This window comes from Haemorhous mexicanus, chromosome 14 (genome assembly GCF_027477595.1).
Source record: "Haemorhous mexicanus isolate bHaeMex1 chromosome 14, bHaeMex1.pri, whole genome shotgun sequence".
Taxonomy (NCBI): domain Eukaryota; kingdom Metazoa; phylum Chordata; class Aves; order Passeriformes; family Fringillidae; genus Haemorhous; species Haemorhous mexicanus.
Genome location: NC_082354.1, coordinates 18032739 through 18104827, shown reverse-complemented (window position 1 = coordinate 18104827; position 72089 = coordinate 18032739).

Genomic DNA, 72089 nt, shown 5'->3' with positions numbered 1-72089 from the left:
TTTGTGGGACTGGGGGAAGCAGATGAAACTTTTGCCAGCACATGGAGGTCTGTGAAAACTGTTTTATGGAATTTTTTAGAGAAGGGAGAAGGTGGTACTGATTTTTTGTTCTTCTAAAGTCAGTTTTCTGTATAATTTTTAAGAAGAAATATGCAAGAAGAGAAAACAAAACTGTTATGGAAAGTATTTATATATTTATATTCCCTCCTTGTCTCCTTGTGGCTCTAGTGCAAAGACCAGTTTTGAAGCACTAGAATTATCTTTATTTTTCATTTGTGTGTGAGTTTTTTGTGTAGTCTTAGCGCCTCTACATTTGATTCCAAAAATTATGTATTTATTTACCTTCTCCAATCTTAAATGGATCCATTGTAGATGTTTTTAAGTATCCAGAAAAGAGCAAGAAAAATTGCACTTAGAGAATTTTGGGCTGGCAGATGCTGACAGATTTCCTCATGGGTGATACCAGCATAGGCCTTTAGATATTCAGCTAAATAACTTGACTCTGTCTTGACCCAACCTTAGTTACCTTTGAGGCCTCACTTTTACTGGAATTCAGTAAAATCATCCCAAAAATTTGATTTTGGGGGAAATTCCACACTTCATTCCTCTTGGTAGTCTGAGGTACAAAGAGCTGGGAGATGATGTCTAAAATACTGTGGTGGTTTCCAGCACTTAATGTTTGCTAAGGACAAGTTATAGCTGGGTTTGGGAGCCTAAGTAGCAGGCAGATAGCTCAAAAGTCATTTCCAATCCAAACATAATCTAATCAATAGCCTAATTGTGGAAAATGCTGAAGACTTCAGTGGGCGCCTGTCATAAAAATTAGCAGAGAAACAGACTGAATTGCAAAGGAGAAAATTAAATTCTGGTGATTTTGTATGCAGTGAGGGCTCCAAGGCTGCAGATGAACAGGCTCTTTTGGGTAGGCTAATGCTGTGCCAAAAGGACTACACAGAGTGTAAGGAATGAGCAAAAAAGTGCCTTATGAGTTTCTGTGCAGATACATTTAATGTTATGAATCTGGAGGAAAAAAGAAAAAATCTAAACCTGATAAGATGCTGACAGATTTTAGAAAGCAGAAGTTAGAGTCACTGCTAACAGTTTGTGAAATCGCTGGCTCAGTGAATACCTGTTCACAAAAAAAAAAAGTCTTTGGCATTATCAGGAAAGTATTGAGGAAGAGATAAAGGCTGTTTAAAACCTTGTGCTTGTATCTCGAGTGTTCTGAGGAGGGCACAGTACAGTTGGGTTATAGAACATCCCAGATAAAATAATTCAGGGGATGGAGCAAGTCTCATTGTAGGTAAAAGCTGAAAAGGCTGAATTTCTCCACTTTGGAGAGCAGAAGGTTGCAGTGGGGAAAACTGAGGATTGTGGAATCATAAAGGCAGCGAGTCAAGTGAAGAGGTGGTTTACTCAACAAACCAAAGTAATCGAGCTAGAAGCACTAATTAAATCTGGCAAGACATGAGTTAAATCACTGGCTGGTTTGGTTTGGAAGGGGCCTTCAAGCTCCTCTTGTTCCCACTCCCGTGACACTGGCAGGGCCACCTCCCCTGGGCTGGGATGCTCAGAGCTCCACCAGCCTTGGACACTGCCAGGGCTGGGGCAGCCCCACAGCCCCTCTGGGGACATCCTATAAAGAACTCCTGCATGGAAAGCTTCAGAAATCTGTGGGCATAGGAGATGGAAAAATGGGTTCAGCTGGTTCAGAAAGGGGTGGAAGGAACCCCTGGACAGGTAATTCATGAACAGATCCAACATGGGCAAACCAGAGCAGGGATTGTGGTGCTGGGGGAGTGACCTGCACCTGGCTGGGCTGCTCTGTGCTCCCCCAAAGGGCTTCTGCTCCTGCCCCTCTTGCTCAGGAAAGCTCTGGGTGTTTCCTGCAGTCAAGGTCAGATGTTCTGGGCAGATTTCAGAGCTGCTGGGTGTCTGTTTCTCTCACCAGCTTGTTCTGCCAGTGCTACAGAGGCTGGAGAATGAATGCCACGTGTTCAGCCATGGATGTTTTAACTGCAACAAATGGCTACGTACCAGGAAGAACAGAAATACCAATTTAATTTGACTTAATGTAGTTATAGGAGGCTATTGGTTTTATCTTCAATATTAAATTCTGGTTTTCTGAGGAGCAGTCTAGGACCAGGATCAGATAACAGAAATGTCAAAGGCACTAAATTAAGCAGTGATTCCTATGATTATAATTTATGGACTTGTAGGATTTTCTTCATCTTAGCCACTTGTTTCCACATTTTTACTCTCAAAGATTGTTTTATGGTTTTCAAACCTGATGTGTTTTATCTTTATTTTCTTTTATATCCATGTGTGTCTGAATGTAGCATTCAAACACTGTTCTACTAAATGATGTCAGCTCATTTATATCTGGTGGGTTGCAGGAAAAGCAGACTTACATTTAAAGCATTTAAAAGTATTCAAAGAGATAGAAAGGAAGATGCTGTGTTTAGTGTAGTTATTCCAACTGGTTTCAAATACTCTTTCTTATCTGTTACTGCTGTTTTTCTCCTCTGACCTTTTTTCCCTCCAATTTTTCATTTCTAGCTGTAGCTATTTATGTTGGCTTATCCTGAGGCCCATTTTCTTGCTTTCCTTTTTGATCAAGTGTGTTGCTGTTAAGTTCAGGCACTTGCTCAGGTACCCACTGCAGAGAGGGAAGCTCTTGGCACCAGGAACAGGGGTGAGCTACAGAAGAGACAAAAACTTTGATGTTACCTTAAAAATTCTAGTAATCTCTTTGGATACCTCATGTATCCATCATTCCAACAATTTAAAGAGCAACAGAAAGTCAGTATTGCAAAGAAATGGAATTTCTCAAGGTTGTCCGGGGAGGATCTCATTAGATATTCCTCAAAATCCTAAGAAACCTCTTTATACCACGGGAATGGATATATTTATATATATTTTATAATGGCAGTGGCTGTGTCCTCTGGCTTTTTGAGATTCTGAAGTGAATGTGAAATTCCACATGTGTATGTTTATGCATCTTGGCAGTTTAATAGAGAGTGGTTTGATCACCAGGACTGTGTGGTGTTCAGGTGGAATATTTATTCACAAATTGCAGTTGAAAGTTTTTATCTCTCAATGTATTTTCTCCAGAGTCCTTGCAGTGTGTATGCACACTAAATTCTTACCACACCTTTATTATCTGTGGAGCAGCAGTGCAATGGTTTAGTTAAAATCCTGCTTTGTTCAGTAGTCAAAGCTTCACAGTGAAGTGACCAATACTTTTTTTAAGTAGCCATTTGAAATTATTGTTTATTAGCAGTGCTAAATCATCCACCTGCTCACAGTCTGCATTCTGAGGGGTTACAGTGGCTCCTTCTTGGGGATGAGAGCTGTTTTCTGTGATCAATGTGATTGCTGCTAATGGTTTGTGATTTAAGTGATTACCGGCCATGAAGAACAGTTTTGTAATTTGTTCTCCCCGGTGAATAATCTTTGGTTTCCTGATACATTTTTTCTGTTTATCAGTTGGTTAACTTTGGGTAAATGAAAGAGAGGAGTGCATGAAGCTACATCAAAGCCCAGCTCAGGCTGCACTGGGCAGGCTCGCTTTCCTCTCTGCACAGGGAAGTACATTTTCCTTTTGGAGCTCTGCTCTGTAGTGCAGGGCTCCTTTGAAATATTGCATTTGACACAAATGGTGGGAAACTTCTGAATTTATTAAAGAAGCCCAGCACACCGAAGAGCTGGAACAGTGAGACTCGTGGGCTATTTATGGCAGAGCTCCTAATTTGGCCCAGTGTGATTGTTGTCTTCATAGACACAGGATGGGGAAAAGGCATTGTTACCTTTACCCAGCTGCAGTTATTATCTACTGACTGCACTTGGGAGAGAGTGAGCAGTACAAAATGCACGGCACAAAGGAGGGGAGCAAACTGCTGGAATAGTTCTGCAGCCTCGGACTGCCAGGCTGTGATGAGCTATTCAGGTGATCTGAAATGAGCCCTGACAAAAGCTCTACAGCACTCTCTGCTCTGCATTCTGCCCGTTTTTAAAACCTCCCCTGTTTTATAAAAGAAATACTACTTGTTTCCATGGAGTGGTTTTCCCTGACTATTCTTTTGCCAAGTACATACCAGGCAGCTCTGCTTCGTGGCTCTGTCCCACAGAAAAAAAGAATGTTCTTGTGTGTTTTCAAAAACTTCCTGAAAACAGGAACATTGTTCTGTCTTCCTCTGTGTTTGACAGTTTCAGGTGTGAGAAGTGGGATTAATTTCTTGTTGAAATTGAGATATTGCTTGCAGTTTTTGGAAAGTAAATAGTTTACTGCATAAATATGATTTTTTGTAATGATGAACAGTTCTGGCATAAGAAGCAGCAGAACAGAGCTAGCTGGTTCTCCCTTCACATGCAAGAAAGCCATCAGATAACATTTATAAATTATGAAATTTTGTTGAATCTGAAACTGAGACAGTGATTTCTACATATTCAGATGTGCCTGTTGGCATTTTTCTGATCATAACACTGGTCATGTCAGCTGTACTGTGTTAAAGGAGGATTAAAAAACCTCTGTTGATACTTCACGATGATCTTATAGCAAATTCAGACTTGTATGGAATTTATCCCAGACTATGGAAAACCAGCCCAGTTTTTAATGCCTCTGGAGTGCACTGTATCAAACAAGATCTTAAGTCACTGCACAAGTCTCAACAGAATTTTCAATTCCAAAGGAGATGACAGAAAATCTTACAGGTGCAACAAAACTCTGTTTGCAATTCAAGTTTCCTGTAGGAACAGTTTGTGTTTTGAACCTTCAGTGCTGGGTAAAAGTGGAGAAAACAAACAAATCCAACCCTCACCTCTTTTTCACACCAGGAATTAGATTTTGAAATGTTTTTTTCCAAAATTCCTGCGTTCCCTTTCTATTTCTCTCACAAGCAAAGTTTTGTTCTTGTAAATGTCTTTAAGAAAGTAGATTTAGGTAAGTTTTGTCCTTGTCACATGTCGTGTAGCCAGACTCATCCATTCCTTGGTGTCAGTAGTCCTGATAGGTTCTCATGTTTAGGGATCCTTTTAGGAGCTGGTACATGAGCTCAGGCAGTGCCCTCAGTAAGTTCTTGCTTGTAATCAGGATTTTGTAATCAGCCACACATTATGCAAGGAAGTGAATGATTATAGCATCATCTCAAATATGATACCAGAGTTAAGTTCATTTCCTGGGCTGGAAAACTTTTAGTGGATGAATATACCTTGATAGTGTAAGGCTGAATTCAGAGATGCTCCAAAAAAAGCTTCATTTGGAGTTAGTGAAATTAGTGGAATTGCAGGTTGGTGGATTTATTTCTGCAGCACGGTTACCTGAGGACATGGTGTCACCTGTCCCTTGGTGCTCTCTGGGCTGGCCTTGATCAAGCAGGAGATGATTGCAGAGACCCCAGGGCTGTAAATGGCTCAGGAGCTTGGTCAGTGAGTGGCTGAGAAAGGAGAGCAACCTGGGGAGCAGCACAGACCCAGTCTGGGAGGGGACAAAGCCAGCAGGAAAAGCATCCAGCAGAGGAACAATCAGATGTTGGAACTGCAGAGCAATGGTCACAGTGAGTGCCCTGCTGTCCAGCAGTCAGGAGGCTGCTCCAGCCCAGACCCAAGGCTTTGCCCTCACCTGTGCTGAGCTCCATGAACAGCCTGCTTCTCCAGCCTGCCCAAACCCATCTGAATAAGCAGTGCCCTCCTTTTGTCACTTGAACCACCCACCAGCAGTACCTCATGTGTTCCAGTGGGTGACTTCCGTGTGTACACAGATTTTTGTGTGACACCTGCTGATTTTCTCCAGGTAAATATTTTTTTTACGGTCAATTCGTAATGAAATTAGGAAATTGTGCTAAATTGGTTTTGTTTCCATGGTTTAAATTCACATCTTGAGTTATTCCAGCCCAATGTTCATCCATAACCAAGCCCTAGGGAGTTGTGCTTCATTCCAGAAGCTCCTTTGGCTCCTTGGCAGCTCCTGTGATACACCAGTGCATTATAACCAGGGCAAGGGGGATAAAGATGGCTTTGACAGTGGGAGAGCTGGGCTTCCAGGGCTGCCTCACGAGGAGCTATCAGAAAGAAGGATGTCAGACAGCTGGCTGCAGTCTGAATGTGCAGTGGCCACGGGAGGGGAAATTTGAAGGTAAAATGTCTTTGTGCACAGTTGTGTACTCAAGTGATTTTGAAAATGAGTCTTGCGGTTTTTATTTCCACATGAAGCAGAAAAAGGTGCTTGTCTTGCTGCCTTGCAGAGGGACTGGAAGGACTTTTGGAAAGCCCAGCAGGTCTGTTTTAAAGTTCCTCTCCAATTCTAAGCTTAATGCTAATTCTATTTTGCAAAATTATTCATTTATGACCAGAAAGCTGGTTTAGATTGAAAGCATTTTGGTAGAGATTTGAAACCACCAAAATGAGGTCTCCCTGTAGGGCAGAAGGAGAGAATTGGAAACCCTAAAATAAACAGAAGCTCTGTTTATTTGAAGTCTGTTTTCTGTAGTGCTCTCAGTGTTTCAGAACAGTTACTCAATATACATACCCAACCCTTTTATTTATGTCTTGTTTGCCTTTTTCCTCATCCTTCTATTAGCTGTTGTTACCCTATGCCAATATATGTGCACATTGCTCTTCCTGGGGGATTTTAGGAAAGTTCTTGGCAGGAAATGTTTTGCTAACCCACCCTAGGAGAGCATGAGGCACTCAAAACTGAGCAGCACATCTAGAAATGGAAACCCAAGTTGTTTCCCTTCTCAAATATATCAAGATGTTTGTTTCAGCCCTGACAACTCAGAATAAATTCTGAAGATTTTTCCCAATGAGTTCTGTGTATTTAGAGCTGTGATTTCTAAATTTATATTGAAATTGTCTTGTCTTATAATGGTTTTCAGAAGTTTTTCTAAGAACAAAAGAATCTTAAATACACTGTTCAAGTTAGTACAATAGAAATCAATTTCTTGACTTGCTCTTCAAAGTTACGTAGGAAATTTATCAATGACCTTTTTTGCCAAAATAAATAAGTCATGGAAAATGCATAACTAAATGCAGATAATAGAAAGTGAAAAAAACATTACAAATGTTCTACCTGATGTTTGTCTTTGAATCAATTAAATAACAAATAAAAGAAAATATCTGTTGCAACGTCATCAGAAAATGGAAAAAAAAAAAAAACATTAAATAATCTGGAAGAAGTGGAAAAACTGTGGTTAACATTATAAATGCAGAAGCTTCAAACAGAAGACAAAAATTGTTTGAACATACACTTAAAATTAGCAGTCAAAGGATTTTATGGAAGACAGAATGTGTTTTCTCTTCCTATAGAAAATGAAATTATTTACAATAACTTCTGTGTATTGTAAGACACCTGGAATGCAGGTGCTGAAGCTGCCATCACCAAAATGACAACATTTCCTCTGGATTGACAAAGTTTCTGTTTAAATGTGTTTGAACACATCTCTACTACTTAAGTGCTTAAATTAATGTTGGCGACAAGGGTGTGTAATAAAAATGGTGTAAAGGAATAAGGACAAGTTCATCCATTGGATGGCCAGAGAGGTCTTTAATGAAAAGTGGTTGAGAATTATTGCTGTGTAAAGAAATTTGTGTGGGGTGTAGTCTTTAAAGGTATTCATAGCATTGTAAAAGGCAAAAAAGGAAGAGGGTAATTACTCATTAAATTACAGTAAAGAATGAATCTGTGCTGGGTTTGATAGTTTTGAGATACTGAACACTCCTGGTTTGTAGCACCTTGAGGACTTGTAACTAACTCTGCCTGCCTGCTTGTTTATTGGAGTGTTTGAATTTGAATGAATGTCTTCTAATAAAAACCCTGGAGAAAAGAAAGTTTGAGCCTTCCAATATTTTCCTGGAATCCTGAAAGACTCTGGAGACTCCAGTGGCTGTTCCATAACAATGCCCTAAAACAGTGGTTGTGTTTCCCATTTCCCATAAGTGGGAGCCTGTCAACAACATTTCCAGCACTTTTCTTGTGTCATATCCCAACTTTTCATGCTCCATAATTGGAACAGCTTGGAATAAACTGATTGTCAGTTTGGGATTTTTTGTTTCCTAGGAAGAATTACTGGGCCCTTTAAATCAGAGTATTGGAGTTGTGAAAATCCCAGTTTCTGCTTATAAAAACAGGCATCTGCATAATATTAGACAATAATTACACAGACAAATAATGAACACAGCCCAGACTGTGCTGCAGTCAGCAGATCTGCCTTGTTGCATCAACAGCTGATTTGGTTGTTGACTTTCAGGCTTTCCTGTAGATCTGTCATCTCCACCTCCCCAATATTTTAATTTAATGTGTCCAGAAATTAAAAAGATTTATCTATACATAGAGATATAAAATGATTAATTTATTAGTACTTGATATAATGAATTCTATCTAATAATCATCTCTGTAAGCTGCCTGAAGTACAGGGCTTCTGCTTTGTACAAAGCTCTGGACCAAAGGCCAGGGCTCAGGTGATTTTGTGTTTGACTCTTTGAATTCCATGTATTGATGCAGCTCCATCAGTTTGGGCTGAACAGTATAAATGCAGTGTTTATTTTATCCATGGATATAGGCAGATTTCTATGGGTTTGACTTTTAACACATTCAATAAAATTCTTTCTTCAGTCCAGGCAGAAGCTTTTTTCCTCTTGAAAAAATGTGAATTCTTCCATTTGTTATTGCTTATGTTTTTAACGTTTGATTTTTAAATTTCCCCCACTTCTGCTTAGTGTTCCCAAGGGATAAATGGTTATTTTGAACCTGAGCTCAAAGTACAGAAGTGGATTCTGTAACTCTCTTGGTTACTACTTACTGCTTTGACTTGTGATGAGAAATTTTCTGGGTCATTTAATGTCCTTCACATCAGCATCCTTTGTTGTAAAATGAAGCTAATCCTGCTTTGAAAAATCCTGGAAGAAAAATTCTTTCCTTTAAAGCCTGTATGGAATTCCTCTGGCACTCTAAGTCATCATTAAAAAATACTTCCATTCCTAAGAGCAGGTCTCTCTATTTATGCTGTCAGGTCTTCAGATAGTAACCATTAATTTTTTTGAGATCTTGTGTGATTATCTTTCTAGAAAATTATTCTGTGTATTTAAGTGTGCTTGACATGTGAAATAAATCTATATACATATGTTTATGCATAATTGATGCTATTTTGAGCAAATGCATTCATGTCCAAGTGTTGAGTGCAATGTGTGTGGTGCAAAGCCCACCTGGATTTGGAAGGAAATGGGATAAAGGAACTTTGTTAAATGCAAAAATGCATTTAAGTTGAGGTTGACATAATTTCATCAGACTGGAGACAAGACAATTGAAAGGACAGGAAGTAAAGCTTTTTTTTTTTTTTTTTTCCCCAGATCTAGTTGTTATTTCAACCCCTCTGTATTTACAGGGGGTTGGAGTAAGGTTTCCTTTCTTATGGACTCCAGGACTCTGTGAAATGGGATTGATATCTGTACAGCTTATTTTTTAAAGCATTTTAAGATCCTCAATCTTTCCTAATCTTTCAGAATGGAACCAGCACCTCAGGCATTCCCTCTATTTCTCTGGTTTTTGGTGTGTGTTTTATTCTTGGATGGCTTTAAACTTAAAATTTGTGCATTCAGAAAATGGTCAGATCATTGGCTGTGTCCTGAGGACTGATGTCCACATAAGTGACATTTTTAAGAGTGCCTGACAATGATCTGAGTGTGGTTTGTGGCTCACAGACTAAGGAAACTGGAGACCCTCTTTTGCCTTTCTTCAAAGTGTTAAGAATCTTGCCATTAGCAACTCAGCATTTTGCACATTAGACAAATAATTTGCAGTGCTCTGACTGAATCACAGAAGAACAGTGACCTTGCACATGTTCATGCTGCTCTGGTGTTGAATTTTATCTTCACATGAGCAGATTTTTCTTGTTGAAGTGTTAAAATACATTCTCAGAAAAGGAGCTGTGTAAATGTTCCTAGGACGAGGATAATTTCAGTTTCAGATGTGCTCATGTTTTCTTCATAAGTGAGTAAATTTAATTGGAAGAAGGGACAAACCTAATAGTTTAACTAGAAGCACTCATAATATTATTACTTTTTAAAAGGCACTGCTGTAATGAAGTGGCTTTAAATTACTGAGTGGATAGATTGGGAAGCTTGCTCATTTTAATGGCCAAAGAGCAGTATGCTTAATTTCATCTGATGGCCAGCATGCACTGCAGTATTTGGCTGAAACACCTGAAGGAAAACCTTTTATATTTCGTGTGACAAGGTCTCATAAGTCCATGCTGCCTGAGAAGTATCTGCCAAAAGTTTAGAATTCCAAAGGTATCTGAATTTAACCATTAACTGAAGGAAAAGAGGACATGGAACCATCTGGTTTTTTTGAGCTGTTTTTCCTTTCTCCTATAATCTCTTTTCTGTGGGATTTCTTATAAACATGAGGAATTACTTGAATCATAAATCCTTTTTTGAGTCAGGTAGAAAAGGAGTTTTTCTGTATGATCAGTGCCTTTCTTACTTTCATTGACAGTCTCTCACTTAAGTTTTTCAATGGTAATCTGCACCACTCTTGGTTTATGCTCATCTCCAGTGAGTTAAAAAAAAAAAGGACAAATATATCTTATTATTGATGAATGCTGAACTCAACTGTTTTCCATTATTTACACAGATTTGTTTTCCATTATATTTTCCAGTGGTTATCACCACAAAGGTTCTACTTAACTTTTAATCTGTATATTCAAACAGACTTTTTACAAGGTTCACTCTGCACACCTCAATTCCTTTGTTAATTTCTCCATTAGAAGTTAAAGCCAGTGCAAGGTCATTTGAAGAGGATTTTCTCACCACTGAGTAGCTTGGGGATGAAGTTGAGCATTCACCAAAGGGGGTTTATTTAGATTGCAGTGCATCTGCTTGATTCAGGTCAGGAATTTGAATCAGGATCTGAATGTGCCATCTAGAATGAAAATTTTCATACATGCCCCATTTTTCTGTTGATTATGTTACATGGCTCAGCCTGTGACCCATGTGAGGACAGGCACAGTGATGGCACAGTCCATGAGGTTTGAAGCTTTTTTGGGTGCTAGGAAAAAGAAGAGGTTGACAGACAGCCTTTGCCAGGCCAAAAAACATAGCTTATTTGGTAAAACAGGCTGCAAGTTTGTGTGCAATATTTTTTGGGCTGGTTTTACTGATTTTATGGAGTCTAAAACTGCCTGCAGTGCACATGAGTTGAACTATGGCTGGTGAAGGATTGGACCAAAAGCATTTTGCATAGGCAGCATTGGAGATGCTGCACATTAATCCACACCCAAGGTGTTATTTGCCATCTTTCTGTATTGGTGTAATGGAATAAACACTGGATATTCTGTTCTGTAGGTCTGATTAACAAAGCATATTGTTTATTATTTGGTGCTTTGTGTAAATGTGCTGCAGCCACAAAGAGTGTAAAATAAATCTTTAAATAATTCCCTTGTTCTAACATTACTTGTTGTGCATGTCTGCACATCTTTGCCCCCTGAGATCTTCACAGGTACAGGAAATATTCAGTGTATCCATATATAAATGGTAGGCAGAAAAGAGCATTAAACAGAACTTCAGAGGCAGGTCCCAGTGTTAATTCTCAGGAAAACCTTCCTGTTCTGGATGTGTTCTCCCTTGAGCTGTCATCCCTGGAGAAACCAGACTGAAATTGTGTGCTGTAAGATGGAGCAACAGCCTTCCTGTCAGAGCTGGTTATTTAGTACAGGCCTTGCTGCCACATCACCAATTTTCTGGCAGAAAGCTATTGAAAGAAATGAGGATTTTCCTGAAGTGCAAGGTTAATGCAAACTGACCCCCCTGCAAGTTCTGCAGTGCTTGTTGCTGGAGGTGTTTGTCTGAGAGGTGAGGTACTGCAGGTGAGACCAAGAGCTTGTTACCAATATACAGAACATGTCCAGCATTCAAAAAATGCCATTTGGCCAACAAAGAGCTGCAATATTCACATGTATTAACAAATAAATTGTGCTGTGTGGGGTTGTCTGAATTTTGCTGCTTCCCTCTCTTTTCTTTGCCATTTATTTGTTTACTTGCATGACCGTGTGGTGACAGGATGAGGGAAAATGCTTCTGACTGAGAGAGGGTTTAGATGAGATATTGGAACCAATTCTTCCCTGTGAGGGTGGGCAGGCCCTGGCACAGGTGCCCAGAGGAGCTGTGGGTGCCCCTGGATCCCTGGCAGTGCCCAAGGCCAGGCTGGATGGGGCTCAGGGACACTGGGAGGTGACATGAGCCCACGGGCAGGGTGGTGCTGGTTGGGCTTTAGGGTCCCTCCCAGCCCAAACCATTCCATGATTCTGTGATTCCCACCTCTCTTCTGACCTCAGATCTTGGATTTGGTGAAAGACAAACCCCCAGCACACAGGTGGATGAACTGACTGTCAGCTTTGGGCATCACTTGGGATATTCTGGGCCCACCTCAGCACCTTTCATTTACAGGCAAGGCAAAACTTCAACTTTTCCCACTTGCTTCCCTACTGAAAACTTTTTGCATCTGCTAGGGTGACTTTCACACCAATCAGGTGTCAGTCTCCTTTTACTCTTAGGGAAATGAAATGTTTGAAGATCATTGGCTCGTGTGGGTAAAATTAAATTGTTTCATTATTTTCCCCAAAGAATAATATGTTAAACTCACAGCAGCATGGCTTGACTATAGCCTCTGGGTGCTGACCTACATTTTTTACTCTACAGAGCATGAAATATCTTGCTATGTATGATACAAAGTCAGTGCATGGCTAGAAATTACACTAAATTGTATGGCTCTGGTATTCTGCATTAAAAAGTGACTTAGAGTTGCATCCAGCCAATCATTATAGTAAGTTAAGATTTGATATAATGTAAAATGAACTCAGTGTTTCCATTTAGTTTCCTTTCTTTTTTTTCTCTCTTTTTTTTTTTTTTTTGGATAAGCTTTTTTTTTTAAATTAATAGACTTGAAATCTCAGTGTTCAAATTATCTTATTAAATAAAATGTAGAAAATTCTAGTTCTCTGCCCTGAGATCCAGTGATGATAATGATGGGTGTTTCCAACCCAGCTTGGACAAAAAAAAAAAAAAATTTGAGCTTTAGTGGCTTGCAAAGGCAAAACTCTTGTGCCTGTTTTATTCACTACTGTAAATCAATAGTTTTATTTCCATACATAGTTGAATGAAAGCACTTTGGGTTGTATGGTAAGTGAAGATTTCATTTTTTTGAAGATTTGGTTTGGTTTTTTCACCTCTAGCTGTGTTCAGTCTCTTAGAAGTGAGATCCTGTCCTCTAGGTCAGGGTAGCATGGTCTGGTGATGAAGTCTAAAACTGCAAACCCAATGATATTTCCTTGAGCTGCACTTCAGGCTCTTGAACTCTGCCACAACCCTTGAACAGTTTCTGTTTTGTGAAAAGTTTGCCACAGGAATAGAGAGGATGTTTTGTCTCTCCCTTCTCTGCATACCTGGATTGAGATAAAAATAAACTTCAGGCCATAAATTCAAGAAACATGAGAAACCTTGGTCTGGTTTTGTGGCTCCCTCACTGAAATGCTTGCCTTTTTTGATCCCTTATCTTTAAATGGAGCCATCTGAAGGTGTGAGTGTAAATCCTCATGAGTGCAGTCCTTGGTCTGTGACAAAAGTGTCACAGTTATAAATGTGGCTGTTGTGCAAGGAGTGACTTAGAGCACAGCCCTGGCACTAAATTTACTGCATGCTGCAAACTGGGTGATGTCTGATGATACATTATTAATGGAGTTGATAATGATAGTTCAAATACAGGGGAGGAAAAAAGATAAGGCAAAGAACTCCAAGTGTGATTAAAATAAAAAATATTTTTAATATGATCTTGGAGAATGTTTTTATAAATGCACTGAGGAGAAGAGAACTGCATCAATTCCTGTGGACCAACTAATTCTAGATTTGTTAAATTATAAAGCAGGGAAAAAATCCCCAGGGAAACCTGCAATAAAACAGGGTGAGGTGAAGGAAATATCAGAGTTTTTGTTACCTGTCACTCTAATGTCCCAGGCCGTGTCCCAGCAGCCATTGAGCTGCTCAGAACTGGGCCAGAAGCAGAGGCTGGTTTGAGTTGTGTAAGGATTTATCTTAGGCCCAATCCCACCTGGGAGCTCCTGAGAGATTTCCCACGTGTTTTTGTGTATTTCTCTCTTCCCTTTCCCAGCTGTGATGAGGATGAAGAGGAGAGCACAGCTGTCTTCCACTGAACATTTATTTTCCATTATTTCTCATGGCAGCAGAACATGAAATCAAATGTTTTCTTTGTGAAAGGGGGGTGTAAGTTCCTCTTCTAAGTCTTGACATCTTCTGTAAAGTCATGTGGGGGATCTGGGATTTGACAAAGCCCTAAAGGAAACTTGTGCCCTGAGTGGGGATATCTTTGTATCCCACTGTGGAGCTGGGAGAACACAGACTGTCCTTCAGAGCTCTGCCTGAAGTGACAAACTGGAGCTATCTCAGCATCTCTAGATCAATGGCTCATTCCCCTCTCCCCACTGTAAACATGTTTTGTGCATTAATTAAGTGCATAAGGTCAGCTGATCTTAAAATCATATTCTTATGATGTGTGAGAAAACAAGAGCACTCCATTTTGATTGATTTCCTCAATTTATTCAGGCAGATCTTTACCTTCTCTGGACTGGCTTTCCTCCACTGAGCTCATCACTAACTCTGATTTACATAGCACTGTTATCTCAGCAGATTTATCTTTTTTTTCTCTTGACTCATTTGCAGGTTTGTTTGGTTTTAATGGAAGGGTTTATTGTGCTGGCAAAAGTAGCTTTGCAAGAGTGAAATTTCTAGTAAATGTGGTTTGTACAGACTAATTCCATAAGTGCACAGAGTCATGAGTGGAACTCCATGGCATTTGTTTCTCATCATTTGAGGACCTGTAAAAAGAATTATTTAAAGAATGAAAAAAATACATTGATTAAAGAGAAAAAATCCTGGATTTGGTCACTTGTAGGAAGTGTAGAGTCCTATGACAGGCAGGTGTGAAGAGCTTGGTGCCCTTGTTGACAGGATTAAATTTCAGGGATGAAATGCTCTGGGTGGTGTTTCCTCTCAATGCCAGAATTCAGGTTCCTCTGCCATACTTTGAGCTGAAGAAGGGACAGTAAAATACCAGGGCATTCACCTGTAACTCTAAAAACTGAACAAGAATTTAGAAGCTGTGTAAGGCACCTATATATATCCTATAGGTTTGTGCTGTAGATGTGAATAAAGTTGAAGAACCTTGGAGCTCTTACAGATTTTGGTTGCAGAGATTTCCAATGCACTGTGCAGTCAATATTCATATTTAGATTTCCTTCAAGCTTATCCCTTCTGGCATTCAAAATAAGAAAAAAAACCCCAAGAAATAAAAATATCACTGGATGAGAGTTCTGAACAGCCACTGTAGCTGTGTCTAAGTGGATGTGAATTTGCTTCATTTTTCAGACTCTTCCTCTGAAAATTATTACTCCCAATAATAGAGTCAGGCTTTGTGAAATGACCAGAACACTGATCCCTGCTATCATTTCCTCTCTCAGATACGAATTTCTGACGCAGAAATAAGAGCAAAGTGAATAATAAATAAATAATGCTTCCCCCAAATATGTTGCAAGTGCAATTTTGTGAAATTATTTCACCATATTGAAATACCAGAGAGTTTCTGCTTTGCCCAGAGCTAATTCTCTTGAACAGCAATTTGCTGGAGGAGCTGAAGGGCGCTATGAAATTTTTCAAGAATGATGAGTTCTTAGAAAAATCAGGAAGATAGATAACATTATCTCATTTGTAAATGTGGCTTTTATTTTAAAGCCACCAACAGATAACCAGAGTCTATTTTGTCTGATAAACCTTTCTCTAGGATATGGAGTAATAAAAGCTAGAAATGCCAGAGACAGCCTGAGACAAGGCGTGACAGAGCACGTTGTAATTCATGTGATGGCTGAGGATATAAATCTGCAAAATGCACAACGCTGGGCCTTCAGAGGGAGGTGAAGGTGCTCACAAAGGCATTCAGCACTTCAGCAGAGAAGGATCCTACACCTATTTTAAAATTAGGAGTTATTTTCCAAGCCAAGATATTATTTTGCAAATTGCATCTGCAGAAAAGATCTGAAAGTAGCCAGGGATGTTTTGTTGACAGAATGGTTTGAGTCATTTGACAGAATATTTTTCCTTTATCAACAGAATCAAATTAGGGTTTCAACCAAATTAATTTTCTTTTGTATGTAAGTCCTGCCTGACAGGATGTATTCAAAGAAAGAGAAAAACACTCTGGATATAAAAAATGTGTCAATTAGAAGACAGGAGCATGAAGTCTCCATAACAAATTGTTCACTAAAGGGTAAGAAGTGAGTTTCCAATGTAGAAAGCTTTGTTAAAGGTATGTGTTGTTTTGATTTTTTTTTTTTAATTAAGAAACCTTGACAGCTTTGTCAACAACAAGAAGTATTTGCTGCTACTTGTTTCAAGTATTTTTCCCAGTACTTATTAGAGACAGGGCAAGATTCTAGGGAGTATGAAAGAAAGATATTTTGATCACTGCTTCCCAATTGGAAGCAAACCATTTCTCTGGGCTTCTTTTCACATTGAGATAAAACACTTAGGAAAAAAATGCAGCAACCCTGTAGGCAGTAGATGTTTTGCAGGCAAAAAACCCAACAGCATATTAAAATCTATTTTAACTAAAGGGTTAAAGTACTCCAGAAAGAAACTGGAGTTGCCAGTCAGGTCGTACCAGGGGAACCACAAAGGCCTTGCAGATCTGAGCATTACCAGAGCAGTGAAACCTCTGTGAACAGATGGACCCTGCTGCTGGGACAAACTGCATTTCTGCTGGGCCAGCAAAGGCTGGGGCTACAGCAGAATGTCCAGCACTGGGCTTGGATCCACTGCATTCTCTGGACACAGACTGCTAAGGAAGTTTATAGAAATGCCATTACTAATATTTTACTGTAATGTGATAGCCTCACTATCCTCCAGACACTCCCTGGCCCTTCCCCTTTTCTGGTCGCGTCTCTTGCTTATCCACAGAGACTCTGTGGGATGGAAACAGCACCTCTGCCAATATTCCTTGGAGCTGGGAGCAGGGATTGAGGTAGAACCAATATTTCTGACACCTTCTGGTTAACATCCACTACTGGTTCCATTGTTTTGGCTGTATCTTGGGTGTTGTGGAAAACTAGCTTTCATTTTTGTAATGAATATTATTCCATATGGAACTTGCCCTCTGTGAAAATAAATCAGCATTTGCAGCATTTTAGCATTTAATTTTTTTTTTCTTCTTTTCCTCTGGTATTTTACAGGCTCTGCTGTTTGTTTCTGAGGTTTTAAACACCCAGTGCTGTGATGGATGGGTGTTGTCCATCACAGGCTCACACAAGTAAATTTTTGTGGGCAAATATTTTCATTCCACCATTGCTGGAAGTGAGCATGTAGATCACACCAGTGAAATTCACTGGAGTTTTGATCATCCATGATCTCCAAAGAAATTTGTGTTAAGTCCTCCTCATGCAGTGATGTCACTCTGGTACTGGTTTATAGCAAAGTAAAAGAGCAAGTTATTCACCTTTTGTATTCAGCTATGTAATGCCAGTTTCTGAGGTAAATTCAGATTTTGAATCCACTCATTTGCTGGGGCAAAAAAGCAGAAACAAATGAGCAGGACCTCAAGTGACCACAGCATCAGTAATACATGACAGAACAGCAGGGGAGGGCCTGGAAGTATTGCCCTGAAGCTGTAAGACAAATGTTGGAACTGCAGATCCATGCAGTCAGCCCAGACAGAATAGGAGCTGCTCTCAGTTAATTACACTTCTGATTTCAAACTTGATATCATTGACGCTATTCTTTATTTTAAATTGAATATCTGGGCTCTGGTTTACCCACACAGGTGTCTGAGTGGAACAAGGGATTGTTTCCCTGTGCATCCAGGTGTTTCATCCTTGTGCCACTAATTGCCAGCATTTATTTGGTGTTACAAGTGGTTTTGTTTTTTTCCTTTCCTGCTACACGAGGGTGATGAATATTTTGACCCCTGATGATGATAATGAACTATCAGATAAATGCAGCACCAAGCAAATTTCCCTCATTACTTTCTCATACATTGATACATGAGCAGCAATGCAGGAGGATGCTGTAAGAGTCACTGAGTTAATTAATAGCTAAACCAGATTCAGGGTTGAGGAAGTGAAATCATTTGTTTCATAGGTTCTGGTATTATCTTGCTGCTTTGGAGACTTTGCTTAAAGAAGAGTAAGAAAGTTTGTGTCATCAGATATCCACCATTATATTATACTTGTTCTGAGCTAGGTGACAGCAGGGGAAAGAGACCTGGAATAACTTTTACTGGGAAAAAATAATAATGTTTCCCCCAGCTGCAAAAAGAAATCAATCATAAGTACAGTATGAAATCTCTTATGTGCAAATAATCTGTGGCTGATTATGCAGTGAGGCTGATGGAGCAGTGCTCACTTTCAGAGATGAGGGCTGGAGCTTCTTTGTGCCAGGAAACTCTGCCGTGTCATTTTCATCAGCTCTGGTCCTGGCACCTTCCTGCCTTCTAACAAGAAAAGTAATTCCTGTTTTGAGCAACATTTCTATTTGGATTTAAAATTAACAATTCATGTGGTAGCAGAAGGTGTTTAAGACTTTGTGCTCAAACAGTTTTGTGATGTTGGCTTCTTACATTTTTATTTGGAATTGGACTCTGACAGGAAGTAGTAGGTGTATTGTATGAGCCACAGCAAATGGACCAGATGACAAAAAAATAGTGTGCTTGGCTCATGAACAGATTTGTGAGGAGATTTGTTACAAGTTTTCTTCTTTGCCATTCACAGTCAGCCTTTCCCCCCGTCTCCCACATCAGGGGAAGTGCAGGAGAGATTGCCTGAGATGTCAATTGTTGACACCCACCTTCCAACTGAAATACCCTTTTCTTCAGGATTAATAGTTGTATGTACTTCCTGGCATATTCCACTTACTGTAATTGCTTATTGTAGTATTTAACTTTACTGCAAGTAAAGTATAAAACTTAATCCCTTGGCATTGAGTTAAATCCCTTTATTCTCCTGACATTAGGCCGTGCTTGTGATTGGTGAAGCATCGAGATAATCTCTGTAGCATTTCTGGCCTCTGATTTGTATGGTCTGCTGAACTATTGACCATACTCATTTTAACATGTTATATGCATTAGAAAATCAATGTGGCAGAGCAGATGGAAGCTTTTAAACTGATATGACCTCTGTGACCAGAATGTTTTGTTTTGAGATCTTCTGCACTGAACTAAAAATGTGTGAATAGTGGACAACCTCAGCTCATGCAAATACTTAGTTTTATGGGGTTTGTAAAAATATTTTTAATGTTTATTTTAATTTTTTCTTAGCAAGCAGTTATGATTATATAATCTATTAGAACATCTTTATTTGGTTTGTTTGATTAAAGTCTTGGGAGAAGAATGGTTAGTGCATTACTCACAGAAATAGTTGGTTTTCCACTAGGTTACATCCTAGTCTGGCACTGCATAAACCTTGCTAACATTCTGGGGTTTGAACCACATCTATAGGTTGGACTGCAAAATTTGTCAGCATTGATTTTTCTGACACACACCCTGTGTGAAACAGATCTGAGCTGGGCAGCTGAGATGAGCCCCAGTGCAGAGAACACAGAGCTGCTCCACGCAGAGCTGGCTGAGAAAGGAGGGGTGCAGGGATGGGAGGAGATGCCAACACCAACAGGGCGAGAAGGGAGGGCTCAGAGGTGACAATTACCACTGCCAGGGAGCAGAGCCATGGTCAGGAGTTATTTTGCACAGTTTGCAGGGATTACAATTGTTTGCATGTTCTTTCTTGGGCTCTTGGTGTTGAACTCAGAGTGCTCAGATGAGGTTAAAATGCAGATAATGCAGCTGGCAGTGATGCCTTGTCAAGGCTGCCCTAGAACAGAGGCTGGGCAGAGTCCCAGAATAAAGCAGGGATTTATTAAAGGATCTCCTCCATGGATGCACCTTGGGCAGCACCAGAGTCCAGCCAGGGCTGCCCCCAAGATGACCCAAAATGGCCCCAAAATGCACGGCCGGGCACGGGGTCTCTCCCTGGGATCAGCTCTGCTCCATTTGCCCCTTGCAGTTCATTGTCCCAGCCCAGCTTTAGCCCAGGCACTCCCACCCTGCTTGTTTTTCTCTCTCCAGCCCATGGGGTTTGTGCTCCTGGGCTGAGATTTGGGTCATTTGTCCTTGGTTCCCAGCTGGAGCAGGAATTGTTTTGTCTCCCTGCTCTGTGCACAGAGCTCAGCATCCCCAGCTGAAATATCTATAGTCCCTGTTCCCTATTCACAAGGGACTATAGATATTAACCTCCCAAACTGTGTAATTGCAGGTGAAATTACTGATTGGAGTAATAAATTATGCATAGTTTTGAATGCTGGTATGTGAGATTGGTGCAAATTTGAACTCTCCTGGAATTTTGAAATGGCAGCATGCTCAGGGCCCATGGACAGTAGTTGGCCACTGCCCCTTTTTAAACAGATTGAGAAATGTTATTTAATAAAATAAATTAGGTCAATTGCTACTCTGCTTAGTAACATCATAAGAATAAACAGGAGAAGACATTTTGAAATTGAACTGGTTAACAATATCATCCTATTAGAATTTGCGTTATAACCAAATTAAATTAGTTTATTGGGGAAATGTAATAATATTTTGTAGATTTTTTCCTGTTAAGTTAACTTTGTATATTTAATGAATACCTTAATTAGGTACCTTTATTGATACAGACATTTCAGAAATAAAATTTGCTTCTATGTTCTCCTTCACACACCAGCATCTATTACAATAAAAGTAGTCCTGTAATGACTAAAGGGTGATTATTTTGAGAATTTCCTGTGCCTGCTGAAGGAATTTGGATGTGATGGTTCAGCTGTCTGTAGGCAGGGACACCACGGCTTCTGTGGGCATGGAGCTGTGCTGCTTGTTTGGTGTTAATTAATGTGATTGAAAGTTCCACAAGCATATTGCCAGTGGTCTGTTCCACTGTATATGTGTGTGTGAGTACTCTCAAAATAAGATTTAAAACCTTTGGTAGCTGGCTGTTTAATCAGTGGAATATTGGATGTGGAATGTGAGAGTATGAAACGATGGCAATCTGTGAGGGGAGAATCGATTGACTGACTGCAAAATCCCAACACATTCTGTCAAAAAAAAAAAGCAACCATATGTCACAAATGGAGAGATTGATGTCGTGGGGCTCGTGGACTTGCAGGCTTCTGCTTTGGCAGTGGTAAATGTGAGCTGGTTTCTTTAAATATCCCTGAGAGCTCTCCAGTCAGGCACCCAAAGCAGATCAGAGCCAGCAGTGAGGGCTGGGGGCATAATAAATAAAAATAATAAATAAAAATATAGAATAAAAACATCATAAATGTTTGGGGATCTGGGAGAACGCTGAGGTGCAGTGGAATGTTCCAGAAGGGAGAAACAGGCTGGGGCAGTTCCTCCATCTAACTGAGACAAGGGCCTGTGGCTGGGGATGTCTGTCCAGCAAGGGCACTCTCACATCCTTAGGTCAGTGGAATGAGTTTTTCTCTCCCATTCAGAGAGTTCCTGACAATGAGCTGAAGGGAAGAATAGAACATTTCTTGGAGGGGATGGGGATGTTAGGGGGGTTTGGACTTCAAAAAGATGGCCAGCTATAAAAGCCAATATTGTCCAAGCTGATAAGGAAAAAAAAATATGGACAGTGCACATCCAAATACACAAAAAATGCAGATTGTGGATTAATTCTGATTGTGTTCTCTGATGGGAGCTTTCCAGGAAGAGCTCTTCCCTGAGGGGAACTTTCTTGACAGAGATTTTTGAATACCCATAATCTGAGGCATAAGGAGCACACAAACATGGAAAATCTGTCCTCTAAATTCCTTCCAACATCTCCATAAGGGAATGCAATTCTCCATCTCTCAAATTTAGTAATATATTAGTGAGTTCTAGCCTACTGTGAGGATGATTTTTCTTTGGAGGATAGATTCTTTCAGAATGAGATAATGCTCATTTCCAGGTGTTTGGTTCATTTTGAAAACTTTTGTTTGCAGAAAGCCAGCACTAAAATTATCTCACATGGCTTACAAAGTGTTTCTTGTTCTTCAAATGTGAAGTAGCTGCAAGGAATTGTGTGTTGCCCACGTGTGGTTTCTATTTCTGAAAGAATCCCTTTAAAGAGGGCTCAAAAGTGGCACCTTTGCAAAGCTGCAGTGTTGGAGGTTCCCTTTCTGTGCCACACCTGTGAGCTCCCAATTCCAGCTGGGGTTTAGACGAGGTGGGTGAAGCCAGCTGTCTTGGAGTGATGACAAAAAGAAAGCAAGAAATAGAAATACCTCTCCAACCCTTGAGAAATGCAGTAGTGGATTGCTGCAAGCCTCAGGTGCCACAGGGATGTTCTGTCCATCAAGTGTTATCACAGATTATTGTGCCATTGCTATAAAAACGCTTCCTCTATAATTGCAGATTTCAGGACAATGCTGCAAAAATATTTCACTTGTTTTAATTATCTGTAGTCATGTGAAACTTCTAAATATGAGATACCACAATCCTTTTACTCAGTTTTTAATTTACAGTATTGCTTCTTGACATTAAGCTGTTAAACCCATGCATTGTAAGTTCAGAATAACTTCTTTTATGTTCTGGCACTAAGCTCGAGTTCTTGCCTTGTCGGCTAATGTCGAATAATGGAAAATAATTAACTTTAAATTAAAAGTGTTGCTTTTTATTATATGGCAATATCAGTTAGAATATGGATTTCGAAAGACATTTTTAAGTGCAGGCACAAATCAATTATACATAAAGAATAAATTATCCCTGTGGCAGACAGCAATACTTGTTTGATGAAAGGCTTGTTCATGAGATGAAGTGCCATTACTGTCAGAGGGGATGTGCTCTGGATGTCCTGGGAGGGAAGGTGCTGCTCCAGAGGCTAAACCTTGTAAAAATACAACAAACTCCACAGAAACATGAGGAAGGGACTGGGTGTGGAAATCTGTGCTAAAAATGCCCTTTTGCACTTGTTTTTGAGGCTCCAAGAAGGGCTGATAGTTGTCAGCTATGAATTTTCATGTTTTTTGCAACTGTCTGAATTTACAATTTTTTTTAATGCAATATTTTTGATACCTTTTGTTTAGTCTAGGACTTCTTTGTCAATATTTTTTAATGCACAAGCTTCTGATATTTTTTAAGCAATCCTTTTTTTAGAAGTGGAAATCCCTAGTGATCGTCACTATAAATTTGATGTTTTTACCCATGACACCCATAAATGGCAGTTAAACTGCAACTCTGAATGTAAATCACAATTGTTGAGGTTGGAGATGATTTATGAGCAATGAGAGGGTCATAATTTCTTTCATCACCTTTATTTTCCAAGAGAGGAAACAAAAAGATGAAGTTACTTGATTTGTCTTTGGTTTTGTTTACATTTTTCTCCACTCTTTTTCTCCTATTTATGAGTTTACATGATGGAAATAGAATTTTCTGCAGAATCTGTGTACACTTGTGAAAAAAAAAAAAAAAAACAAACCAGGGATGTTCTATGGAGATCAATGTCCTTTGTATAGCAGTTATTGGAGTGAACATGTTATATGGATTCAAATTGTTGTAGATCAGTGCAGAAAATTAATAACACATAGATTTAGAGAGAGTTTTATCAGGAGAATGAATATCCATGAAATGTAACATTGTTCCACATTGCATGAGAGGCTTTGTGTAAGGGTAATGCTGAGTACATCTGATTTTTTTTTTTTCCTTTTTGCCTGCTGCAATCAATATTGCTTCTGCAGTGCTGCTTTTCTGTGCAGATCTGTTGACTATAAATTCTTTCTGTGTTTGCCATTGCTATTACCACTGAAAGAGCTCACCTGGTGGCTTTTTAGAATAGGGCAGGGCAGAGATTGAACAGCAGCATTTTGGCTCCCCGTGAGCATCATTAGATGAACCAATGATTAGACTGTCAGGAGCCATGTCCCACTGTTGTACCTACACAGTTGTACTCAGGATATTATTATTTTAAGGAGAAAAAAGACTGATACAGCTCTAGCCAAAGGTAATTTAATCTTTGAATTATGTAATAACTCAGACAATATTTTTGTTTCACCGCAGGACCTTTCTTCTGTTCAGCAACAAAAGTTAATTTTCATTCTTGCTTAGGATTAAAGTAGAGTAGTCACTCTGTGTGTCTTTAATGTTCCTCAGGGTTTGTGGGGTGTTTACAAGAAATGGAGAAATAAAAAAAAATCCTCAAATATGTGAATAGGATCACTTCTATTGGCGAGTTCAATTATCTGTATTAAATACCTGCATATTTGGTGCTTCAGATATCAAGAGTTGAAAATGTTTAATCCACACGTGAAATACAGCAAACTGCAGTCCTGATGGGTTAAGCTTGTAGATGGAAAAGCTTTCTTGGGAATGGGGTTTGATAATGAGGAAGGGAATGCTGGACATGAACTGGAAAATTCAAGGAGCCCCACAGAGCTGTGCCAGCCCCCGGGGCTGCCAGGGAGGGACGGTGCTCAAGGTGCCCTGGCTCCCAGGAGAATGGCAATATTCCTTTGCCAGCACACACTGAAGCAGTTCTGAGCCCTCTCTCCTGTATTTCCAGGGACATTCCCAGGGGGAAGCAGCCCAGTTGCTTTGGCTGTGGTGACAGTTCTGTATCAAGTGCAGGAAGCAGGGAAAGTTGTGGCTCTTGACGTGCTCATGCAAAAAAGTCTTCACACTGTGGCTCAAAAGTAATTTCTGCTGTGAAACAAGGGATTGCCCCTTCTCCCCAAATAATAAAATTCAAATAAGGAAAAGAATCCCTGGCCCCTGATTTTCTGCTGCAGCGTTCTCTGAAATCATTTAAACTTCCACACTCCAAGGTCAAACTTGTTATGAAATGCTGTCAGAGCAAAAGCATTTGTTTGGGTGGAAAAACCTTAAAAATAGAAATCCAAGCAATGAAAAATTGGGCCCCACAGTATTCCCTGGTAGAAGAAAGCGTTTTGTTCTGTTGTAATGTGAAATAGCACATTGGACATTTTCAGCAGAGACACTGCATTTTGAACAAAATTGAAAATAAACCCAGCAAGTGCTGCCCAGCCCTGGCATGGAACTGAGGTGCTTAAAAGAGATGAGGGGGACAGAATCTCACCTCAATTCAGGGATGCCAGGAAGATGAGAGCCCTTCTCTCTTTGTCCTTATTCCTTTTTACTGAGGTTTGCAGTTCTTTACCAGAACCTTTCCCAAATGGATAGTGGGGGCTGGTGTGAAGGTGGGATATGAAGAGTTGTTTATTTCTTTTTGTTCTCACATGTTAGATAAATTACAGCTTCTCACTTCTGAGGGGAGGAAAGGCTTGAAAGTTACCCAAAACATTTCCCAAGAGTATCTGTGCATCATCCTTGAGAGTCAGTGGGAGTTGGCTGAAATAATGGGTCAAAGCTGTGAAATGCAGCTTCACTCTCTGCATAACCCAGGCAGCAGCTGAGGTTTGAACAGTTTGTGCTGAATTGGTAATAACTCCAAAAGAGGCAAGTACAGAGTTTCCATCACCTGTAAATTGCCATAATACACCCTGAATGTCATGGGCTGCAGTGTCAGATGGCCTTCAGGGGTGAGCAGATCTGGGATCTCTTCACCAAGTTTAACCTGAAAGATAGTCTCAAAAACTACAGAAATACAAATGCTAATTTTAAAAAAAAACCCCACTTTTTCTTCTCTATCAGCAGATCAATATTTACAGCGTGTACAACTTAAGTAATATATGCAAATTATTCCCTTTTAGCTTTCTTTTCAGAATGTGTGAAACATCTTGAGGCATCATGTAAGACTAAGAAATTATAGTGGAGCTCAGTAAAATGAATACCTGTTACAGCAATACACCCTGTATGGGATATGATTGCTTGTGCAGGATGTCAAAAACCTGAACATGAGCTCAGATGAGTAGATCTGCAAGGAGGTATTAATCTCATTATAGCACTAAGGTATTTTTACCACACAGAAATAGGAACTACCAAGTCTGCTTCAGAGGAAATTCATCCATCCCTGGATGAACAAAACATCACCTGAGCTTCCAAATATTTCAGTCTTATTTTAGAAGCTTCTCCATAGAATCACAGAATGATTTTAATGTCCCTTCCAACCCAAACCAATCACATTCCAACCCCCTGCCCTGGGCAGGAACATTTTTCACCACACCAGGTTCCTCCAAGACCTGTGTAGCTGGGCATTACCTACAGCCATCCATCAGCTTGTAAAGTTGTATCATTTCAAAATGTGTTAGTCAACAAAATATAATTTATACATCATGATAGAAAGTATTTTTTTAGGATGGATGTTTGGTATAATCAGCTAATGTGTTTTTAATTATGATTATCCTTGCCCAAGAATGGAAATTGTTCTGCTTTGCTATCTAAAACACATAAATTAAAACACTTGCTGACACAATTTAATCAACAAAGAGCGAGCAATTTTCCTTGAGTCTGAGAAAAATACACTGGAAATAAAATTAAGTAGCAGTAGTTACTGTCAGAGGAATGCTCTGCAGTCAGTGTGAAGCTGCTTTCATTCTCCAGTGAGATGGAATCAGGGATATGATGGTGATGGTTGGGTCTCCTAAGGAAGTTGTGTTGTCACCTGAATTCACCATCCTGGGAGTTTTGTAGGGATATTAAACTCTGCTCCTGGCCACTTCTGGAGGAGAGGTCAGATTTGAACTGGATTCAAATATTCAGATTGCAATGTTCTTAAATGACTTATCCAATACTCCCCACAAGTTGTTTGCTGGTTAGAAAGTTTTCTAATGGTAAATGATTCTGATGTGCCCATCTTTAAACTGCCTTCTCACAGTGAATTCCTGGAATTTACCTAAAAAATTTATTGTTTTCCCAAAGGAAAATTGTATGAATTGCTTTGTTATAGAAGATATTTTAATTTAAAATGAAGAGTTTGTGGGGTTTTTTTGGTAGGTTTTTTTTTTTTTTGGTTTTTTGGGGTTTTTTTTTTTTTGGTTTTTGGGGAGCAAGCAAGTTCCCAACATAGAGTATTCAGGTTCTGGTTCTTCTGAGTCTGTTCCTCTCCCCAGCTCACAAGCAGTCTTATTTCATGGATATTGATAAAGGTACTGATAGGATATGGAAATAACTCCATCAGCACAGCTTGGTCTCCAGTATGCTTTGTAATTCTGGCTTCTCTACACCAAGATAAATCATCCACTGGCATTATTTAGATCTTTTGTTATGGGACATTTTACCAGAGTTCATTTTCTGTTAATTTTTCATCCATCTGCAGAGCTCAGCTTTCCTTCCAAAAGCACTTCTGTGTGTCCCTTTAAGCATGGATTTCACCCAGTGCTGAGCCTGTACTTTTGTTTTTGTTGGCTGGGAGTCCTTGTGCCAGCAGAGGTGATGTTTGAACTTGTGAACACCTGCCTGTTAGGGAATTAACTGAGACCATCAACTCATTCCACCAAGGCCAGCAAAGAGCTGTCAGATGGCAGTGATATAAACTTTACAACAGCAATCAAAATTCTTGTGAAACTGCCCAGAAATGGTTCTGAAGGAGGCAGGAGAAAAAAAAAAAAAAAAAAGAGAGCAGGTCATATTAGCAGTAGAGTTGGCCAAGGAGCAGCTGTGTCAGCAAAAAGCACAGAGCATGGGGTATGAAGAGTTTCAGCAGTAAAATGCAGGGAGAATGTGATTTTTGATGATATTTAAATGAGCCTTTTCCCACACCTCTGAAGACAGTATCTCCTGCCTTGTTTATGAGAATTCAATGTTAAAACAGTGAAAAGTCTCAATATTATGCCATATCAGATATGTGCTGCTATACCCATGTTTGCTTGCAATCCTTTCACTTCGTGGAGAATTTTCTCTGTATCTCTGAATAAGTAAAAGCCTTCAAAGGAACAATACAGGAGAAAATGGAATAATAATAATAATAATAGCAGATAGACACTGTCTTTATTATGAGTATATGGTTCTTGACAGCAAATTAATTCGTGATCAGTTATTAAGCCAAAAAGCATTTCTGATCTTTGAAAAGCGAAGTGCCTGCTCTCTGTGTAGGCATACTTTGTTCTCTTTCTCAGGTCTGCATCAGACATTGTTCTGCTGCCATCAGGGAAAGCCTTTTGCTATTGTGCCTTCCTGACAGTTGTAAATGTGATATTATGGAGTTAAAGCTATGGAGGAGGGATGCAGTGGGAGAAGGTGATGGGCTCTGACTGTACCGAGGGTGCCCTCTGCAGAATGTTACACTCCCTCAGCTTGCAACTCCTTTATTTGGCTTTTTTTAAAGGTAGAAATGCTATAAAGTGACATATTAAGTTGTTTAAATGCCAATAAGTGTGTGTTCATATAGGAAGGAAAGGAAAAGAGGAAATTATGAAACTAATATTGAATAAAAAATTAACCCTGCAGTTAACACAACCCAGTCTGGTCCCAGCTCAGTGCCTCGTGGTGACTGTGGTAGATAGCTCTGGTCATGGACAGAATTTCTTGTCTGTCCTCACCCCTTGTCCACCAGGCACATCCAAATGGATGCAAGGTGGGTTTCAGTAAATTCTATGAATTCTTTGATTTTCAGTAAATGCTATGCTAACAGAGGGGTTTGCACCCAGCTCACTTCCCTTTCCTTGTCAGGAGGTGGGGGATGATTGTTTGCTTCAAACCTTGCAATGCCTTCGAAAAAATAAATTAAATTTGTTGGCACAAACATTACTGCAAGAGATCAGGTCAGATACTTGAGCATGCAGCTTCTTAACCAGGTGAGGTGGAAATGCAGGATTGTGTAGAAGGAAGGTGCCAAAATGCTTAAAAACAAGGGAACATATGGGTTGTGCTTTTCAACTCATCCAAAGTGCTTTTCCTTCTCCTCCTCTCACAACCACGTGAAGATTTAGCTGGTACTCAATTAGTAACACACTGTTCTGTGCTGGCTGTGTGGCAGGACAGACAGGATATGGTAATGTAGATAAATTATCTTTTTTTTCCTTTGACCCAGTGGGTTTTCAAAGCCATTCTCTTCACTTTCATCTGTGAGCTAGCAGGGCATGGGGAGAATTTTGATTTGTGTCTCTTTACACCTGGAAAGGGAGACACTGCAAATCCACATGCAGATGTTCAGGCATCAGATAAATATATGGACACCAGTGACCAGCAAATAATGAATTTCTTAACAGGAAATCTATTTTCTGGCATTTCTAATGAATTATGACGACTTTTCAGGTCTCGAGGAATGAAGTTGGAGATCAATTTTGCTTTCCTCATATTTTTGACAGAACCCAAGGGTCTGATTGTTAAAAACATTCCTTGTGTGCTCAGTGATTTCTAAAATTTTGAGTGAATGCATGATAAGTTTCAAAGGAGTATTAGTGCAGCTTAAAACAATTTTAGTGAAAACTGAGAAAAATTAAATGACCGTTGGTGGCAGAACATAGGAAATATTTTATGGATTTGGATGGGTTTTACTATGTTTTACTGGTGTGTCATCTCATTGCTGGAGCCTAGTCTGGAAATTGTCCTTGTGTGGTATTTTCAGGGCTTGAGCTCCCTGTGGTTGGAGCATAATTGTGGATTTTGTGCTAAAAATGACCTAACAAAATCCTACTCAAGTTAGAGGAGTAATTTATACGAGAAGATTTGAAGTAAACCTGAAAATACAGGAATGTCACCACAGGTCACCTTGTTCAGTATCCTGCCACTGAAAGAGACAGAAGATTCTAGAGAAAAGGGAGGCAGGGCAAGCACATGATAGATCCACCTGAGAGCAACCATCTTACAGCTGATTCCACCTCACTAACTTTGAACTTAGTTAATTTCTGTGTTTAATTACTTCATTTAAAGCAGAGCTTGGCTTTAGAATGTGTGGAACTGCAGCATCCACAGCATCCTTCAGCACAGAAGTACCAGAGCTCTTGTGGGACAAGCTCCCCTTCTTTCCTCCCCCCACACCTTTTTATTTTAATTATTTTTTGGATCCAAGCAGGTGCTGCCACCTTCTGAATCCTTCTCAATTCTGTACTAAAGGGGAGAGGACAGCCAGTCCTACCCACCTCTTCCATCCTGCACAAGATTTGCAGAGCTCAGCTCAGCTGCCATCACCTCCATGAGAGCTCCCAGTCTGTTTTCTGCTTTCCCCATGGAAATGTCCCATGAAAGTCCCTGATTTCCATGAAGAGATCCCTCCTCCCACATCTGCTTAATTGTCTTGACAGCTTTTTTGGGAAGTTCTTCATCTAAGGGATGTGGCTCCAGGGTGGGCAAGGTCAGTGCTCACCCCTGCAGGCAGCATCGGGGCTTGCTTTGAAAGCAGAACCCTCCAAACTTCCCCTGGGCAAGCAAAACGAAATAAACTGGTTGGGTTCTTAGTCTGGGGCTGGGATTTCAGTCTCATGCAGATTTTTTGTGGCTGGGCTGTTCAGCTGATGCCACTCCAGGCTCTGGTGTCTGGCAGCACATCAGGACTGCCACGCTGTCATTTGGTTTCATGTACAATGGAGCCCAAGAGGTGTAAAGAGGACAAGAAGTAAGGAGAAATCCCTCAAATCTAGGAATGATCCTATAATTTCACATGTAGCTGAATGTAGACTGTGGGATTTAGAGGTACTTCAGTACCTCTATTTATCAGATATTAAATATTATTAAATATCAGATATTTAATCTGTTCAGATCTAAATCAGGTTTGGCTATTACTCAGTTATTTCTAGTAGAAGAAATATTTTTTGGTCACATTTCTTAGCTGTTCTTTATTTCATGTGCTACACTGGTATTGTTTAAAATTTTCTTCCTACATATATCTTCAGCAGAATTCAAAGAACTTGAAATGTGCAAAAAAAAAAAAAAAGTATATGACTATGTTTAGTTATATAAGAGGTATTTCTGTTTGCTTCTCTGGTGGGCAACATTGTCAGCATTCAGCATGTTTGATAATATCAGAGCTGTTTATAGTTTCAGAGGGTTAAATAGACCATGTAAAAATATTTTATGAGCTGTGCCATTAAAACTCCACTAGAAAAGTCTCATCCACAAACAAATTCAGCACAAATTGTCCTTTCTGAAAACATTGTCTTAAAGTAATTTAAAAGAACAAAGCCTTATCAAAGATTCCTTGAGGTTTATCCAAGCTTCTCTTAAACAAATCCCTTAGAAATTTAAGCCTAGATTACCAACATTACCTCGGGGCCATCTCTGCTGGACTCCTCTAATTAAAAGTAGAACTAAACAAAGACAAGGCGATAACAAAAAAGGAATACAAAATAAAATTATTTAAAATTAAAAAGAATAGGTATGATAAACTTGTGTAAACAGTACACAGGGTTTGCACAGCACCTTGTGCTGGGAAGGTCGGGATGACCTCTGATGGTGACAGCTGAGATTTCCATCTGGCCTTGGCAGAGCCTCGAAACTTCCCCCGCTCCATTTCCCACCACGGGCTCAGCTCAGCCCTGCCCTGCCCTGGGTGGAGCTGCACTGACACCAGCCCATTCCCTGATTTCTGTCACAACCCAGGACATTCCTCTGGCTGCCCTGGAGGACTCGGGACCCTGGCAGGGGGACCTTGGCACGGAGTCAGAAACAACTGTGCCCTCCACCCTGCAAAAAACAATTACCAGCCTTTGTGTGAAGAATTACAAGTCAAAAGAGTTTAAGGAGAAGGATAGTGAATTTATCACAGAGTGAAAATGTAGAATTTTAAGGTTTTTAGAGGGGAGGTTCAGGGTCCCAAGATGGAGGAATTTGGGTGTGCCCTGTCCTTCTTTCTCCCTCCTAGCCCCCATGTTCTCTGTGATGGTGGCACTTCTGGATTGGTTTAGAGTAGAGACAGACTGTCTAACACAGGTGATAGGTATTGGGAAATAACTGTAAATAAAGTGCACATGGTTTTTAGTGTACAATGTTGACACCAGCCCAAGGGTGGGCAGTGTGCCACTGACTGACCTGCTGAACGAGCCTCAGCAGGCCAGAGAAAGAAAGTGTTAGATAAGAGAAACTAAACAGCCCTGAAAATCACAGGTGAGGAGTCCTGACTCCTCCTTCGACTGCTGGGCTGGGAAAAGAGACTTTAACCCATCTCGGGGTCATCCTGACCAGCAGAGATTCCCAGACTTTTCCATGTGCATTCCCAGGACCCTTGGGGAGGTGGGGGGCTCTGTGCTGCAGGTGAAAGCTGCAGAGTGGGGGTGAGTCCCTGCTCACCCCACAGCCAGGGTGGGCTGCCCTGCTGGGCACTGCTTGTGCCAGCCCTGAGCCTCCTGGAGGCTGTCAGGGCCTGGTGTGTCACTCAGGATGAGGTGTGATTCTCAAAGCAAAGCAGCAATGGAGTGGAAATTAGTTCTTCTCTTAATCACTCAGACATTGTTTGGATTGCAGTATTTACACTGGTTGCTGACTAGTGAGACCATCTGAAATATTCTCATCTATTCTTTTCTTCAATTATATCTTTGGGCTTGCCAGACAGCTTCACTGGCTCGGCTCTCTAGCTGGTGATTTTTCAATTAAGATGTGAAACATTTCTTTTTTGTTATATGGATTTAATTAAAATTCTTTGAAATATAATGCTTGGGGTTTGTGTGTCGGTCTGTTTCAAGGAAATTAAACTTCTGTTGCTTGTTCTATCATTTAGAGAATTCAATTCTTTATTCTCAAAATGTGGAATTATCTTTGAAATCTCATGCAAACAGCAGTTGCCATTTATTATTCCTACCTATCTTCTAGTTCTTGAATAATAAAAATAATTTATATACGTTTTTAAAGCTACAAATAAGAATTTGATTTTGCAGGATTTTTATTTCCCTTCTTTACTGGGTTACTGATCTATTTTCCATGCTGGTATTTTCATAATTAGCTTTCTTATAATTCAGTATTTAATATCAAAAATTATGTGACAGGTAAAACCTACACAGGACTGTTTATAACTTAGGGTTTCTCTGGTCTTCTTCTGGTCTTCTCTGCCTTAAAACCTGCAAGACCCAAAATATCTGTAAAAATAACTAATAACCCATTATTAGTTTACAGTCTCTGCTTCTCCACCAGACTAATACCATTGTGGAGTCAATTCTAAGGCATTGAAATGCAAAAAGAAAGAAGTAGTGAATTTATTCACTTAGTCCAAGCAGGTTCATAGCCAAGTATGAAGATTAATAATTGCTTCTAAAATTCTCTGAGATGGAAGGCCACTAAGGATTGGCATTATTTTATTACAATGGAATATTGAGCCTTCACCTCAGTGTGACCTATTGCTGTCCCCTGGTATATGGGCAGAAGGATTTGCTCTGTGTCAGGTTTGGTTGTGTAGGGAATGATTCAGCCCCTTGATTTCTGGAGAGGTTTGCTTGTATGCAATAAAGGGATCCAGAGAATAACAGGAAAAGCACTGAGAGGTGAGCAGGGGGGACAAGCACTGCTTGTGTCTCTGGAGCTGTTCCTGACCCTGCCTGTGGGAGTGGTGAGCACACCTTAAACACCTGTGATAAACATGGGGGCACCTGTCCTCTAATGTGCATGTCAGGGTTATAAAATTGTCATCTCAAATTGCAATGTGGTGCCTTCCCTTAACATAACCCAAACAGACCTGAGCCAGTGGGAGGAGGGATGCAGAATCCAGATCTGTCACTGTAGCTTCAATAAAGAATCTGTTGGAAGATGAATTTTTTAATTTAAGTGCTCCAAGTGGCAGGTGTGACAGGGCTTGGTGGGATGAATGATGGCTGAGTAGCCTCTGGCCACGATTTTGCCTTTCCATCTTTGGTTTGGAGGGTGATGTGGACAGGGAAGGGGCTGGTGGGTTCTGCTCTCTGCATCAGTTAAGGTTCTGGCCCTTGTTCTCCCCTGGATAATCCCCAGTGAAGGTGAAATAAAACAGCTCAGCTTTTATTGCTGCCTTCTCCTTCCCAGGGGGATTGGCAGAGCTGGTCCCACACAGGTGCCTGTCTGTACATGAGGCCTTTGAAAGGGCAAAAGGGACTGAGCAGGACTGGATGCCAAAATCTGCTTAAATTTCAGTGACTTCTGTTCCACAATGGCACTACTGGAGGGCTTGCAGATCAAAGGTTTGAAACTTGGGCAGCACATTCTGCAAAACCCCCAGCAGCAGCCAGATTCCAGAGGAATCCTCATTCCTTTCTGAAGGAAAAATACTGAAGCTGTTCACATCATTAATCTGTGTCTTAGAGGCTGTTCACTAAATTCTTTGAAACTAAATAATCACCTGCAATGGACCTGTCTAAGCAAAAAGGAGTATTTTAATATCCAATAAAAAAGTCATTTGGTTCACTTAGTGGACATGATTAATGAATGGCAAAACATAAAATGTAGTAATTAAAATATTTTTTTTCCAGACTTCATTAACTACATTTATCTCTCTTAATTTTCAAATTGCTTCCAGCTTTTAGTTGCTTCCCCTTTGGGAGATCAAAAAATTTTGTAGCAAGATTAGAGTCTTAGAATTCCTAATTCACAATTTATCTGGATCTCCATTTGCTGAAATGAGCCAGTCAGGAAATTTTCCAGCCTTTATTTGCAATCTCTATGAAAAGTGCTCTGTATAAATCATAAACATATCCTAGTTTTGTCTTCAGAAGTTAGGTTTTAGAGAGAGAATTGTAGAAAAAGGATCTTACAAAAGCTTAAACTATTTTTTAGTGTACGAGGGGGCAAGTGCTTGTATGAGGTACAAGTCTTTTATCTCCCACTCCTGTGGCAAATAAAGCAAAGATCATAATCATGACCTGCATCAAAATGTATTCTTGATAAACTATGGAAAAACCCCTTCTCAGCACCAAGTCTTTCCTTGGCATGAGTTTTGTAAAACTCTTTTTTGAAAACCCAAAATACAGTCCATGTGATTTGAAGAATTCTGAATGGAAGCAGGGAGAGAGGAGAGGAGAAGGTGATTGTGTTAAATTGCAGGAGAATTTGGGGACTAGAAGGAAATGTCACTTTCAGCAGCTTTGAGAGTCTAATGAACTGTTCTACTTCATTGGCACATCTGATATCCTGGTTTCAAATCCACATTTCAAATCCTCACCCATTTGGAAAACGAGGAGCCTGTCAGATATGTCTCAGCTGGCTTTCCCCAAACACAGACAGGAAAAACAAAGGAATTGCAGCAAGTTTGCAGAGTAGAGATGTTCATGTGCTCAGAATTGATGCAGTTTATGCTTTATCCAGCAGATGGGAGGAAGGGAAGTGTCCCACAGTGACCTGCAGGGAGAGAGCAGAGGGACTCAGAGAAAATGGATGTTTATGGGTTGCAGGAACTGATTCAAAGACTGATGAAAACTTGGAATTCAGGAGCTTTGGAGATGATGCTCAGTGAGTTTGAGTGTGTTCAGAAACAGCTCCAGCGCTGGAGGAGTTCCCTGGAGTGTGTCACATCTGTATCCAGCTAAAGCTGAGCAGGGAGGGCCCAGGGAGCTCTGCCCATCCCAACCAGAGCAGATGAACTGCTCAGTGAGTTATTTACCACAAACCTTCCCAATAAATACACCCCAGCTCCTCCAGAGCTAACACACCAACATTCCAGCACCCAGCACTTTCCCAGGTGCACTTGGGATGAATGCATTAGGGGTATGAATAATAGAATGAATGTGTGAGACAGTGATTAAAAAAAGAAATTGATCAGAGCCTTGGAGCAGACTGCTCTTCTTGGTGTTTCTAACACATCAAGATTTCTTAAAATATATTTCCTGCTGACACCACAGGTTAATTTTTTTTGCTGGTTAATTAACTTGAAAGCCAAATGTCCATCCTAAATATGTATGTATAATTACTGGGTTAGTTACCTGTTCCAAGCAGATAATTTTTAATGTCTAAATATAACAGTTACTGTATAGTAACTCTTCTGGGTGCCACGTGCATGTTGTACATCTATTCTTTCCACATACTAAAATGTCTTTATATTTTTGTCTCATATTTTTAATTGATAAAATATCTCTGGGGCAGGTGGAGGTGCAATTCCAGATTTGTGTGCTGAGTACAGCAGCTTCTGATCTTTACAAAATTTTGTAAACCTTCATTTATTTGCAATTTGTCAACCTTAGGAACTTGGAACAGATCCAGTGAATTAGCAATCTCAGTAATGTGTTTTTCAATATAGTTTTTTTCTTTTCTGTTTCTTAATTTGGTTGCTGTTGGTTAGAAATACAGAGGTACTTAGTGGTACAAAGTGATTAAAAAGTGATTAAAGTGATTTTTAGATGCAAAGTGCTCTAAGCTGTCAAAGGATCTGACCCTTAGAGAGAGGACAGAATGTGAAGGCCGTTTAGACCTGAATTATATTGAAGAGATCAGTTATGCAAGGGCTGTTGTTGTTTTTGAAGTTAAACAACATTTTTGCTGTGTGGAATAACAGAATTTTAGTCCCCCACACAGGACTTTATTGCCCATCAGCATAACTTTAATTTCCGTTCTGCCCTTTCCTGAGTTCTTCTGTCCTGCAGGCTCTCAGAAAGATAGAATAAATACCAAATATCAAAATCGATGGGACAGCAATGATAAGAATGTCCTGTGCATTATTTACTTCATGTTGCTTCTGTTATAAAATCTGTAATGGTATTTTTTTCTGTGCAAGTGTGTCTGTGAGCATGTTCTAAACTAAATTATTCAGGACATAATGAAATGAATTCCCCAAATTCTTTTGAGTACTGTTCTGGTAATAGCAGCATTAATAGAGACACTCCCCTACTGCTTTCTTATGGCCTTTACTCCTCCTTTCCCACTAAACAAATGTGGTTTCCTGTTTTGCTGAGGATGAGCAAAATCCTTTGATAAGTAACCAGAGTGTTCAGCTCATGATCACTCAAAAAAAGAGATTTTTGTCCCTAGAATGGAAGCCCTGGGACTGGCAAACAGCAATTGTTAAAACAAAATAAAAAAGGAAAAATAAAAATGTTGCATTTGCCAATAGGTGGACAGATAGTCCCAAGTAAATGTTATTTTTTTTTTTTTTTTGTGTAAAATTTATTTCCTCTATAAGAAAAGAGCAAAGCTTGGGGCTCAATAAAAACAAACTAAACCAATTTATTTAAATATTTTCATGGCTAAGTGTATGTGCTTAGGTATATTTCTACCTTCCTGTGTAAATACTCATAGAGAGCTGTAGATATAAACCACTGATTCTAGAGTTAGTTGATTTTAAAATTCATTAACTCCCTGAATTTTGCACCTGGCTTGCTGCATTTTCAGAAATGCAAGGAGAGGAGAAGGTCCCATGAGTTCCTCTGCCCAGCAAAGCAGAGATCCCAAAATTCATAACTGCTAAGCTGAGCCTGTGTGTCCTGTTTTCGAGGCAGGTAGGGATGGGTAGATTTGTAACACCTTCACATTACTGACTCTGTTTTGTCACCTCATCTTTTCTTTTCAGTCCATGCCAAGAGATTATAACTGCTGATGAAATTTATTGACTTACTGGAGCCTCCAAGTTGACTAAGTCCCTTCCAGAAATAAATCAAAATGAATAGGTGTTCATTTAGATGAATTAGCATCGATGCCTTGCAATAACTTAAAACTATCTGTGTGACTGTGGGCCACTCCTGTCTGAGCAGAATGGCTCCAACGACCTTGACAGAGCCAGGGAAAGGATGTTGTGTTCCTCTGCTTCTAAACACAGATGTGCATTAAATAACATTGCCATACAGCAAGCAGGTAAATCTTGTTTATTGGTTACCACTGTTCTTTTCCCCACTTAAATCTTCTGGAGGCATTAGACATAGAGTTGGTCTTTGCATTCATATTTTTCTGAGTTACAGCTGATTAGAAGAGTATAAAGAACTTCACCTCTGTGAAGCAGAGCATTATTTTTATTTGTTATTTGCCTAGATTTATGGTGGCATAGAAAGGCACCCATTACTTCCTCTGAACCTCCTTGAGTATTTGAAACTGTGAGGCCCTGCAGGCTGGACTGACAGCACATCCCTGCAGAGGAACTCCAGGGAGCCTGCACGTCCCACAGAACCCCCTGAAGCTCTCTGATAAAATTCTGCTCCAAGAGAGCATCAGGCTCTTTCCCAGTGCCATTTGAAAATGTGAATTTGTGAAGGTTGTCCTGGAGGTCAGTGATCTGCTGTTAATGTGTGCACAGCTATCAGGACTGGCTAATGAGGGCAGGATTCCTCCTGCACGGGGGGCAGAGGCTCCTGGAGTCAGAGAGGGAGAGGCAGAGCACACAGGAAACAGCAAACAGAGATCTCAGGCAGGACCTGCCTGTGACCTGTCCCCTTCAACAGACACTTCCATTTCTAGAGAAAGGGAGAGTTTTATTAGAGGAAATTCTTAAACTGACAGGTTTTGAATTAAATGTTGAAATGGTAGAAAAGCTTTTTTGATTTCCTGCATGTTCTTTTCCTGCTTGAAAACATAAGGTTTTGGGACCAAGACCAAGATCTAAGAGTTAGAAGTGATTTTTACCAGTATTTTGGGATGTCTATATGGGAAACACTCAAGAAAAAATCCCTAAACCAGGAATTTCTCCCAGGTTGGAGGCTTAAACTTTGTTTTCTAGTTCAGGGTAATACCTGGGTGTTCTCTCAGGCTTTTGATAGTGCTCATGATTTCAGGGACCATTTCAAGATTAATGAGCAAGTTTGGTTGAAGTTTCTCTCTGTGAAGAAGTAATTGACTTGTTACTTCCATCTCTAAGTTTTCTGAGTTCTGTTCTTCTTTCTGTCTCCTCCTGCTTTGCTGGATTAGTGAGAGGAGAGGGACCAGAGCAAGGTGGAGGCTTGGTTGTTTTGTTGAAGAAAAGGGAGGTGACGTTTACAAGGTAGAAGGGAGGATGAGTTTTGCAGTTTCTGTATGGTCACCCCAAACACCTCCCAACTGCAGGGGTGGCAAAAACCCATGGATTAGAAACCAGGAGGATTTCCAGGCTCTGTCCCTGGTGTTGGAGGCGTTCAAGGCAAGGAAGGTGTCCAGGATCTATCTGTGGGGTTGGAGGTGTCTAGGCTCTGTCCCTGGGGTCACAATTGTCCAGGCTCTGTCCTCAGCGTTGGAGGGGTCCAGGATCTATCCCTGGTGTTGGAGGTACCCAGGCTCTGTCCCTGGGGCTGGAGGTGTCCAGGATGTATCCATGGTGTTGGAGGTGTCCAGGCTCTGTCCCTGGGGTTGGAGGTGTCCAGGATGTATCCATGGTGTTGGAGGTGTCCAGGCTCTGTCCCTGGGGTTGGAGGTGTCCAGGATGTATCCATGGTGTTGGAGGTGTCCAGGCTCTGTCCCTGGGGTTGGAGGTGTCCAGGCTCTGTCCCTGGGGTTGGAGGTGTCCAGGCTCTGTCCCTGGGGTTGGAGGTACCCAGGATGTATCCATGGGGTTGGAGGTGTCCAGGCTCTGTCCCTGGGGTTGGAGGTGTCCAGGCTCTGTCCCTGGTGTAGGAGGTGTCCAGGATGTATCCATGGTGTTGGAGGTGTCCAGGATGTGTCCATGGGGTTGGAGGTGTCCAGGATGTGTCCATGGGGTTGGAGGTGTCCAGGCTCTGTCCCTGGGGTTGGAGATGTCCAGGATGTATCCATGGTGTTGGAGGTGTCCAGGCTCTGTCCCTGGGGTTGGAGGTGTCCAGGCTCTGTCCCTGGGGTTGGAGGTGTCCAGGCTCTGTCCCTGGGGTTGGAGGTGTCCAGGATGTATCCATGGTGTTGGAGGTGTCCAGGCTCTGTCCCTGGGGTTGGAGGTGTCCAGGATGTATCCATGGTGTTGGAGGTGTCCGGGCTCTGTCCCTGGGGTTGGAGGTGTCCAGGATGTATCCATGGTGTTGGAGGTGTCCAGGCTCTGTCCCTGGGGTTGGAGATGTCCAGGATGTATCCATGGTGTTGGAGGTGTCCAGGCTCTGTCCCTGGGGTTGGAGGTGTCCAGGCTCTGTCCCTGGGGTTGGAGGTGTCCAGGCTCTGTCCCTGGGGTTGGAGGTGTCCAGGATGTATCCATGGTGTTGGAGGTGTCCAGGCTCTGTCCCTGGGGTTGGAGGTGTCCAGGATGTATCCATGGTGTTGGAGGTGTCCGGGCTCTGTCCCTGGGGTTGGAGGTGTCCAGGATGTATCCATGGTGTTGGAGGTGTCCAGGATGTATCCATGGTGTTGGAGGTGTCCAGGATGTATCCATGGTGTTGGAGGTGTCCAGGCTCTGTCCCTGGGGTTGGAGGTGTCCAGGCTCTGTCCCTGGGGTTGGAGGTGTCCAGGATGTATCCATGGTGTTGGAGGTGTCCAGGCTCTGTCCCTGGAGTTGGAGGTGTCCAGGATGTATCCATGGTGTTGGAGGTGTCCAGGCTCTGTCCCCAGTGTTGGAGGTGCAGCCGCCAGCTGGCCCAGAGCCTGTGCTGTGCTCTCCCTCCTGCCAAGAGCAGGAAGTGCAGCTCAGTAATTAAAGCTATTTCTGGGAGTCCCAGATGGTGCCTGAGCTGAAGACCATTACCTCATTACTCTGGAGAAAGGTGTAATGAGTTGGAGAAGATATTTACGTGTTTCACGTGCAGTGCGTTACAACAAACTACAAGTATGTCAAATATCCTGATCCTTTGGGAATAAAGACATTATTTTGTTTTGCTGCCATCTGTAAAACCTTGAGAAATGCTGCTGCTTTAAAAGAGAAAAGGTCTTGATGCAATGGTTGCTTAACCATTTAACAGAAGAAAGTGAATGCTCTGGATTCTAATTTCTCAGCACATTATGCTGCACAGCATTTTCACATTTGCAGTCTTTTCCATCACACTACATTTATCACATTTGAGGAGGGGTTTTAAAGACCCCTCTGGAGAAAATGTAATTTGTTCTCTGCTGCCTGCACATCCCACTAAACACTCATTATTTACAGAATTCTATAGGGTCTTTCTACAAAAACACTATTGATCTCTCGTTATAGAGTGCCAGCACTTTGATTCATGATCTGAGCTGGAAATGTCTCAAATTAGTATATGATCCCCCCCATTATAACTTGCCATCTGTACGTGGTGGCAGACTGGAAGATCATCAAAGAAAGTTTATGCTTGTAAAAACTGCTGCATGAAACATTTTAATCAAGAAAAGGAAAGGACTTATATTTTGTGTTTTCATAGAAATACAAATTTCTTGTGTGGTCATTCACACTGATATGGTCAAAACTGACACAGGTTATTTCTAGGAAGTTTTAAAGGAAAAAAAGCTACCAGTCTTCACTGAATGTCCTCATTTGTGTTCTCAGTTTGTTTTAACTTGCTTCAAATTTGTCACTGAAACTTTTGGAAGGAAAGTAAACACTGAGCAAAATGACATTTGTAATGGAAAATGGCAGATCATGCTGAAATTTTGAACTTTTTCTTGAGACCCCAGGAGCAGACACTTTGAGATGGGATGCTGGAAGGACAGATCAGTTTTAACTGAATTGTTTGCAGTCTCATTAGGGAAAAAAAAAAAGCCCAAGTGAGGCTGTGGAATGAGGACAATGTGAGAGAAAAGGTTTGTAATTGCTGGTGGTCATTTCAGTGATGATGTCTTTGATTATGGGAATATCTGCAGAATTTCTTAGCATGGGGAACCAAATATACACCTGGGAAACTTCTTGGTCTGAGGATCACAAAATGACTCTGCAAAAAGGGACCCTGCAGTCCCTGTGATGGTGACCACAGTGCTGCCTAACTTTTTATAATTTTACTTTTTAAATTTTCTGCAGAATTTGGAACGATGTGTTGCTGGGTAGAAGCTGGTCTGTTTGGTGCTGGGTATTTATTTGTTTGGCTTGGCTCTGGTTTTTCTCCCTACATTATAGCAGGGGATTACCTGCTTTCACTGCATTTTTATGAGCTTTAATGCATTAATATGACTTTTTTTTTTTTTGTTCTTATTAAATTGCCTTCCTGCCATTTAATCAAGGGAAGGAAAAATGAGAGAGTGTGCAGATCTTTGAAAGGTCAGTGATCCCTCTGTGTAAAAAGTGATATTTCTGCTGTAACTTGGCCTCTCCACGGAGCAGCAAGGTGAGGATAATTTTATCCTCCTCAATATTCCCCATTTGAGTGGGCTTCTTACTGTTGGAGAATTATTCCTATTCTGAAAGACTTGTAGTGAAGATAAGTTTGTGTTTTTTCTCATGGCAGAAAAGTCAGTGGGGTCCTGTAAATGGTGAAAGAATGGAGTTGTAAAAGTCATGTGTTTGTGCTGTGGGTGTGTGGGACAGGGAAGGGAGGGCAGTGACAGAAACCACCCTGAGCTCCAAAGGGTTTGGAGGAGCTTTGAGAAACAGCTACAACTCAAATTTAGAAAAGGTGAAGTTGTTCTTTTGACTGGACATCCACCAATTTTCATTGGAGAGCTGGAGATTTTCAAAGTATTTTAACTATGAATGGGAAGGACAGGGTGTTTTATACAAGATGGGAGCAACCTGCCTTTCACAAAATAAAAACAGATGCTTTGAACCAGTGTAGGAATTAAGATTTTACAGATTGGAGGCCTTAAATTAGTTTTTTTTTTTTTTTTCCAAGACTATGACAGGTAATCCTATTTTGCATCCAAACTTTGGCAAAATAAGCTCAGAGCAGCTCATGCTAAACTTTAAGCATAGGTGTCTTGGCTTGGAGTGCCTTTGATGCCTTCATTGATGCTTCAAACATGACTCCAGCTAATGGTTATCTGAGCCATTACCAACTTATATAGTTCATTGTCATCTATTGTGGTTAGTTTTATGCAGCTTTCTCATAAAACTCACACTTCTGGGTTTCAATACATAAAATTTATCTTTTCCATAAAGAATTGTAACACAAAGTTACCTCCATGCTCTCTTCAGCATTGTCTGGACCTGTGATGGCAGCTATCATGACATTATTTAATGCAAGGATATTTGCATCTCTTTAGTGTGTTTTTGCATTAGGTTAAGCTATATATTTGCTGTTATAAATAGCATAGAACAGCTGCACAATTAGTATTAATACTAATTAGGCAGTGCATATGTGCTGGTTTAAAACTGTAGCTCCATTTGCTGTGAAGGTTCCCTGACATTCTCTGATAGATTTCCATCTCTAAGAATTCACACTGAAGACTCTTGCTGGCAGTGGCTCTGCTGTAGAAGGTTGGGCTTAAGTTCTTGGAGGAATTTAGCCATGTTTTCATCACAAGGAAAGCCTTGTACAGAATAAAAGGGAAAAAAATTTAATTACTGTATTCTTCTTAGCTTCCATAGCGAGTTAGGAATCACCATTTTTAAGGGGTTTTGTCTAAGATATTTGAGGATGGTATGGCAGGAAATTCTGAGGAGTGATCTGAGGATGAATTAACTAATTATTTATAAACCAGTCAGACACTACATTGATGAATATTACACATAATCCTACAAGAATAAGTCAGCATGGTCAGTGCATAGAGTCAATAGAGTTTGCATTGAATTCAGAATGTACATCTTGAATTAAAATTAGTGTATCCACCCTGTCTGCTGAGAAAGACAGACCTTAATGGTATGGATTTCCAATAACCTGGGGTTTCTCTTCACCTTTTCTGTACAGAGCCTTGGAGTGGCAGATGGCTGCATTAAATTGGGAAAGGAAACCAAACTGGTTTCTTACCCTAATTGTATAAATGAATTATATATTATTTGAAGATACATTTATATTATATACAAATGGATCTTACTGCAGAAATTTAGAGTTTCAGAAATCCTGAATTCAGGAATTCTGAACCTCTGTATTGCAGTCCTTGTATCTCTGAGTGGATTTAAGGAGAGGAGCAGTGACCAGGAGAGGTTTTGCCATCTCCCTTCTTGGAGGTTTCAGACCAGGACTGGGCGAAGCTCTGAGCAGCTGGATCCAGCCATGGCCCTGCCTTGAGCATGAGGCTGGGCTGGATGATTTCTCAGGTCCCTTTCAGCCTGAATTGTCCCATGGCCCTGCTTTTGTTTGTGTTCTTACCCTGTGAGATTTTTAAATTGAAATCTGGGGTTTGAGCTCCTGTGAATTACAGCTGTTCTTTCATTTGTGATCTCACTAAATCAGTGTAGATCACGTGGAGCTGAGGAAGGTAGATTTGTGCACTGTTATTGCAAATTTACACTAATTCAAAAGAAAAAGATAAATGCTCTCTGCTATCTCTGATGGATTATGTATGTTATTTTAGCTATGTAGCCTTTTAAACAATGCTTTGTTCAAATACAGTTAATAGGTTCAAAATGTTTAGTATCAATTGGATTATCCCTGGTTTCCTATCCTCATTCTTGCTTTTGCAATAAAGAAGTGCATAAGCCTAAATTAGCAATGGTTGTTATTAATTCTCTCTTTAAATCCCTTGGCATCCTGTCTGGCCCCATTTAATAAAAGCTGCAATACTTGAACAGTAAATATTGTGTAAAAGTTTCATATTTGAAATGAATTTCCTTCAGGCAAATAACAGAAGTAAGATGATATTTTGCAGTGTTGTATATTAAAATAAATATACAGCTAGTTAGAATAGGAACATTTCCTTGGAATAAAAGCCAAAGAATGTGAAGCAGAGCTTTAATTTGATTAAACTTTGTGTGTTTTGAAACACATAACATTTACCAATGTTTATCTATCCCACTTTACATTCAGAGAAGATGAGTTGCATCTGCCTCAGAGTTTTATTTATAATTTAGTATTGAACTTTCAGAATGGAACTCACCAATTCTTATCTGTTTATGTGGATTATATTTCAAGAGCTTTCTGTATCCTGTACAGCAAAGCCATAGAGGGATGGGGGGAAGGTGAATATCTGATTTCCAGAGAACTCTGGTTGCTCTATGTTTTGTTTTGTTTTCCTCCATAAATTGTATTTAATTTCTTTAAACCACTGGAGGAATAACTTGGCAAAATTAAAAAAAAAAAAAGAAAAAGAGTTCAAGTAAAGTTAACTCCTTGATGACAGAGGGTTTACATGTTTATTATCCTCTTCCTCTGTCCTTCACACACATGCATGGAAACTTTGGTGCTGTACTGCAAAATTCCCCTCTGGGGTATTAAAGGTACCAGGCACGGCAGCAATCCCATCTTTGTTAGAGAAGTGAGCTTGAAAAGGAAATGTCTGGCCTGCCCAGTTACATTTAACAGTTTCCAGTTGTACTTCAGAAGCAGTTTTATAATCTTTTCAATTAAAAGAGACTGGCCAAGAATCCTGGATGAATTCTTTGGAAATACCTATGTGGCAGAAATAGTTTACATTAAATCATGCTATTAAAATCCTTCACAGGCCTGGGCATAATTATTAACAAATAACTATTAAAGACTTGGTTTCTTTTGCACAGTTTGAAATTCCCTTTGGAATTAAATGTTATTCTCAGCAATACTCTTTTGCTGTTTGTCAGACTGTGAATCTTTAAAGTGCATTTTTAAGCAGAGATTTTAATAACATTTCAAAATAACTTTGAGTGTTTTAAAGACATTAACATAACTTACCATAAAATTTGTATTAACCTGACCTATTAAGATTTTGTTGGCTACAGGGCTTGCTTTTTCACATCTTCTATCTCTATAAAGTAGAGTGCACCTGGAAGACATTGAAAAAAATTCTTTGCAATGAATGGTTATATCACAAACTTTGTGATTGAAGGTGATTATTGGGAAGCAAACTTCAATTACTTCAGTAAAGCATGATTTCCATTTATGACTCCCTTTTTCAGTCATTTGTTCAGGTGGAATAATTCAAACATAATTCACGTTGTGTAAGTATTCTTACAAACCCATCCCAAACACTACAAATACTAGAATCTCATTCACATTCCTGAATATTACTAGGGAAAAAGAAACAAAAGGACTTTTTTTTTCTTTTTTGTTTTTTTTTTTTTTAACAGAATCCACTGAGTTAGCTCACTACTGAAAACTCCAGTATGAAATACTGTGTAACTAGGGACTTCCAATCAGTGTCTGCTATCTGAACTTGTAATTACACAAGGACTCTACATGATATTCTGCTTAGTTTATCTGTTTTGTGCATTAATTTTCTGGTTAAATCAGTCCTGCAATTTGCAGTGCAGAAATCTCCTCCTCCTGCCTCCAGAGCACAAACCTGCAGTGGTTTGGGGCAGGGAGCTGCCACACCCCATCCAAATTCCTCATTCCTGACCAGTTCTGAGGGATGTTATGGCCAAGGCTCTGCTTGTGCAGGGGCCTCAGAAGGAGAGACTGAGCAGAAGGAGCCTGCCAGCCCTGCCCAGCTGTGGGTTACTGCACAACCCCACTATTAGGATGAATGTCCCCACAGGTCCCCCTGCCCTTCATTTGCTCCTTCAGCCCCTCTGCAGTGCCCTGGGAGAGGCAGGAGTGAGCCTGCACTTCAAGGGCAAACATTTTCTCATTCCTGGAATCTCCCCCTGCAGTGCAGAGCTCTGAGAGACCTTCTGGGGTGTTTTTAATGCCATCAGTCCCTTTTCAGAGCTGCAGGTGGGTGGAGAGAAGATGAGCTGAGTTGGTGGCTTTGTTCCTTTATCCCCTCAGCCCTTTACACTGGAGGAACAGCTGTGTTAAAAGTAGAAAATATTTCTTCTGGTGCATCATTTCCTCTGGTGGCATCATGACTTTTGGAAGTGACACATTTCCTCAGGAGAAATCTCAATTTCACATCCACAGAAACTGCAGCTCTAAGAGTAGTTCTGGAAGGTGAGCACAGACAGCCCCACTCTGTGATGGCCCTGGTTTGGATCAGAGGCAATAAATAATCCCACTGAGGAAAGAAACTGATTTCATTCTGCATTTTCCATTTATTGAGGCTGAGAGGTGTTCTTCAGTAACAATTTCTTGAACATTTAGGAAGAGCAAAACAAATAGCTTTTCCCTCCTTTTTCAAGGCTGGAGGGAAGAGAAGTTTAAGCTTGACCCCAGATGACCCTTTCTGAGTTCAGTAAACACAGAACATTATTAAAATGCTCTGAATAGCATGTGCAAGTGTTTGTTTACTGATTGCACTGAAGAGATAAACAGCTTTCACTCAGGAACAGCACATTAAATGTGTGTACTAGGCAGGAGTGTTATCTAGAAAGTGCCATTCTCACTGCACTAGGAAAGGGTTTACAAGTCACAAATTCAATTTCTCAGGGATTTTTTTTCCCCATTTGTTTGTTTTAAGAAAACCATTGGCAAATGTACACAGGAAAACCAGAAAATAAGCCAGAATTCTTCTTGCATTCATTCAATTTCCTTCATTTTCAAGCAAAACTTTTGACATGTACTTGAAAATTGTAGTTTTTAATGATGAGATGAGGTTACACTAGGCTGGGTGACAAACCCAGGAACAGAAAACTTCTGTCTTTCACCTTGTTGTTTTTTTAATTACATTCATTATTTTATAAATCCCATCCTGGTGTCACTCCTGTTTGTTCAGCAGAGCCCTGGGTTTTGGAGTGGAGCAGAATGTGCAGGACCTGGGGTTTTACCCAAGTTTTCAGGGGTTTATTTTGGATGCAAACTGTGGCACCAACCTCAGTGACAGAACCATCCCCACACCCTCCCTGGGCAGCAGAGCTCTCTGCTGGGATCTCTCTCTGGGATCTTGGGTCTGGCCTGGGGGGCTCACAGGGAGAACCCCTAAAATAAAACCTTAAAAAAAAAAAACTTTAAGCAAATTGACACATGGGATTATCTTTGCCAAATGTGATTTGCTGCCAAAATATTGTTCCTACTGTTGATCAGTTTTGCTGATTTATGAATAAGTGCTGAGATCTACATTCCAAATTTCTGATTTATAGAATGTGAATTACTGATTTACCTTTGTGGAGCTGTGTCACACTTGTGTGGGTGTTGTGATTATAAACTCCTGGTTCCAGAGATTTACACCTCACCTATAAAAATTGTTCTAATTGAAGCTGTTTTCTCTCAATTGCTTGGCTGTAATTGAAGGCCTGAGAAAGGCAGAAGAAGAGTGGCTTTAGTGTGGGTCTGATTCTGCATGTGGGATTAGGATTATTTTGAGTTTAAAATGTTGAAGATGCCTAACATATGATATTGCAGAAGTTTTCCTGCCTCTGCTTTTGTTTCTCCAGAGAGACAGTGATTAGCCTAGACCAAAGTCCAGCAAGAGGTTTTTATTCATGAAAGTCTTTAGGAATTCTCTACCAATGCAGCCCTAATCAACCCTGAGAAGTGCTTAATTTGCACAAAAAGCTACACAGTCATTATCTTGCCCTGCCAAACATTTGTTTCTGCATTAAGCTCATTTCAGCTTATTCCATGTGTGCTTCCAGGTCTCTGCAGAATTCCATCTGTGCTCCACAAGTTCCAGAGGCAGCTCTGAGGTGATGGCATTGAGCAGGCTCTGGGGTGGGAGCTCCTTCCAAGCACAAACCTGGACAGCAGGCAGCAGCCAATGCAACCCTGGATAAAATCTTCCAGGGGGCATCTGGCTTTGTATTTTATGTGTGTGGTTGTAAGTCTGGCAAATAATTATTATATTAGAAACATAATCCTAGGTAGTGGTGGGTAGAGACCAAACTGTCTGGCCAAAATGGTGAAAAAAAGTTTGCAGTGCTGTTTGTGGAAGGAAAAAACCAAACAAAACCCAAACCCCAGCCCTTCCTTCTGTGCTGCTCTCTCTCAAAGAGTGATTGTGAGAAGGTGCTACAAGTCTTATGTAGGGCAAACATGAGAACATATTCAAGTGTCTCCTAGAAAATGTGCACCTCCCTCTTTAATTGGTCTTAGTGGCTTGGCAAGGGCACAGATGGGGCATTTGAGGAATGGAGTAGTTTAATGATCTGCTTTTAAAAGAGCCTCAATAAAGTTTCTTGTTTGCTTCTGTACCTTGCTGAAAAGGCAGAGAAAGAACTGTAAGAATTTGCCTTCTTTTAATTAATTTCATTTCTTTCTTATAATATTCAGCTAGGAAGGGAGTTAAATTCTTCTATTAGATTTTGAGGGGAGGCAGTTACTGAAATGGAGATCCAAACAAGAGAATGCATTAAATTAATTATTACTCTGGTGAATTTGGCATGCCCACTTGCTGGAGGCACTGGGGCCAACAGATTGCTTCAGGTAGCATTAATAAACACAACAACACATTTGTTCTTGGCAGCACGGGCAGGGAGCAGGTGCCATGTTGCCATAGGAGGTTCTGGAGGATGACATTTTTGTTGTTGAAATCATTAACCTGGTAAACCAAATTAAAGGATTGAAACACATTGGGAAAACTTCAGCTTAATTCTCAAAAAAAAAAAAAAAAAAGAAAATGCCCCAAAAGAATCTCAGATGTTAGGAGGTATCAGAAAATTAATATTAATTTTTTTAACTTGTGGTAGACTTTTTGAATTAAAAGCTTTTTCTCTTTTGTTTGTTTTGTTTTTTAAATCCCAAACTATTGTGGTTTGTTAAAACATTTTTTAGAAGCTATTGGCTATCCTTTCCAACCCCAGAATGGAAACTGTGTTATACTATGGGAGTGACACAGGAAATCCTCCTGACAGGTTGTTGTGGATTCTTGGCTGATTTCTTCTGTGTAGAAGTGTGAGTGTGGTTGCTTTTGCATCTCAGCAATGAAAAGCCATGCTCATTGGGCTTGGGCAGGAGTAGGGAAAAAGGCAAAACTTTCAAACTGCAATTCTGTCAGCTTTGGGAGTGTTGAATTTCACTGTTCTGGGATGCTGCTGTTGTGTGAAAAAGTGGGCTGGGTTTCTTTTACCTGTGCAGCACAGCTGGTTACAGTGAGCTAACTCACTGCTTTGGTGTTAATTACTTGGTAAATAATTAACTGTTTGTGGACCAAAAGTCTTAGCTAGACTGAAATTAATACCATTTCTTAATAACCTTATCAGAGTTTTGCCAAGAGTGAGTGTCTGGTGCTCATCTGTCAGCCAGGCCAGTTCAGCAGTCAAGTTAGGTAGAACAGCACATTCTTCCTTGTATCCTTTGGAAACAATGCCATTTCCTCAGAATTCCTCCTTTGTGGGGGTTGTTGCTATTTTCCATCTCCCAGATAGAACCTGAACATGTCTTGTCTGGTCATTTTTTATGAGGGCTGAACGTCACTCTCTGGAAGATGTTTAATAACGAGTGCTGTGTGCCAGGACTCCTGTGGTGCTGGGGAGGTGTCACTCTGAAAAATGTGGGCTGCAATTTTCAGAGTCAGTCAAGGAGGCTGGGAGGATTACTGCCAGATGTAGTGAAATCAACACAGAGGAGCATTTTGCATTTCATTCTTTATTTAGATTGATCACAGCCGGGCTCACTGGAATCATCTTCTGTGCCATGGAATTGTCTCTCACTGGAGCTTGTCAACCAGGCAGACAAATCACTTGAAAATGGGAGGGTTTGGGAATCTCTCTTCATTTAATGATTTACACAGAAATCGTTTGGGATCGTTAGCAGGGATTCCAGCAATGTTTGCCAGTTTCCTCCCTAGCCAGAGGGAAATGTAACCATCATTTCTAGAGGCACTCTCTGAAAGATTGATTGCTGCACTCAAAGCAATTCCACTCATGAAATGAACCTCTGGATAAAGCTCACAAATTCAGGGTTTTCTCATTCTATTTTAGTCATGAAAAATACTCTTCCTTAATGTTTATAGTGGACAAAAATGGCAGATATAATAAAGTCTATTAATAAAGAATCAAATATGTAGCAACTCTCTGACATCTATTTTTGATTGGATCTCCACATTGTAAAAAAGTCCCAGTTTGGGTTATGTCAACCAATTAAAACTCAGATTGTGTCTGACTTTAAACCCATTTGTCAGCACCATCAAAATTATTTTTTTTTTAAGCTAAAGAAAGTCAGATCTGCTGAAAGGGGAGTTAGAAGAATGTTCTCTAGCTATATAAAAGTTAATCATTATCCTAAGTCCTTGATTTTCCACTTGATTCTGTGCAGGATTTTCTGATTCCTTCTGCACTTCCCACAGTCCCTGAGCATGCAGATAGCAGAGTTACTGGAAAAGGGTGGTACTGCTCTATTAGGAGTTCAAGTTAATTGCCAAAGGATACTTAATTGAAGCATTTTCATTATCATTTTACTCTGTGCTTTATGAGTTTGCAATAACAGGGTAGGTGAAATAGTACTGGAAAACCAATATTTTTCCCCCATCCTACTGTTAATAAAAGACCTCCTTAAAGTACACAGTAATCCATTGTAAATGGATTGGAAATTGTAATTGGTTATCTGAAAATCCACTACAAATGAAATTTACTTGTAGGTTTATAATACTTTGTGATGTTTATTCCACGCTAATCACACTGTGTCACTAATCTGAGTGATTTTAGATTTGATAATAAATTGTTAATCCCATAGCAGACTGTGTTTGATAAGACATCTCTGCCACTATATTAAAGGGATTATTTTCCTTAAACACAAATCACAAGATGAGCTATCTTTAGAAGAAGCAAGGATTTGGGGTTTCTCAGCTGTTGATGGTGGTTCCCCAGGGGAAAAATACAGGGAAACTATAGAAGGATTGTTTTGGGATTTTATTTTTTTCATTTTAATTGTAGAGCTGTCAGTTCAAGCCAAAATCTGCCCTGCTCTGTTGGTGGAAATAATTTCTCAATTTTCACATTCTTGTGTTTGTAGTTTTTGCATCTACTTTGTAATCAACAATTCACAGCTGAATCTATATTTTATTAAAAGAGAGAAGTTGGCCCTGCCATTTATGAAAAGTTCCTACCAGAAACACAATTCTGGAAAACCTAAACATCACCAATGCAGTTTTGTCATGAACATACAAAACATATGTAGGTTTTTAAGGTATAGTAGTTTACATGAATCAATTTTTCTTGTAAGAACCTTTCTTCATAAGGAAATTTGGTGCAGCTTTGTAACATTTGAGATAAGTTGTCATGGAAATGCAAAGCTCAGTGATGTTTTTCAATAGTGCTGATTGGTTCAGAGAAAATATTTTGACACCATGTTATTTTCAACTTGAAAACTTGGTTAAAAAACATCTTAACATTGTTGTGTAAAGTCAAGAGCAAAGGAGAGGCAGTCTAACGCAGCTGTCATGATAATATATTACCTTACTTTGAGTCTGAAAATGGATTATTGTTGCCATGGCATCAGATAACAGGAGAAGCCACCATGACTGCTGGAGCTGTTCGGCACAACAACAGCTCTGGCTTATTCTGGTGGAAGAAGTGTTTTACATTTGCCTCACTTTATATCCAGCATTCCACGTTGTGTTGATCCTCCATGTGCCATGTTAGAACCACAACAGTGGAAAGGGATTATTCCAATTTATTCCAATTTTTAGTCCAACAATTTCTAACATGAGCCATCCATATTTTACTCCAGTGAAGAGTAAGAGTGATAAAATAACTGAATTTCAACTCTTCCTTGTCAAAGTGCAGTGAGGCCATGTTCAGCTTGATTTGTCTGCTTAGAATATCCTGAGCTGGAAGGGACCCACAAGGATCATCCAAGTCCTGGCCTGAAGGTCTGCACAGCTCTTCCCCAGTTTTGTCCCCCAGCATTTTACACTTGATGTAAATGACTGGAATTCCACTGACCCAATAAAATCATTTTGAATTAAGGTAGGTAGAAATTGCATTGAGATTCATAGAGTTTGAAATTTGACTGTGGTCTGTTGAAGCCACTTATTGCATGGGGGGTTTTGTTTTGTGGTTTGTTTTTTTTTTCCTTTTTGTAAATGCAGTATAAATATCTGGAAATTAGTAGGAGCTAAAACTCCATGCTGTCTGCAGAGAAGGGAGATAGAGCATTTCCCATTCTGACCCTGCAGGCTTTACTCACCAGGCTGAAAGCAGCAATACACCAAGTAGCCATGAGATGGGCTGGGTTTGATGTTGAGATTTTGCTGCAGTGACCTGGTGATGTGGCATTTCTGTAGTGAATGGGGTGGTGTTCCTGTCCTCCAGGTGGGAGGGCTGCAGCACAGCCAGAGCAGGATTGAGATGATGGTTTTGGCAGAGCTCAGGCAGGAGCTGAGCTGTGTGAGCTCACAGGCTCAGGGGTGGCCCCTGAAGAGAGCTGGCATTCCACACAAGGATATAGAGAATATCTCATGTATATTCTATACAAGAGGGACAAAACTAAACCCAGTCCTCGAAGTCTTGTCCCTCTCAGTTCCAAAGAAAGGTGTCACACCCCCAGATGTGGTGGAATCAGTTTCCACGTGAGGGAGGTGCCCCTCTGTGGCCTCTTTTACAACAATGACATTCCAAAAGGTTTTCACACCTTCTCTGGATCCCTTGAAAGAGGAAGGACAGGGCAGATTGTATTATTCTAATAACTTGTAGTTCAAGGAGATATATCTTTAGATGCCAAGGCCTTAACTGCAAGTGTGTTGGCTGTGAGAGAAAAGAGAAGGGGAAATACTTGATACAAATGGTGTTTTCACAATATCCTGGCTATCCATAAGAATTCCTTCACCCTTGCAGCTGTGATTGCCCATGCAGAGGAGGAAAGAGCAGTGTTTGCAGGGTGTTTCTCTGTTGGTAAGAGCTCAAATCCTTGACCTCTCCTGGCTGCACGAGCCCAGTGAGGGTGGCTGAGTTGCCTGCTCTGGTGTGGAAATGCTGTTATTGACACTCCAGCCTGGATTCTCCACCTCCACTTCAGCTGTGACCCATTATCAATGTCCTGTCTTGTAATGTAAAATACTGCCGGGTTGGGAACCTCTGGTCCTTCTGATCAGTTCTTTTGAGTTTTTTCTTCTGATCTTTGTGTGGTTTCTTTCTTGCTGTGATGTAGAATTATGGGACTAACAACTTTGAAACTAAGCTTTTGGCTTACTCTTAAATTTGTGCAATGGAGAAGCAGAAGAAATGCAGAAGGTTAAATGAAAGCTCAGAGTAGATCCTAATCCAGCTTAATAATGTATTTTTATTGTTATATAGAATTCTTATGGGCTAAATGGAAAAAATACTTGTGCTGAGCTGGGTTAGAAATATCAGGAAATCTAGGAATGAACAAAAAGAAATCTTTGATCACTTGGCTAGCAAAATTCAGTTGCACTTTAGTACATCTGGATTTCAATTCACCCTCATCCGAGCAGCTGGAAATAGATTTCATTTTAGGGTTGTGTACCTGCTCCCATCAAGAGTTTGTCTCAGGAGTAAACTGGAAGCATTACAAAAGATGGTATATAATAGATGGCAGTGTCTGCAAGGGACACAGGACTTCAGCCTCAGTGGCTTGAACAGTTGTAATGAAAATATGCATAGGAAATGCAGTAAGGGAGAGGAAAGGATTCCAGATACACCGGGGAAACTCTGCACAGCAGCAGCCCAGATAAAGATTTGCAGCTCAGGCTTCACCAGCAAGTGCTGCTGTCTCATCTCTGACCTCCCTCCTCCTTCTAGTGTTTGTTCTTCATGTGTAGAATGTTGCACAGGACAAGGAAGTGGTAAATATCCCTTTTACGTACCTGAAGATAATTTTTTAAAATTAACAAAAATGTCATATATTCTAGTCTAAAAGGACAAACTTCACGGGGTGGGCAGCCCTGGCCCAGGTGACCAGAGCAGCTGTGGCTGCCCCTGGATCCCTGGAAATGTCCCAGGCCAGGCTGGACAGGGCTTGGAGCAGCCTGGGACAGTGGGAGGTGTCTCTGCCATGGCAGGGGGTGGAATGGGATGAATTTTAAGGCTCCTTCCAACCCATTCTCTGATTCTGCTAATAAAACCAACACACCTCTTTATGATTTTAATAGAGAAAAACATTTAGATGCATAAGTCTTTTTATTTTGCTTTTGCAGTATAAGAACCTTAAAAAAACCTCAAGGCACTTTGTGAGGCAATTAACTAAAATAATTCCTCCAAGCATTTTTGCCCTGAGTATTGTGGTTATAATACTAATATTAGTTTGCAAATTTTTAGCAGTTTTATGTAGAACTGTTCCAGCTGTTAATCACACCTTACCTATAAAACGTATTAGCAAAATAAAATCTGCTAACAGAGCAAGACTTTCTGTGTCTCCAAATTCAAGTCATTAAAGAAAAGGAAAAAAAAACCCAAAAAACGAAACACCCAGTTGATGCAATAAAGGTTGAATGAGTACTGAGGAAGCAGTTTGCTTCTAGTGAGGCTCATGAGGCTTGGCAGGGGTTTGATGGGTCAGTAAATGGTTGGGAATTCTGGGGGTGCTGTGCTGTGTGGGGAGGGCAGGCAGTGATGGCATCCTGAGCTGGGAGCTCTGCTTGTGGGGCAGCCCTCCTGGGAAATACTGGATTGCTCCTCTTGAAGGAGCACAAAATCCATCTTAATCCATCTAAATCCATCTAAAACATCTGCACTGCCTTCAGTGCAAACATCTGGAGAGTTTCTCTCTCATAGGAACAGCAGGAATCTCTGTGCTGCTTGACTTTATACCTCTCTAGCTCTGTTTATTGGCTCCTCCTTAAACCATGGGGTTTTTTCATTGGTTTTTGTTGTTGTTGTATTTTTTTTTCCCTCCTGAAATTTTCAATCTGCTCCGAATTAAGGAATTCCTTGGAAACAGGAAATTCTCAACTGTACCAAGGAGATTTCTCCTAAAAAAAAAAATCCTTGTGAGAAAAGCAAATTGTTAGTTTGCAGGAAAGGCACTTTAAATTAAAATTGCTCTGGCATTTTTAGAAGATGTGAAAAAAGAAGTTACTCTTGTTAATGTTAGAGGTTAAAAATATTGCTTAATATTGTGCATGGTTCTAAAGTGACTTTTGGTCTAGTCTAGAATTTAACAAAGAGTAAGGATGAAGTGGCATGCTGCCCAGAAACAGTGGGTGCAGACCCACATTTCTGTAACTACAATAAAATTCAGGGTTTGGGGTTCACAGAAAGCAGCTCACTAAATTAAAAGTAGAAAAAATAAAATTGTGTTTAAAAAGTGTTGTCAAATGAATTGAAACCCTGGAAATAGAGCAGTTTCTTGTATAAATATGCTTTCTTTTATGAATGCCAAAATATCTCAGTTACTTTCCATTTTGAATGTCAAATTTAAGCCAATATTATCTGGTAAAACCCATGTTTGATAGTTGGGACTGATTCTTTATGGGACTGATTCTGATTATTCTTTATCACCCATTAAATTAATGGAGGGAGAACCTTCACCATGAAAATTTTCACCTGGTTGAGGGAGGAGGATTCTTCTCTTACAACCTGCTGCAAAGACTTCAGAAAAGCACAGAAAATTTGTTAAGCTCAGCTCAAGTTAAAGAATGTGCATATTTTCCAAAGTTTCATCCTGTAGAATCTCAACTGTCAGTCCTGACAGTCCCAGATGTCATTATGACAAACTGCACAGATAGAAGTAATTTTTTTCTGCTCCTCTGTATTTGACTAATTCCCTCTCTCACTATTTTTTGTGATTAAGGCTCAGCAATTAAAATTTACAACCGTGGTTTTCTCTGAGGTTTCCTATTCCCATGAACTAAGAAGAAAAAAAAAAAGTGAAATTCTCATCATAAAAATGAGCAATAACAGGGTAATTAGTGCTTGGTACCATAATTGCAAGGCATATTAGAGGTGCACTTGATGGCATTGTATTATTACTTTGTACACATAAAAGCTGCAAGACCAAGCCAATAAGCTTAAATAATGGTTCTGCTGAAGCTTCTCCAGCTCCAGCCTGTGCCAGGCAGGTTGTTTGGGGTTTTTTTAGGATGTGCTGATGATATCCCTGAGCTTGTCTGGAGGACTTGAAGGTGCAGTTCATCAGCTTGGCTCCACACTCCCTTCTGCACTGTTTGTGTGACCACAGTTAATGTGTTTTTATCCCTTGGGAATCTGCTTTCTGTGTGCTTTGTTTCCATTCCTGTGAGCTGAGGAATATTTGGGGTGCTGGAAGTCCCATCAGTTCATCTGGAGATCACATCAAACAGGCAAATGCTCTCAGGCTGAGCATTGAGGAATTTATGGGGTGAGATCCCCATTGCCTTAAAAAAATACCAACCAAAAAACAGTTGATAATCTTGAACAGCATGAGCAGTCCAAGGTAGAGGCTTTTATTTCTCCAATTAAAATCTTATTTAGGTACAGATAAAAATGAATGCTGGCCCCAGGGGTGAATGAGTTGTTAGTGTGATAAAAATGGACAAATGTAATTGCCAGGTGTTTTAGCAGTGCTGAGAAGTTTACAGTTGTTTTGTGTGGTTGCTCTTTCTTTTACTGAGATTCTAAGTTAGGGAAAAAAATACATGAAAGAGACACATCTCTCATAAAGCTTTTACCATTTTTGTTATTTCCTATGGACATAGAATGTGTTTGGTTTTTCAAAAACAGTGACCTCAAATGAAAGGCAGAGTGCTGTGGCTTGTCACTTTGGCCTCTCACATTGACCACTCTGTCTCCAGGGCTCAGCAAAGGGAGCTGAAATTGAAATTATCTGTCCAAGGAGGGGAAAAAGAGACTTGGAGGCTTTAGATTTTTTTGTCATTGACTTTCTTATGTCTATATATTTTTGTCCTGGAATCATTTGAGTATTCTACTTTTCATAGGTTACAAAATGTTCCTTTCCTCAGAAAACACTGAAGCAAGAACAACCAACATTCCAGTGATCAGAGATCATTTGGGTGTCACTCATTTGTTATCCCTCAAGTCCCCAGTAGAAATCAAGCCCTATAAAAAGCCCCACCAATTTTTCCTCCCTGCTTCAGGGGAGTCCTCTAACTTAAAATATTTTTGTATTTCTGAATATTTTGGGACACTATGTCCATCTAAACCCACTGGGAGATTTTGCTCCTGGCAATATTTTTGATTGTGGGTATTTAAACACTGATATCCATATGTTTGGAGCATTAATGAACAGTTCTCAGATTCAGTCTACATGGAAAAGTAATTACATGGGTCACTGATTAGGGAGTCTCCCTGGCAAAGTTGGAAATTGTCTTGGAAAAGGTGATTTAATCACCAAGCCTGTGCAGTCAACACAATGCCCTTGTAAATGGTGCTGTGGAGTGGGGAGAGCTCACGCCTGAGCTCATTGAAATCTCAGCTGCCTCATCCAGGATGATTAGACTTGACAAAATCAGTCACCCAGGGATATTTTAGAGTATGCCATGGTGGGATTTAAGGGAAGGTTCTTCTGCTGTAGAAGATTTGTGAGCTGATGAGAGTTAGAAAATTATGTTCTCGGTAGTTGGAAGATGAAATGTTGGCTTAAAACAGGAATTATGAGACTGTGGGCTGACAGCAGCACAGTAATTACAGCTGCCTCACCTCTGCTGCAGGCCTGGAAGTCCTGGTGAGCAGCCCAAGGCTGAAGTTACTCCTGGAGGCTCCAGCAGTTATCTTAGTGACACTATTCCCTCTCTCATGTCCCAAGTGGAGGCTTTCCAGAATTCTCTTCTGAATTTGCTCCATCCTTTACCATGCATGGATCACTCAAACTTTTGGAACACAGTCACTCCACTCTGCATTTAATCCTGTTGAGATGCCTAAAAGAGTGTCAGGGAACAGGCAGAATGATCCTCATCACTGCTTACCTCTGAAAGTTTAAGTTTTCAGGGATCTGCAGTGTTAGGGATGAACCTTGACTCCACACAGGCCATAAAACACACAAAACCTCCCAGGACACTTCCACCTCAGGCACAGAGATGGCAAGGAGTGCTCTAGGAGAGCTTACAGCAAATTATGGCAATTCTTTCAGCAGCCTGGTGCCCCTGGTGCTGAGCCCTGCTGGACTGCAGTCCCCTGGCTCTGCTGGGACCCACATCCCTGCCAAAATCTCCCTTTTCAGAGAGCTCAATCCTCTGAGCAGCCCCTGGTGCTGACACAGCTTTTCACCTCTTACACCAGAGAGTGGAACAAGCCTGGAACCTCTCCTGAGTTGTGGAACTCCCATGGATGAGGCACACTGAGCTCTGGAACTGTGCAGGTGGCTGCCAGATCCCTTGCTGGAAAACCAGGAGATTCTGCATTGCTTTGCTTCCTGGAGAGTAAAACAAAGCTTAACTAGAGTGGCAGGCAAGCCTGTAGTACTGTAAAATTTATTCTGCACTGGTGCAGTGTGTTTACTTCATCTCTGCATTAACCAGAGAAGTTCTGTGGGAAAAATTCTGCCTGCTTTAAGCCATTTCCTTCTGGCAGATTAGAAAAAAAGGCTTTAGTGGATCTTGATTCCAGCCTAGCAATCTTCAACCAAGAATTCTCTCTGATTCCCAGATGCAAAGATAAATGGAGTTGGTAGTGGTGGTGCAAGTGATACAAGCAGCTTTGCTGTACTGATGACAGCTCCCAGATTGCACACAAAGCCCCAGCACACTCCAATGTATATGCAATTAAATGGAATGTAAAATCCAAATTGATTTGTGCCTCCTTTCCTTATCACAGCAGTCCATCAGAACACAGTAAATGCATTGGAATAATGGAAAATCCACTTGCTCTTTTCTGTGCCATCTCTTTCAGATAATGCCTGGGAAATTCCTGAGGAATGTTTTTACAGTGCAGCTGTTTGCTTGGCTTGATGCAGGCAATTTACAGAGCTCTTTTCAGATACCCACCCTCTCCACAGAACCTTTCTGGAGGTGGAACCAAAAGGAAGACTGTAACAAATATTTTTTAATCTAAGAATTTAGAATGTTCTACATCTTAAGTCTGTAGAAAACTGGTGGTTTTTTTCAGTATTTTTGTTTTTTCACTTTTTTCTTCCCTAAAGTGTTTTCAGCTCTCACAGAACAGTGACATCCAGAGGCAGGTTGATGATCACGTGTCTGAATTGAGTTAATAATTATATGTTTTTCTCCTTTATGCACTTGTAGTATATTTTATAGAAAGGGATAAATAATCACTTAAGAACACAGCAATGTATTTCAGATGCTTCTGTTAAAGTACATCAGAGTTGGAGATGTTCAGGGTGCCCATAAATCCAGAGAAATAAAGAAACATGTGGATGCTTTCTAGCCAAGTTGCTAGAATCTCCAGGAATCCAAAATGAGTGACTTTGGAGGCAGAACAAGGAGGTTGTTTGGCTCTGCTGTGGTCAGTAGTTAGCTGTGCTGTCTGCCAGGGGTGATACCAGGCAGTCATTCCTGGTCTGGTGAGCCATGAAACAGAGCAGCCCTCGGGAAGGAGGGGAAGGAAACTGCTTCAGAAGCTCACTTAAAGGCTGGTGAGTCAATAGAACTGAAACCTGCCCCGTTTCCCTCAGCACTGAGGAAGCCTTCTGTGCACAGAATGTAGATTAGCACATCTCGCTGCCTTTGGATTTATAGGCACAGGAGACAGAGACAATTCTCCCTGGCTCCATGATCCTCCCCTGAGCCATTCTCTGACTCGTGATCCCAATCCTCACCTGCTGCCTCCTTCCCCTGCTATCCTCCCTCCTCTCCATGCTGTGCCTGCTGCCACATCAATATCCCACAGCAGGGACAGCTTGTGCATGGAGATGAGCTGACTGCTGTATTTTGGGTAAAATACTGCCTCTGTTTCCCTCTCTCATTGGCACATTCATGGCTTCTGGTTTGGAATTTGCCCAGAGGATCTGCTGAGCCAACCCTGGGGAAGGTATGCTGAGTATTGACTGCCTCCCCCAGGTAACCAGCTCTTCATCCCTGATGGGATGGTTTTTTGGAGGTTGGATTTAGAGCAAGTCCATCTGTTTGTGGCAGCCTGTCCATCGTGTTACAGCATCTGCTATGAAAAAAAAATTTAGTGTTTTGGCTTAAAACAAACAGAAGTATGAAAACTCTCCACAACAAAAAGTTATTTGATGGGAGAGTGTCAGAAGTAATTATACAGAGTGAAAGCTAAAAAAGCACCACCAAACAAATAAACTCGTAGAACTAATGTGGCTCTTAGAATTAATGTGTTTATGCCCAGATGAACAGCTGTCCAAAGAATTCAGTTAGATTTATGAACTGCTCATGAATTTAGTGACAGCTGTTAATCCTGTTAAGCACAGCAAACCTACAGGCAAAGGACACACACGAGAGCAGTGGTTTTAGGGCAAGATGAAGCAAACCCCATTTCTGTGCAGGGGAGGCAGGTCCAGGTGTGCCCGTGCACAGGCAGGGGGGAGGGGAGAGGCTGAGTCAGAGCCCGTTTGGCAGATGGGCTCTCAAAGTGACTAAAAAGAGCTCTCAGAGCAGGAGGAAGACTGAGGTAGGTAAGACATGAGATGGAAGACTTTTCCTAATGAATGAACAAAAAGTAGACAAGGAGCAGGATGGTCTGCAGGAGTTGTTTGCCTCCAGCAAGCTCGAGGCGTATTTAAGGCACTTAAGGCCACATTGACTTAGAAAATAACATTACTTTGTTACATGGTCTTATGAACTAACTTGGCTTCTTGTAGAACTTCCACAGCTTTTGATCTTCTTTTTTTTCTTCCTCTCATGTACTTCTGCTAAAGTAGAAAAAGGGGCAGAATTGAAATGCATAAGTGCATGGCTTTTATGTGAACTGCATCTCTAATGACTTCCCTTTGTACTTGTATAAATTTAAGCTACTCTGACCAAGTTGTTTTTATTAAATCCAGCCCTCTGAGCCTTTATAATGCATGGAGTGAGTTCAGGAGGACTAACTTTCCAAATGTAAATGCAGTGGGAGGTTAACACTTGCAGTGGAATAATTTAAGATGCTATTGCACCTTTTTTTCCATGGACTCCTTGCTGGTCTGTTCCCTAGAAATGTGCTACAAAAGGAGGATCACATTTACATGGCTGCATGTTTAAATTGGGTAGAGAGAAACTGAGCTTCAGGGCTAGCAGATAAAAAGCCCAGTAAAATACAGATCAGTGTATTAATCCTCTAGTAGGGAAAATGAAGAGATGCTCTGACCACAGATGTAAATCACCTGATAAATAAACTGATCCAAAGGAGACTTTGTCAGATGTTATTTAAATTAGAAGTGGTGCCAGTAGAGCACAGAGGATGGCTGCAATATCAGGAACCATTGTGTTTAGCAGGGTTGAAAGGTACTGAAAGATAAGAGTAGTCACTGAATTTATTCACAGGCTTCTTTTTTTAACTTGTATTTCTAAATAAATTAAAGCTCCATCAGTGACCTGACATGATATTAAAATTACAGGTACATTTCTACTTATATCTGAGTATAAACTCCAAATCATTTCTTCTCTGGTTTATCAGTTGCTGATAGTTTATCAGAAATAGGATAATTCCACAGTGGTTTTTATTTTACCAGGTTGGAGGTAACAACCTCTGTGCCACGTCCCACAGACAAGACATGCTTGTGTTTTCCCATCATTTCTTACAGAATTTGGTCTCTTGCTTTTTCATGACAAGAGGGTGAATAAATATACCTGTCTTTAAAATGGGAAGGTGATTTGAGAAGATGAAGCCTTATTTCTACTTGTAGGGTCCTTTTGATTAAAGCAAAACTCATCTGATGGGAAAAAAGGCTTCATTTCCCCTTTCCAGTGAGTGCATGGAGCTTGGGCTGTGTGTTTTTGTGGAGTGTCTGCTGGTGAATCAAAGGCCTGAGCACACAGAAGGGCTGGCTCTCACTTTGTGTCAAGGTGTTGGTGTTTGACATTTCTTGGCTGCTGTGGCCTTGCTGTGATTCATCTCACCATATTAACATAACAGAACATGACTGATGTAACAGCCTGTGACATATCCAAACAACACCAGCAGAGGCCAAGGAATTCCATTTTTAATACTGCTGCAAACAGGCTATTAATTTTTTTTTTGAGAGTTTCTTTTCCCTTTCAGACTTTCTAAATTTTTTGTCATTTTGATCCGAATCCAAGATAACTTCTGAGATGTTATGAGCAGTGTCTCTGTTTGAAAAGTCAAAAAGTCCAGAGGGAAAGCCCTGAAACAAAATGAAAGGCTGATTGTGGAACATTTATAATGAACAAAACAGAAAGAAAACTCCCAGTATTTAAGTCATGGGATTTTCAGAAATGCCTGTTTTGCATATGAATAGTTTAGAAGTTTGCTTAACCACAAACCTGAAATTAGGGTCTGCTTTCAGGACTTTTGATCATTATAAACTTGTGAAAGCATCATAATTGTCAGGATTTCTGATCTAGTAGATGTGGTTTCACATGGAGGCAGAATTTCCCTGTACTCATCCTTTATCACTGGCTGAACACTGAAAATTCCATCACCATCATCTTGCTTTGGTTGTTCCTGAGTTTCTTAAGCATCCCCAAACTTTCCAGCAGTTTATCCAGCAATGATTCCCCCTTGTAAAAAGGAGGGTTTGGGAGAAGGATTGCAGCTACAGATGGACAGCTTAGGCCCCCATGGGAACTCACCCATTTTTGAGCTCTAAAGTTTGCCTTGCTTTCTCTTTTAAAGCCTGTTTTACATAGTTTTGTTTGGTTTCTCCTTCCTTCAGTTGGATACAATCATAAAATTCTTCTCAGCCCCTGCTCCTTTGGGTGTCTTAGGAGAAGCAATGTCAGAGTTGAGGTACCCCCCTGCTTTGGAGAGCTGTGTCTCCCCTGGGAGGGGATCCCAGCCTGCTGGGTCACAGCTACAGCCTGAGCAAGGTCTGGGTTCAGGCTGGACAAATGGAGCAGCAGTGACCAGTCCAGTTCAAAAGAGCCAGGAAATGGTGAAATCAGAGGAATGTGTTAAAACTGCAGCCATCTTTCCTGCAGGATGTCAAAGGCTCAGCAGCCAAAGAGAGCAAATCTTTTTCTATAGTTAGGAGAAAAGAAAAGGTGAAAATGCCAAGACACTTTTGGGGTTTATTGGTTCAAAGAGGAAGCTGAACCAGTGTGCTCCTTTTTTCTGGTCCCTGTGTGCTTTCTCTAGAACTGTAGGTACTCCTTGGAACATTTGCTCAGAATTCCTTCAGCAGTGTCATAGAAAACTGTGAGTTTAAGGAAACTTTTTATAAAGAAGAGTTTGACTATTTCTTTCTTCACCATCATTGGAAAAAAACAGGGCCTTTGTTATTCTAATGTGATTTTTTCTATTGGTAGTTACTCCAGAAATAGAACAAGTACTATCCTGGAGATCTGACTTGTTTTCTGTTTCAGAAATTCTGGATCTTAGAAATGCAGCATATAAAATAGCAATCAGTGACTATTGTGCTTTGTTTATTTATTTATAGCTCTGATGAACATCATCAAACCAGAAAGACAGAAAAAATGAGATGTGAACAGGAAAGGGAAAGCAACCATTAGAGAGCAGAAGGATGACTCTGCTCATCTGTCTGACACTGGATGTGTTGCAGAACATTCTGGAGCATGTTAACCCCAAATCAGCACAATTAGAAACATTTTGGTCATTTTAAGCAATATGGAGCCATATCACCCCTTCAGTATAGATTTCTAGCTAATGCCTTGATTTTGCCAGTAAACACAATTTTTTTCACACAGATTTTTCAAATACTGACACCCAGCTTGGTTTGGTGGTTTGTTCCCTTATTTGTGTGTGGCTCCCTTTGATTGTTGGTTTTTCAGATTATTTGTGGAAATAAAGTGATCATGGGGTGATGGGATTTGCTTGGATTGCAAGTAATAAAGGGAATAGATTACTTTCATTTCAGTGTAACTTGAGAATCTGAAGTACTTTCTCTGCAGTTGTCCTCTGCCAAAGATCTGGCTTATAATGTATAGGAAAAGTTATGTAGGATTTATAATTTGTAGGAAATATTTTTTGAGGATGATAGCACAAATAGAAAACTTCTGATTAATTGTTTGTAATTTGTGTTTAATCCTAGCTTTATTATGTTTTAAATGACAAGATGAACAAGCATGAAAGGATTTGGAATCTTCTGGCCATCAAGTTCACTTTCACATATTGCAAACAACTTCATGTAATTTCTTTTATAAATGAAAAAATCTTTCTTTTTCTTATTTTTCCTTTTTTTTTTTCTTTTTATTCCTTCCCCACACTACCCACCATAGAAATTCATTCCAGAAAAGACATTCCTTCCCTTGTATGGCTGGGGGTTTTTGTCCAGCCTGCAGCAAGTTCCTATAAACGTGCCACTTCCTCTTCTACTGGAAATTGCTTGGAGACACATTTATTTATCTGAACTTACCTTTGCCAAGCAGTCAGCAGTAACGAGTTCCATGATGAGAATATCAGCATTCACATCTCAGTGTTCATGAAAGACACAAATAATAGAGGATCACTGAGCAGTAATTGCAGTCTTACATCCATAATGTACTTTACTTACAACTGAATTATTAAGATACCTGACTTGAGCCCCCAAATGCAAGCAGTTCTCTCTTACCTATTGTCATCCATTCAGCAGCTGCTGCTTCATGTGAAGTGGAGGGTTTTGATAACCCAGCACTCTTCCATCGTGTGCAGTTTAAAAGAGAGCCTCTGTTTTGCAACAGAGAGAAGAAACCCCCTCTTTGGAGTGCTAATCAGCTGCAGCTGATGGAGCCTGTGCTCCTTTCCGAGGAGCAGAGAAGGTGACAGCCACATTAGTTCTTGCAGCGAGAAAAGAAAAGTTGGGGAGGCAGGATGGGAGTTTATCTTGTCCTCCCCTGCCTCACATTAGCATTAGTCACTGTCAGAGCCTCGTGGAGCTCCCTCCTGCTGGGACAGAAGCTTGTACCAAGAGATCTGCAGCCCCTGAATTCCTAACCTACCATGCACTTGATAATAGATGTTTTTAAAAGCGTTGTTTTTGAGAGATCTTATTGCATTTTGAGATAAATAATTTGTCTTTAAAATAATGCTGTGGAGCACAGTTCAAACAATTCCGTGGGATTTGAATAATCTTCATTTTGTTCAGGCATTGGGGTTGGGTGGGTGTAAGGAAGTCACTCCATTTTGTTGGGTGTGCCAGATTTCTGGATTAAGTAGAATATTTACCCTGTGTGGGGCATGGCATCATCGCTCTGTGGTTTTAATAAATCAGGGTCCTGTTGAATTCTTGCACTTAAATACATTTTACAGGTTGTTTTTGCTTTTTCCTATCTTTGAAGTGATGGTATAGCACAACACAAGAACTAAAGCAGATTGACATATACCTAATACAATTTATTGTGTTTTCACTGCTGCTGAGTTTGCCTGGGAAACATCTGCAGATAACCTCTGTTAACATGTCCTTGTGCCTCCCCAGTTCTGTGCACTATCCTCATTTACCTGCACACTGGGAGGGAAGAGAGATCTGCAGACTCTCAGTGGTGCACACTCATATCCAGAATATTGAGGGCCAAAAGCATTTTTCAGTCCCTCCACTATAAAGCTCATAATTTTCCACAGTTCCTGTTTTATGTCCAGTGTAAATATTAGGAAACCTGCACATATATTTTAGTTTTTTAAATACTTCAGTGTGTAAAGATTTGGTTTTTTAATGATCCTGAGACAAACCCTTCTTATCAGAGATGGCAGCAGGTGCCTTTCTCCTACCCCTAGTCCTGGAGAGAAGGATCCAGGTGGCAGAGGAAGGATTAATCTGAACAGTTTTGATCCATGACCTGCTATAGGTACCCAGTTCAACTGTTGGAATTAATGGTGTGCAAGTTTCCACTCTTACTCCCATTCTGGTCCACTGAGTTTCATCTCTGGAGCACTTTGTTGATTTTCAAGAAAGCAGAATTTGCATTTCATTCAGAGAAATTTTTTAAAGGCAGATTTCTGCTTTTCTCTGTGGCTGCCAGAGAATCATTAGCAAATGCTGCAAGATTTATAGTCTTGGAAATGTCTACAGTAGATCATAGTCTCTAACCAGTGAGGGTGGTGCAGGGAAAAGAGAATGTGTGTTTAGACAAGATGAATTGTGTTTGTCTTTCCACTTATATTGAAATATTTATGTGCATTCCTGTAACGTTACGTTAGAGAATTTGCATGTTACCCATGTGTCACATCAGATTAAAGATGAGTTGACCTTAAACACAGAAGTGTGAATAGCAGTAGGAGTACTTTATGTGTAATATGTTCTACTCACAAAACCAATTATCTTGTAGAGCTCTTTTTTGCTCTGGAAGGTTTTATTTCCTAATTGCATTCCTGTGATCACCTTTGTACTTTACCATATTTCACTTCAGTACTCAGATATAAAGTATAAATTAATTTCTTTGCTAGAGCAGCTGTGGACTCAGCCTCATCCAGTATTCCATTTGGTGGTAGTAACCAGTAGCAGAGATTTAAAAAAAAACTGCAGGAAATGTTTGAAGTGAATAATAATTTCATTAATTACTCAGAAGTTAAATATCCTCCTGAAATGTATTTCTGATTGATGATATCCTTTATAAACATAGACTTCAATAGCAAATATTGGGGGAAAAAAATCCATATTATTTTAAAACTTAGCATTATTGGAACTCCAGATATTTTTGGGTTTGGTTGTTGTACTGTGCTGTGCTTTTTAGCGTTGCTGGGTTCTCAAAATTCAGTGCTTAATTTTGCACCATATCAACCAAAGGACTCTTCTCACATTAAAAAGACATTTCTTTATAAAAATTGCCTCAGCAATTTGTCCAGACAGGGAATTCAGATGCTTGAAGCAGTGAACAAAAGGTGGTTAAGGTGTGTAGGCAGTAGAACTATAGAAAGAATCTTGCTGAAAATCCAAGATCTTACATGCTTTGAGAAATTGGCAATAATCTGTGGTGCATTTGATTTCAATGTCCCTGCCAGGGCCTGGCATCAGAGCCACCACGAGCACGGAGTGGAGCTGCTCCCAGCTCCTCCAGAAACTCCAATTATTTTCCTCTTCCCACAAAGTGTTGTCAGTCCCAGAAGAGCCAGGAGAAGGCCAGCAAAGGCACCCAGCAGCCCTGCTGAGTGTCCAGAGCTGACACAGCCAGGGTGGGATGTGACAGAGCAAATGGCAGCAGTAAAATCCTCTCCATCACCTTCATCAGGGCCTCACTGTGCCCTGAACACAGCCAAGCTGAGCCCCTGCTCAGGGAGCCCTGCTAATGGAACTCAGGCTAAAATGTCATGCCACATCCCCTTGTTTTCTTTGGTGGACTGAGACATTTTTTAAAAAAAGAAATCTCAAGTATTTCCCATTTTCCCCATCTGTGTTTATTCATTAATCAGAGCTACCACTGATTGTGCTGCCACCCAGCCACTCATCCCCCAGGTCACTGTGTGTCTCACACAGCTCTGAAGTAGCAACACTCATTTATCTCAAAGTGCTATAACTGATATTTAAAGGTCAATATTGGCTCAAATCATCTGTGGGTTTGAGTGCTCAGAAACAACAGCAGCAGTGCACCCACTCACAGAGGAAATCTCTGGTCAGCTGCTTTAATTCTAAACAATTGTACTTATCAAAAGTGAAGACGTGACTTTTGGGAGCTGATATTTCCCTTTCTCCATAGGCAGGAGGCATTGCTTTATGAGAAACATTTGTGATCTGGTATTTCTTTGTGAAAGGCCTGAACTATTTTTGTCAGGAAACGTTCTTATTTTCAATCACAATAAATGTGGCAAAACATTCTACTGTTTGTCTAGATAGATGTTATTAATGTCAAGCACTTAGGAGGAGAAAAACATACCAAAAGGCTCAATAAAATATTCTTACATTTTAAAGGAAAATATTGATTTGAAATATAATTGGAAAGATTTTCAAAGGGCAGAATAATTTGAATAAATCGACATACTATACATAGAATCATAGGGTGGTTCCAAAGAAGGAACCTTAAAGCTCTCCACGTTCTAACTCCACTAGACCAGGTTACTCAGCATCATAAACCACAGCCAAACTTTCTTCACTCTATTCAGTGTAGGCATGTGGAAAATCAGGATTTTCCCTGTCCTAGCCAGCATGGTTTTAAGGCATGAACTTCTCCTCTCCATTATTTCTGTTTTTCTGCCCACACCTTGGGTATTTCTGTATATAGAGCTATGAATTTCATCATCCTGCCAGGTCAGTTGCAAAAAGACAAACCCAAGTGCTATCTTAATGGCAGCAAAATGATTTGGTTTGAGGTGGAGAGATGAGGTTTGTGGTGTAACTTTAAATTCCTGAAGCAGCTCTCTGAGGAGGAGCCAAGAGAGGAGAGGAAGCAGGCAGAGAAAAGAGCAGAGAGCAAACGAGGTGTTTGTGAGGTTGTTCCCCTGGGAGCAGAGCTGTGCACGGGCCAGGGAGGGCAGAAAGCTGCAAGGTCCTGACCAACAGCTCATTAATGAAATGCTCTGAGGATCAGCTGTCCCCTGCAGCAGCTTCTGTGCAGCAGTCTCAGAGTTCTCAGAGCCCTCCACAGGGCTGGGGTTGGCTTTTTGGGCTGCCCAGGTGAAGTGCTGAGTGCCCAAGGTCACTCAGATCTGGTGTGTCAGACACAGAGCTGCTTCTGCTCCACTTCCTGGCTGCTGCAAATATTCAGCTGCTGTCAAGAGAAGGAATATTGTCAGAGGTTTTCTCTCTCTTTTTTTTTCTCTTTTTTCATAGAGTGATGTGAGAGGATTTTTCACAAAGCCCTTTTGTCATGCAATCTGTACACCAGAATTCATCAGTTTTCTTTGTAGCATTTGAGTGTCTTCGTCATCCCTCATGTATTCCACAGCTGAAGTCAATTAGAACCTTCCACTGACTTCACCCCATAACCTGACAGGGCTCACAACAAGAATTGTTTCATATTTAGCCTAGAAAGGAAAGATTAAAGGTTTTTCAATCCCATGGCTTCCAGTAAATGCTTCAAATCTTTGAAGTGTAAATTCAATTAATTCTCTTTTTTTTTTTTTTACCTTATTTATCAGAGGCATCTAGAGTCACTGTGCAAGCCAGCCCACTGTCTCAGCCAGGTGTCAAAATTATCAGTGGTTATGGCAGATGTTATTCTATGTACATGAGAGAGGATCTCCCCTCTGAGAGCTGATCTGGGGGACCATGAGGACACAGATTTTGGGCTCCATGGGGCCTGGAGTTTTTGATATTAGGCTTGGCATATTAAATATTTGAAATTAATAGTCAAGCATCTGTTTAACTGTCAGGAATCTGTTGCATGTGTGATTGCACACCCAGATAAATGCTGTCACAGTGATTCCAGTGCTGGTCAAAGCTGTAAGTTGGGATCCAAGTCTGACACTACCACAGTGAAATAAAAAATTCAATTCCTGCTCTTGGGTTGACCTTTCTCATTTCTTACAGATGCATGCCTGACTCCACATGGCTTTAGGTGAAGAACTCCTCTCAGATTTAGGGATAAAGCAGTATTTGAATAGGACAGCTGCTCAGCTGGTGTGAATTAGCACAGCTCTGCAGGAGTCAGCAAACATAGGAAGGATTAGGAGCAGCTCATGGCCTGGCCTGGCATCATTCTAAACATCATTTCTTAACATAAGCCTTAAAAACCTTTCTTTGACATGCAGCCAGGGAAAATACCGGGTAACAGCACAAGCCTGGCAAAACTTGCTGCCCATTAAGAAAATATCTTACCCTGAGGAATGAGCTTTGTAAGCTTCTCCAGGCAGCTTGCTAAGGAGCACTGGGGCAGCTGGCTCTGAGTGTCAGTGTGAGTGTTTGGATACTTGCATTTCATGCATTTAGCATTTGTTTGGCAAAAGGAATGGGTTTCTTTTTTTCCCCTGCTGAGTTTCATTTTGGCAGGGTTGCAAACTGGTATTGTGTGAGCATCACTGAGCTGTGGTCTGAGCTCCAGAAAAGCTGCTCAGGAGCTGTGAGCAAGCTCAGTCTGCTTGAATTCTCTGCAAGGCCTTGTGCTGAGCAGCATCTTGCCTGGCTGTGTCTGCTAGCTGCAGTTCAGCACAGAGCTGAGCTTCCTGGCCATATGAGGCTCAACACTCAGCTCTAAATCCATATTTTCCCCATTCTTTCACATTTCAGAAAACCCCCAAAGGTTGACAGAGCTCAGGCAGGAGCATCTCCTGCTCACTTCATGCTTTGTTTGCAAGGAACTCATTGATGCAGGGAGCAAGTGCCTCTCCATTTGTCACATGCAGGGAGTCAAGCTGCTTGCAAACAGCACAGCTCCTCTCCAAATGAAGCTGTGTTCTTGGTGCTTTTTATTTAAAATACCTTCTCTAAACATGTGTATTTCTGAAATGCCATCGTGGAGACTTCCCAGCACTATCTGAGGGACAGAGATGCAGAAGGGAGATGCACATGGCAACAGTCAAGTGTTATTTGTTTTTTGGACAGGCTTCATGCATGATAAAATATCAATTCTGGTGCTTCTGCTAGGAGTTCCAAAATTAGGTAAATAAAGACTTAGAATAAATAATGGCCATTATGTTTAACCTAATATTTGCATTATGATCTATAAGGAAAAATATTAGGATGTTTTGGAATGAGGAAAGGTCAATGTTTATATTTCAGACTCCAGTAATCCCAGAATTTTACAGCACAATCTCTGTTGTGGTGCATCTGTAGACCAGCATCCTCCTTCTGACGTGCTCAGTGTAACTCTGTGGATACAAAGTCCATAGAAAACCACACTTTGCATAAATCTCATTTATTCTAGCACTTGTTTCTAGCAGGTTGGATTGGATTTTCGTGGCAGGGTTTTGGTAGTGGGGTGGTTTCTGTGGGAGGCTGCTGGGAGCTCCCCCATGTCCCACAGAGCTGAGGCTGTTTTACCCCTGGCAGCAGCTGGTGACTGATACTGATCCCTCCTGTCCTTGTCTCCACCCAGAGCTTTTTGTTTTCTTTTCTGTCCCATCCAGCTGAGGAGGGCAGTGATAGAGTGGCTTTGGTGGGCACCCAGCCAGGCTCAACCCAGCACAGAGCTAAAGTGAGAGCAGGTAAAACATGGGCTAACAGCAACCTTCATCCCATGAATTCATTTATCCAATATTTGAAGAGATTTGCAGTGGAATGAAAAGAACCATGTAATGTAAAGACACATGTAATGTAAAGACACCAGAGTATTTCCCTCTGCAAGGATATATTATATTTCTTTTCTCTATTTTTTCATCAGTTTATGGTTTATTTAAATCTTGCCTCAACCATCTCTCTCTCCACACTTATGAAGTGTTGAACACATCTGAAATATTCCATGGTGCAAGGAGTGACCTCTGTTTTATGTGGGAGTAAAACCCTTTGCATAATCCGAGTCAGAGGAGAATGCTCCCAGAACGTCCTGCATTTCCCCTTCTTCCTACTTTTAATTTAAATTGTGAAAGATCAATTCCTGTTTTATCTGTGCAGCATGGGAAGCAAGGGAAGGGAGCAGTTTCCTTTTTAGTGTCAGTTTTCCTCAGCTCACTCAGCCTTGGTGGCTGATTTGTAATTTGCTCTCTCTGATGATGTAATTGATGATTACAGTTTCTGCCTCCCTGACTTTGTTGGAGGATCAGAGTTCTCTACTTCAAAAAGACACACATGAGGATCAGGTGCTGTTATATTCACTATTTAGTAAAACCAGGCTCTTTTAATAATGGGATAACTTTGTTCTTCTGACTTCAGCAGTTTGGAAAATAACTTGAATTTAG